The sequence below is a fragment of the Ammodytes marinus genome (assembly GCF_949987685.1).
Source record: "Ammodytes marinus genome assembly, chromosome: 1".
Lineage (NCBI taxonomy): Eukaryota > Metazoa > Chordata > Actinopteri > Uranoscopiformes > Ammodytidae > Ammodytes > Ammodytes marinus.
The window spans coordinates 34,096,388-34,168,476 of record NC_137230.1 but is presented as its reverse complement, the minus strand read 5'-3'; the positions used below and the strand labels follow the sequence as shown (position 1 = coordinate 34,168,476).

General features: G+C 39.3%; 7 protein-coding genes across 11 annotated transcripts; 5 read left to right on the top strand and 2 right to left on the bottom strand.

The window, feature by feature from the left end:
- Positions 1-5,124: 5,124 nt before the first annotated feature.
- Positions 5,125-6,983, top strand: LOC307251726 (neuronal acetylcholine receptor subunit alpha-3-like; the record flags this gene model as incomplete). Its single annotated transcript, XM_080029131.1, has 4 exons — positions 5,125-5,160; positions 5,909-5,945; positions 6,310-6,374; positions 6,855-6,983. The coding sequence occupies exons 1-4, from the start codon at positions 5,158-5,160 to the stop codon at positions 6,981-6,983; spliced, it is 234 nt and encodes a 77-aa protein (XP_079885257.1). The 5' UTR covers positions 5,125-5,157.
- An 11,289-nt stretch (positions 6,984-18,272) lies between these two features.
- On the bottom strand, positions 18,273-20,391 carry LOC307251716 (UDP-glucuronosyltransferase 2A2-like; the record flags this gene model as incomplete). The annotated part of the gene is made up of 2 exons (XM_080029120.1): positions 18,273-18,288; positions 18,845-20,391. The coding sequence occupies 2 exons, from the start codon at positions 20,389-20,391 to the stop codon at positions 18,273-18,275; spliced, it is 1,563 nt and encodes a 520-aa protein (XP_079885246.1).
- Positions 20,392-23,617: 3,226 nt separating this feature from the next.
- On the bottom strand, positions 23,618-33,101 carry chrna5 (cholinergic receptor, nicotinic, alpha 5; the record flags this gene model as incomplete). The annotated part of the gene is made up of 8 exons (XM_080048830.1): positions 32,921-33,101; positions 32,415-32,550; positions 29,001-29,152; positions 28,500-28,544; positions 26,710-26,819; positions 26,145-26,322; positions 24,363-25,061; positions 23,618-23,776 (listed from the first exon to the last, which is right to left on the bottom strand). The coding sequence occupies exons 2-8, from the start codon at positions 32,503-32,505 to the stop codon at positions 23,618-23,620; spliced, it is 1,434 nt and encodes a 477-aa protein (XP_079904956.1). The 5' UTR covers positions 32,506-32,550; positions 32,921-33,101.
- A 2,105-nt stretch (positions 33,102-35,206) lies between these two features.
- LOC307266389 (UDP-glucuronosyltransferase 2A2-like) lies at positions 35,207-43,670 on the top strand. 5 transcript variants are annotated; one of them, XM_080048401.1, is made up of 2 exons: positions 35,207-35,339; positions 41,550-43,670. In XM_080048401.1, the coding sequence occupies exon 2, from the start codon at positions 41,576-41,578 to the stop codon at positions 43,148-43,150; it is 1,575 nt and encodes a 524-aa protein (XP_079904527.1). In that variant the 5' UTR covers positions 35,207-35,339; positions 41,550-41,575; the 3' UTR covers positions 43,151-43,670. The 5 variants fall into 5 exon arrangements, with proteins under 5 accessions (XP_079904527.1, XP_079904526.1, XP_079904525.1 ...); XM_080048400.1 differs by lacking the exon at positions 35,207-35,339 and adding an exon at positions 38,776-38,826 and having other exon boundaries at positions 41,550-43,669; XM_080048399.1 differs by lacking the exon at positions 35,207-35,339 and adding an exon at positions 38,855-39,237 and having other exon boundaries at positions 41,550-43,669.
- Positions 35,212-37,959, top strand: LOC307266199 (UDP-glucuronosyltransferase 2C1-like; the record flags this gene model as incomplete). Its single annotated transcript, XM_080048167.1, has 2 exons — positions 35,212-35,339; positions 36,379-37,959. Exon 2 carries the CDS (start codon positions 36,379-36,381, stop codon positions 37,957-37,959), a length of 1,581 nt encoding a protein of 526 aa, XP_079904293.1. The 5' UTR covers positions 35,212-35,339.
- Positions 43,671-44,167: 497 nt separating the features above from the next.
- LOC307266299 (UDP-glucuronosyltransferase 2C1-like) lies at positions 44,168-47,733 on the top strand (the record flags this gene model as incomplete). The annotated part of the gene is made up of 2 exons (XM_080048279.1): positions 44,168-44,208; positions 46,155-47,733. Exon 2 carries the CDS (start codon positions 46,156-46,158, stop codon positions 47,731-47,733), a length of 1,578 nt encoding a protein of 525 aa, XP_079904405.1. The 5' UTR covers positions 44,168-44,208; position 46,155.
- A 2,987-nt stretch (positions 47,734-50,720) lies between these two features.
- Positions 50,721-52,190, top strand: LOC307251706 (UDP-glucuronosyltransferase 2A1-like; the record flags this gene model as incomplete). Its single annotated transcript, XM_080029108.1, has 1 exon — positions 50,721-52,190. The coding sequence occupies one exon, from the start codon at positions 50,721-50,723 to the stop codon at positions 52,188-52,190; it is 1,470 nt and encodes a 489-aa protein (XP_079885234.1).
- Positions 52,191-72,089: the final 19,899 nt, after the last annotated feature.

Below are 72,089 nucleotides of genomic sequence, written 5' to 3'. Positions count from 1 at the left end.
TAATTAATTTTTATACTGGTATTTAATGTCCTAAATGCATTAAGAGAGCTGGATAGCGATGGAATTCTGAATTGGACGACAATTAGATATGTATACAATGTCATTTAAGCCTTAGATCATGCAAATTGGAAGTTTACAGTGGCCTGAAAGTATCCAAAAAGATCGAAACTAGTTCTGTTTCACTCATATTTCTGTAAATAAATCTTATAAATAGTTACACAAGGTGGATCTCTTTAGTATCGACTGTTTCCCTGAAGCAGTGGGATGTAGATGTAATTTCTTGGAGGCCACTGGGACTCTTGTTTATTACTCTGTTGCACTGCATCTGTGCCTCCATGAAGCGAACTCAGCTCATTGGATCACAATCAATACAGAGAGAGAGTGATGAAGGACCTTATTAGATTCCTCTATCCATTCTTCTTGGCCCTAAATACACCCTGAGTTCCGAATCGCACACGCTTTCTTTTTTCTATTCTACATACTACATCTGACGATAAAAATAATCTAGTTAAGATGCAGTATGCTACAATTGGGACATACTTTTACTTATTTTTTTCATCATAACATCGCGCCTTGATCTTGCCTCTTGCTTTCATATCCGTCTTGCTAATTGATCACACCTGTGTGTGATTGAGTGACTCAGCACACCTGAGCTCACTCAATCAGTGGCACCTACAAATACATACAAGCTACCAAATGTACAGCATAAAGTACACACTTAAAGAGCTGTGGTTTAATAGCATAGCAATAGCACATAAGCATACATTGGTAAGGGGATGACATATATAAAGATTTGTTTTCTTATTTTATCAGCTACTATGCTAAAAGTCAAACTCACATTGTACACTCCTACATGTACTATGTATGGGGGGCTGACTGTGTGTATGTTACACACTGATTCATATTATACTTAAATCTGCAGTGTGTAGAATTTTGTTTATTTTTTCATAGCAGACTTTGTAGAAAATTAGTATTAGTTAGTACGTTTAATTTAGCACATCAAAGCTGAACATTTTTTTTAGATTTTTTTTTTCTCAGAAAGGGTCTCTTATATCTGTATTTCTGCATACCATGGACCAAGGCATGGGCGCCGCCATTTTGGAAGCGTCATAGTTGGAATGTCATCAGCTCTAGAGAAGCACAGAACGGAACAGTTGGTCACACTGTGTCCATCAGAACGACCAGCTGGAATGTTCTTGAAGAATTTCTGTTGCTTCTCTGAACGGGAGAACATAGAGACCAACTGTTGTGATCTAGAATTGTACCACTTGATGATGTCATATTACACACTGCACCTTTAACTAAAAAAAATCAGGACAGATGGAGAGCTTCGCGGTTACAAGAAAACCCAGCCCGTATTAATTGAATCATGGCAGGGAAAGCAGGGCCAGATACTGTACTAGCTCTCAGTCGCATCTGATAGGGAAAAAAGCCCTGGGCGAATAAATTGAATTAAATCTCACTCAGAACGTACGTGTGGCTGATCCGCTGGAGGGCACGAGATCTCCCAACCAGATACTGGGTGGATCTCAATACAGGGGTTGCAGCCTACGAAGGCTGCATTTGAAGACCGATTGCGTCATAGCGGCGCACAAAGGTTGTTCCATTTGCAAGGCTCCTTGCAAGGCTCCTCATATGCGGCCGAGAAATGCAGCCTTCGTTTCACGGTTTTGAAGGCTGCATCAGATGTATCCTTCGCGGCCCAACATATCCCAAGATTAATTGCATTTTTTTCAGAGATGGCATAATATAAAAAAAAAAATAACAAAACAGCAACGTGTTGCTCCATCTTCTTAACTTTTATCTTCCTTTCTTTTTTTCTTGTACTTTTTTTTCTTTTTGTCTGGTAGGCAACTTCTTTTTCTTTTTTCCTCCGTTGACAAGGCTGTCTCCGTTGGCAGCAATCAGGGTTGCTAGGCAGCACAGGAGCGGCGAGTCGTCACGCAAGGTAACGGCTTGTTGCGCAAACCGGAAATGCTCGTAAACGGAGACCTGCGGAGACCGTCCCGTTTAACAACGCTTGTTCGGCCCTGGTTCGGCCTTCGAATCGGCCTTCATAGGCTATAGCCTTCATACACCGCGTAGACCGCGTCCTTCCAAGGACCCGGTCTCTGGATTGAGATCCAGCTACAGTGTACTTAAATAAGATTCTAAGGCTATCGGTGAATCCATTCCCTGCGTTCCAAATCACATACTTTTTCTTTTTACTACATACTAAAGTACAGAAGAGTTTTAGGCTACAGGAGAGAAAAAAAAATCAGATGAGGAAGATTTTTTTTTTCACTATGTCGAGAAATGTCAAGAATAAAGAGGAATACTCCAAAATGCTATTGGAGTTAGTGGGGCATTTATGTCCAAGAGCACGAGAGAACGGTCCATGGGAATAATAAAGGTTGCGTTCCGAATCACATACTTTTTCTTTTTTCTATTCTACATGCTACATCCGACGATAAAAATAATCTAGTCAGGATGCAGTAGGCATACTATTGGGACATACTTTACTCTCTTATTTCATCATAACATTGCGCCTTGATCTTGCCTCTTGCTTTTATATCCGTTGCATCCCCGTTTGTTTTCATATGGAGGCTTCGTCGATGTGACGTCACTTCACGTGTGCACTGGATTGTGGGTCAGAATTACCCAAATAGGATGCAGTTTTCAACACTAACAATCTTGGCCGCATGAAGTAGGACATCCGGGTACTTCTAACCATCCTAAATCTGGCCACAAGAATCGGGACATCCTAAATCTTCTTTCTACATACTAGTAGAAAGTATGCGATTTGGAATGCAACCACAGTGTTACTCAAGGTCAAAGGTGAGGGTGTCAAATAATAACATACAGCCGTGGAAAAAATGAAGAGACCACTCCAAATGTTCAGTGTCTCTTGTTTGTCTATTTATAGGCATACACCGTGTTCCAAATTATTATGCAAATTGGATTGAAGTGTCAAACATTTAATTTTTAGTTTTTCAATAAAACGTATGTATGATATCGTGTCTCAGGGCACCTTGGATCATTGAAATCAATCTCATGCACCTGTGATAATTAGTTTGCCAGGTGATCCCAATCAAAGGAAATCTACTTAACCCCTTCAGACCCACATTTTTTCTGCTGGGCAAAAATTGGGTTACATTTTTTTTTAACTGATTCATACTCCTCTTCAACATAAAAACAGAGTGGATATATATATATATGTATATATTTTTATTTTTAACTCATGTTTTTATGAGTTTTTTTTTCATGTCCATTCCAATGGACGCCATGACACGATGCACGTAAAATACCATAAAAACATTAAAAATAAGAGGCATATATGTCCTCAGGTATGGCCTAAACATCTGGAACTGGATGTTTTTGAGTCTGTGTAAGTTTCTGAACATGCACATCAACTTGATAGGTGTATCGCAGCGAGGGTAGGGAACCGCAGTGAGGTCACCAGGAAAGCCCAGTGCCTACTAGAAGAGAGGGAAATGCTATGATGCAATCTGAACATGCACATGAAGACCATATGTGTAGGATTGTAGATAAGATGACATAAAAAATAACTCAGTTTTGCCTTCAGTAAACGATCATAGAACTTCCAACACATAACCATACTTTTTATAGTAGGCTAATTAACCTTTAACATGGTTATTCACCCGACTCCTGATGTCCATTGCAATGGACATCGGACTTTGAAAAAATCCTACAAATTAATTACATGACATAATAATATATATATATATATATATATATATATATATATATATATATATATATATTATAATATATATATATATTTCATTTTCATTTCATTTAACTTTTATTTATCCTCGAGAGACCAATTGAGGGGTGACCCTCATTTTCAATGACGTCGAGTCAATATATATATATATATATATATATATATATATATATATATATATATATATATATATATATATATATATATATATATATATTATAATATATATGGTATAATAGTTGAAATTATACTGAGAGCACGTTTGTTTGGCCAGCATGAACATAAATGTAGATTTTACATTGAAAATGGGCAGTTAGTCTTCCCTCTCTGGATCGGCTCAGCCATACTTGTCTTGTCAGATGCTCACTAGCCTCGTTCGACTAGGAGCCGTCTTGCTCAGACCCGCGCAATAATGATGCGCGTCTTGCTGAGCGCACAGCAAAAATGCTGCAAAAATGCTGTGCGCTCAGCAAGATGCGCGTCATCATTGCGCAGGTCTTAGCAAGACGGCTCCAACTCAAACGAGGCTACTCTCTCAGAGCATGCTCAAAGTCATTACATGATTTTGATTGGATAATCAGGATCCAATCAGTAACCAGCAGTGCTGACATCATCCAATTACAGAGTATCTATTGGTTTAGAGAAATAAATATGTCATGTCCATTCCAATGGACGCATTGGAGTGGTTAAGAAGGATGTTCCACATTATTAAGCAGGCCACATGTTTCAAACACTATGGGAAAGGAAAAGGATCTCATTGCTGCCGAAAAGCGTCAAATAGTGCAATACCTTGGACAAGGTATGAAAACATTAGATATTTCAAAGAAACTGAAGCGTGATCATCGTACTGTGAAGAGATTTGTGGCTGATTCAGAGCATAAACGGGCTCGTGCAGATAAAGGCACAATGAGGAAGATTTCTGCCAGACAAATTCATCGGATAAAGAGAGCAGCTGCTAAAATGCCGTTACAGAGCAGCAGACAGGTATTTGAAGCAGCTGGTGCCTCTGGAGTCTCGCGAACCTCAAGGTGTAGGATCCTCCAGAGGTTTGCAGGATTTTTGCATTGAACAAAAATTGACTGAGTCTATTGCTGATGTTAGTGTCACACAATGTGGAGTTGATCCATTTATTTACCGTTACTTTGCAGATGTACGCTCATACGTTTTTGTGCATGTTGTCTGTATGTTTTTATACATTTGGAAGGAGGAGGAGGGTGTATAGGAAATGTAATTTGTACCAATATACCTTGTTTCACATTTCACATTCTGAAATCATAAAATAAAATCTATAAAACAACAACGTAACATTGATTAAATATCTTGCCTTTGCCTTTAATTGTGTGTTTACAGTGTGGTGAGACAGCAGGAAAATACAAACATGTTGGTGGAAGGGCCGAGGCAGCCAGAGGAAGAGGATCTGGAAATAGAAGATGGTATGTTGGGAAAATTGTATTATAGTAAAGTAATTCTCCAAGGAGGGGGAACATGAAATTACCTAGGAGGGTTTTGACAGAAAACATAACCCAGCTTCAATCTGGTCCGTTCAAATGCACCCTGCGTTCCAAATCACATAATTTTTCTTTGTACACTAACACTACATACTAAAGTACAGAAGAGTTTAAGAGCCACAGGAGAGAAAAAAAATCTGATAAGGAAGATTTCTTTTTTCATTATGTCGAGAAATGTCAAGAATAAAGACGAATACTCTAAAATGCTATTGTAGTTAGTGGGGCATTCATGTATTTTCAGCATACAACAATTGACGTGCATGTATTGGGACATCCTAAATCTTTTTTTTGGCATACTAAATAGTAGGGAAGTATGGGGATTGGAACGCAGGGACAGTATGACCTCCAGCAAGATGTATGAAACAATAAGGACCTTATACGTGTTGTCTTTTCCCCCAGCTATTTTCTAACGCAAATCAAAGCATAAACTGTACCAAACATTATGGAAAGAGATCCACCTATTTCTGTTAATTTTCTAGTTGTTTTGAAGTTTGTTGAATTATTTTCTACACTCACTACATGTCCTGTGGTCATTGGGACTGTCCAAAAAGAAAAGTCCTACATGAATGAATGAACTGCTGTGTTTTTAATATAATGATAATACTTAGTTAGTATCATATAAACATACAATGTGTGGTGATAATAGAAATAAAGATGTTCTCATTCATTTCAGAGGAATCAGAAGAATCATCCAGCATGGAAGAAGAACGGTATGCATATAAATATAATTTTCATAATATTTATAATTTAATTTTATAACTTTGAAACTAAGACAGGCTTCAGTACGTTTTAGAATACATTTGTAATATTTTATGCTACATTAGGAATGATGACATTGGGCAAGTGAAACTGAACTAACTAACTGAGGGATGGAACATTCATATATGGAGTGAATATTTGAGCTTTAAAAAAGGTAATGTTACAGTTCCATTTGAGGAAAGAGAAAAACAAATTGATTTAGTCTTGACTGTCAATCACAACATTTAAATGCTATCTATATAAATGTTACAACACCTTTTATGTTGTATTATTTATTTTTATAATTATTGTTGTTAATTGCCAATGTTTCCTCAGTATTTACAATGAGCCGCCTGCCGAGGAATGCTCTGATGACTGTGGTGGAGTGTACAGTGTTGCAGGTAAGAGAACAACCTTGCTGCTTGTGTCAGTATTAATTAGTTTTTTAGCCAAATTAAGATTATATAGTTGACTTTGATTTCTCACATGCAGATGAGCGTGATTGTCAGTACGACGACATTCATCAGATGAAAAAGCCATTGAAAGCCATACTAGCGTCCTACATCCTACATACTCACCATCTATACTGTACTACATACTGTCTACTCAAAGATTGATTTGTGTATGCGAGGTGCGTCGAAACGTTTTCACTTGAAGTATACTCTAGCAAGAAAGAATTTCTTCTTCTTCTTCTTACAAGATTCAGGCCGTTTAGACGCTGTTTAGCGTACTACCGCCCTCCACAGGTTAGATATTGAACTAGATTTTTACAGTCCTGTATTCATCATCTGTGTTTTAATAATCTCAAACTATCACTTTAAAACGTTGAGGGAATTTATGACGTCACTGAAAATAGTTTTTCCTCTGTCATCCTCTCCCAGGTTCAGGATGACTTGAAGTACGTTGCCATGGTTATCGACAGGATCTTCCTCTGGGTTTTTGTCCTTGTTTGTATCCTGGGAACAGCCGGCCTCTTCCTGCAGCCGCTGCTACTCTGGGAAGACATTTGAGTGACTTTTTAAGATTATTTTCGGCATTTTTTTATTTATTTTTTGCTTTATTAAACAGTTTGGAGAGACAGAGAGATGAAATGGGGCAGAGAGGGGAATGACATGCAGAGATCGACCACGGGCTGGATTCTAACCCGTGGTCTGCTGTGAAGAGGACTGAGCCTCTATTGGGGGGGGGAGGCGCTCTACCCACTACACCACAAGCGCCCTACATTTTGATTACTTTGACAAAACTCATACACTTGTCTGTTGAACTACACAGGCCATAATTCATTGCATTTAAGATTCTCCTCGTGGCTCACATAGAGACAATTACAGAGTGGATCCAATGTCAAGAAGAACAGATTTGTAGATGACTGTCTGTAAAATGATGATGCTAATGGTTTATTGACTGCTTCCCCCCACAGACAAAGTCCATGATTTTTTTTTTTTTTTTTTTACAAAGTGGTTCAAGGACTCTCGAATGCTCATGACAAACTGTGACAAAGACCATGGTGGTAATTTCATTATGTTTGAAATATGGTTCTGCAGTGAATGTCAATATAATCCCAAATTGACAAGGCCTTGTTACGCCCTTGCAGTAACAGAGATATGTTATTTGTTATCTTGATGAGTAAGAGAATGGACATGGTGATTCATTCTATTGAGTTTGTATCACCTACGTAGCACCTAATTTCATATTAAGGAAGTATATGTAGTCCTACATACATTTACAAATGCAACCATGATGCTGCAAGGCCCAATATTTAAATAACCATTGTTTTCCATGACAAGTAAATCTTCTATTTTCTTCTTTAATATGTGAAGTCCTTACTGAGTGCCAAGCCAACAATATATGATTTTTATTTTATTGGAGTTAACAGAGAACAATATGTATCATAACATCTTAATGGATGTCTGTTTCTGAGGACCAAGCAAAGACTGTGTTCAAAGACTGACCTCATGTGGTGCTGTTGTGCTACTACACATGATAGTGAGGCCTTTTTCACAGTTAAAGGGATGTCACCTAGTTTGTCACAATCTCTGTTGTTGATGCATTACATTCCTTGTTCGAACATATAATGAATTTTTATACTGGTATTTAATGTCCTAAATGCATTAAGAGAGCTGGATAGTGATGGAATTCTGAATTGACAATTAGATATGCATACAATTTAATTTTATCCTTAGATCATGCAAATTGGATGTTCATAATGGCCTGAAAGTATCCAAAAAGATCGAAACTAGTTCTGTTTCACTCATATTTCTGTAAATAAATATTATAAATAGTCACACAAGGTGGATCTCTTTAGTATCGACTGTTTCCCTGAAGCAGTGGGATGTAGATGTAATTTCTTGGAGGCCACTGGGACTCTTGTTTATTACGCTGTTGCACTGCATCTGTGCCTCCGTGGAGCTAACTCAGCTCATTGGATCACAATCAATACAGAGAGAGAGTGATGAAAGACCTTATTAGATTCCTCTTTCTTTTTCTTTGTCTATCCATTCTTCTTGGCCCTAAATACACCCTGAGTTCCGAATCGCACGCTTTCTTTTTTCTATTCTACATACTACATCTGACGATACAAATAATTTAGTTAGGCTGCAGTATGCTACAATTGGAACATACTTTTACTTATTTTTTTCATCATAACATCGCGCCTTGATCTTGCCTCCTGCTTTTATATCCGTTGCATCCCTGTTTGTTTTCATATGGAGGCTCCGTCGATGTGAAGTCACTTCACGTGCGCACTGGATTATGGGTCAGAATCGCCCAAATAGGATGCTGTTTTCAACAATAAAAATCTCTGCCGGATGTAGTACACATCCGGGCCTTTCTAACCATCCTAAATCTGGCCACAAGAATCGGGATATCCTAAATCTTTTTTCTACCATACTAAATAGTAGAAAGTATGCGATTCGGAACGCACTTCCTGCTCTTACTACACACACAGTATTGCACAGTATTGAAATAAACTATTGTTGAGATAATGGCCGTTAAAGATGTTTGTATGGGATGAATGTACAGATGCAAACTGTTAGGTCTCGATGTGGACAAGGGAGTAAGAGTTGATATGTGGATTAAAGGAAGAATGGGAGACATATGTTTAAGTGCTTAACAAATGTATTAACAAATCAAGAATTGAATGACACATCTAAATCTAAATGAACTTGAAACACAAACCCAGCCACCACCCTCTGCATTTTAAAGGATGAAAAGGCGTAAACCACACCGACGCCAGCACCACACACAGCATTGTCTGCTGAGTCCCCATACTTCCCTACTATTTAGTATGCCAGAAAAAGATTTAGGATGTCCAAAAACACGCACGTCAATTGTAGTATGCTGAAAATACATAAATGCCCCAATAACTCCAATAGCATTTTGGAGTATTCGTCTTTATTCTTGACATTTCTCAACATAATTATAGAAAATCTTCCTTATCTGATTTTTTTCTCTCTCCTGTGGCCCTAAAACTCTTCTGTACCTTAGTATGTAGTGTAGTGAAAAGAAAAAGTATGTGATTTGGAAGTTCGAACACAGGGAATGAAGTCACAAGTTCTTCTGCTTATATACTGCCCCTTGGAGCAGAGCTAATTGAACACACCTGTGTGTGATTGGGTGACTCAGCACACCTGAGCTCACTCAATCCGTGGCAAACTACGGGAAGGGTACACTCACAGACAAAACACATGGCCATACGTAACACAAACAGACATGGTTTAGTAAAACAACACCTAAATGTACATGTTGAAGCTTTAAGTTGAAAGAATACATTGTAATGAACCCAAAAATCTCCAACTGTACCAGTGCTTAAAATATATATTTTTGCCTTCAGTGTATAGTATAGCCCTAAACAACAGGCTCCCTGCCAGTTACGTCCAAGGTACCAAAAGCACAGTATCTCCACACTTAAAGAGCTGCGGTTTAAATGACATAAGCATACATTGGCTAGAGGATGACATATTCAAAGATTTTTTTGGGGGGGGGGGCTGACTGTGTGTATGTTACTGTCTGATTCATATTATACTTAAACGAATACTTCACCCACACGGAACCGGCGTTCTATCATTATAAAATCACTAATATAATATAATGAATTAGGTTTTTCTTCCCTCAGTCTTCCCTAAGTCTTCCCTTGGCCCAGCTGTCCTGTTAATCCTAACCCTAAATGTTTACTAGTGTGATGTCACACTAGTAAAATGTAGGGTTAGGGACAGTGAGACCATAAAACACTATTTCTGCCTTTTCTCAGGCTAGATTGAACCAATTTCTACAATGTTTGCACATGTATACTACATGGAATCTCAGAGATCAATACATTTTCATTTTTCCACCAGTGAAGTAAGTCTTTAACTAAAAAACCAGGACAGATGGAGATGGAGAGCTTCGCGATTACAAGAAAACCCAGCCCGTATAAATTAAATCCTGGCAGGGAAAGCAGGGCCAGATACTGTACTAGCTCTCAGTCGCATCAGATAAGGAAAAAAGCCCTGGGCGAATAAATTGAATTAAATCTCACTCAGAACGTACGTGTGTAAACAAGATTTTTTTTTTTTTAACCTTTATTTATACAGGTAAATCCCATTGAGACCGAAGACTCTTTTGCAAGGGAGACCTGTTTTCCTTTCCCACGTTACCATTCACACACACATTCATACACCGATAGCAGGCTAACTATCGACATTCACACGAGATTCTAAGGCTATCGGTGAATACAGTCCCTGCGTTCCAAATCACATACTCTTTCTTTTTACTACACTACATACTAAAGTACAGAAGAGTTTTAGGGCCACAGGAGAGAAAAAAAAATCAGAAAAGGATGATTTTTTTTTCATTATGTCGAGAAATGTCAAGAATAAAGAGGAATACTCCAAAATGCTATTGGAGTTAGTGGGGCATTTGGGTATTCTCAGCATACTACAATTGACCTGCATGTATTGGGACATCCTAAGGTTGCGTTCCGAATCGCATACTTTCTACTATATAGTATGTAGAAAAAAGATTTAGGATGTCCCGATTCTTGTGGCCAGATTTAGGATGGTTAGAATACCCGGATGGTCTACTTCATGCGGCCAAGATTGTTAGTGTTGAAAAGTGCATCCTATTTGGGCGATTCTGACCCACAATCCAGTGCGCACGTGAAGTGACGTAACATCGACGAAGCCTATAGGTCCATGTTATGAAAACAAACGGGGATGCGACGGATATAAAAGCAAGAGGCAAGATCAAGGCGCAATGTTATGGTGAAATAAGAGAGTAAAGTATGTCCCAATAGTATGCCTACTGCATCCTAACTAGATTCTTTTTATCGTCGGATGTAGTATGTAGAATAGAAAAAAGAAAGAGTATGCGATTCGGAACGCAACCTACATCTTTTTCTGGCGTACTCAATAGTAGGGAAGTATGGGGATTGGAACGCAGGGTGTGAGATGTGCGGACTTAAATGAGATTCTAAAGCTATCGGTGAATACATTGTCTAAATGTGTCCTTTTGGTTGAGAAGTTTGACAAAAAAAATACTACTAACAATGGAGGGAGAGAAAAAAATACAATATGTTTATTCATTCAATTATTTATTTGTTTCAGGACAATGCACATTAATGAACATGTACAGCAGTACACGTAAAAATGCCAGATTGTAGCCCGGGGGCTAGTTTCCATCTGTAGTCCATTAGGCAGGTTGATGTTACAATACAAATGACAAAGACATACAATAGAAACATTTGTTATATACAAATAAGGAGAAACAGAAAGAAAGAAGTAAAGCAGGTCATACCTTTACTATGTTAAAGATGAAGTGCTTACTATGACCAGTAAAAGCACGTGAACAATGTTCAACCCATGTTTAATTTTGGAACATCTTCAAACGTAACACCACAGGCTGAACAGGAAATGGACAAATATGGTGTCTGCACGTTTACTCTTTCAAATGTAGAGAATAGCCGTATGGGTTTCACACAGTGCTGTGGAAGCTGCCTGTGGGTGTCACATTGCTTACAATCATCATGAATATAATCCTCCTTCTTCTGTGTAAGTACCTTGAGAACTGATGTATTGAATTGCTTGTATGTATAATTAAGTGAAGCTTAGTGTAAAACAATTATTTTATTTTACTTCCGTTTACTTCACTTCAAGGTGCTCTCGCAAAGCAGGTCACTAGCCAATCTGATGGTGAGCTTAAGAAAACATCTGGGCGTTGCATTGTCAAGACACTTTTCCTTATATCGATTTATCAATTCAATTTCTTCCTCTGTTTTTTAACAATTTAAAATCCCAGATATTGTTCCGGCGAAGATCCTGGCCCAACAGAAAACCATAAGCGAGAACAGTGACCTCTATTTGACCTGCAGCACATTCGGAGCGGCCAAACACACCACACTACATGTTTATCTGTGTAAAAATGACAAGGGAATCATTAAAACGAAGCAGAAGGAAGATCAGAGTGATACCACCTTTGTTATTAAAAGAGTGTCTCTTAATGACAGTGGAAGTTACAGCTGTGTTTACTCCACAAAGAGTTATTTGCCCTCCGTAGTGACCAAGAGAGGACACAACATCATTCAGATTATGGTCATAGGTAAGACGTTTTTCATTTATGTGAAAGCCTTACGCCAATGTTATTAATCTTCACACTGTAAAAAAAAAATATATTTTTTGGGAATATTCAAATTGCAAGGCACATGTCTTCACTAGATTTTTTAGTTTTGAACAAAAACTAAAACTCTTACATTTCAAAGAAAAAACTGCCTACATTTGAGCAAACTAATGATCTTTTGATTCATATATGTAATGAAAAATGTATCATTAATGCGTATAATAATTTTTTAAGTTCGACACAAAAGGATTTTCAAAAAATAACAGTGCAAATGTTTTGTCTGTCTTATAAATGACAAACAAAACCAAGTCGGACAGAATGTTGATTCAAACTTTAAACTTTCTGAACAAAAAATAATTAGTTGTCAAAACTCTTCTTAGTAGAATGTTAAGTTATCTCGACAAAAGATAATTAGTTTGCTCAAATGTAGGCAGTCTTCCGTTACACCTAAGAGTTTTAGTTTTGACCTCAAACCTTAAAAAATCCAGTGAACATAGTTGCCTCGAAAATTTTATTTTTCCTTTATATTTTTACAGGTCACTAATTTTTCTCCTTCTGCCCTTATAGCAAACCTTCTCCCTGCAGATATTTCTCTAGATGGGTTGTCCTCTGTCATGGAGGGAGACGACGTAGAGTTCAAATGCACTGTTTCTAAAATCCTGCAAACGCTCGGTGAATGTCAACTCATCCATTCTTACCTAAAGAGGAATGATAGTACCATCCTGCAAGTGCAAGCTTTTAATGTTACGCGGATGGAGGCGACTTTCACCATTCAAGGTGCCAACAAGGGGGATTCTGGTCCTTACGGCTGTGTGGTGCTGCCATCAAAATGCATCCAAGAGCACGAGAGAACGGTCTATGGGAATAATACAGTGTTACTAGAGGTCAAAGGTGAGGGTGTCAAATAATAACATACAGCCGTGGAAAAAATTAAGAGACCACTCCAAATGTTCAGTGTCTCTTGTTTGACTATTTATAGGCATATGTTTGAGTAAAATGAACATTTTGGTTTTATACTATAAACTACTGACAACATTTCTACCAAATTCATAATAAAAATATTGTGATCATTTCCATTAAGAAATGTAGAGATGAAGATTGAAGAAAAATCAAGACTGGTCTCTTCATTTTTTCTGCGACTGTAAATACATACGAATTTGGAGAAAATGAAGAGACCACTTCAGATTTTTTGTGTGCCTTGCCTTGCCTAAATGATGTTGGGCTAACGTGTCTGTTGTGCTTTTTTTCAGAGAGTTTGGTGATCCAAGTGATGGTCTATTGTGTCATGATAACTCTGATGTTTTCTCTGGGTCTGTGTCTGTGGTGGATCAACAGACAAAGTCAGAAGTTCAGAGGAAAGTCAAGAGGTGAATTAGTACATTTCTATAGTTTAAATTGTGTCCCATTGTTTTCTTAAATTATTGACTTATAAGTTATTACATACAACTCTGGAAATAATTTGAGAACATTTTCGTCAACTTCCCCCCACGGGAGAGAAAAACAATCAGATAAGGAAGATTTTGTTTTCATTATGTCGAGAAATGTCAAGAATAAAGATGAATACTCCAAAATGCTATTGGAGTTAGTAGGGCATTTATGTATTTTTTCAGCATACTACAATTGACGTGCATGGATTGGGACATCCTAAATCTTTTTCTGGCGTACTCAATAGTAGGGAAGTGTGGGTATAGGAACGCAGGGACAGTTACAAAGTGCTTTAGATAGCAAAAAAGGAAATGCTAATAAAAGATAATTTTATGAGATGAATGTATGGACAACATTTCCCAGGTTCGATTGTGACAATAAAAAAATAAACGTACTGTTTATTTTTGCAATATTCCAGATTTGGAAAAAGCATGACTTCACTATCTTGGTGATGTGTGTTTTAAGAGAGTCGAAGTTAACACTTTTTTCTAGATCTGTTAATGTTGTCTTAGTATTAAAATATATATTTTATTCTGCATGACACTGTCTCATCATACTCTACAAACCATTATGAATCTGATCATACAGTTTGCATTGTTTATTTAAATTAAAAAATTATGTCATATTTAATAATTTTTTTGCACTATTTCAACAGGCTCCTCAGATGTGTCCATTCATTGGTAAGTGTTGCTTCAATCCAATTGATTCTGTTATAATATACACTACTAGCTATTTTATCTTAATATGGTTATCGAGAGTATTCCTAACTCATTAACCCATACAATTACCTCATAAATGGGGTCCTTTTTGAGTTTTTCAACGCTCATTTCTGGTTTGCAGGATTTTTGCATTGAACAAAAATTCACTGAATCTGCTGATGATGTACGTGTCAAACAATGTCGAGTTGATCTATTTATTTACCGTTACGTTGCAGACGTACGCTCATACGTTTTTGTGCATGTTGTCTGTATGTTTTTATACATATATTTGGAAGGAGGAGGAGGGTGTATAGGAAATGAAATTTGTACCAATATACCTTGTTTCACATTTTCCATTTTGAAATCATAAAATAAAATCTATAAAAAAACAACAACAACAACTAATGAATGAAGTAACTAATGAGATAAATCAGTAGAACTAATTGTAAAAGAGATTTACAGTATCTAAATTGATGAAATATCTTGGCTTTGCCTTTAATTGTGTGTTTACAGTGTGGTGAGACAGCAGGAAAATACAAACATGTTGGTGGAAGGGCCGAGGCAGACAGAGGAAGAGGATCTGGAAACAGAAGATGGTATGTTGGGAAAATTGTGTTATAGTAAAGTCATACTCCAGGGAGAGGGAAAATTAGATTACCCAGGAGGGTTTTGACAGAAAACATAACCCAGCTTCATCCTGGTCTGTTTAAATACAGTATGTCCTCTACCAAGATGTTTGAAACAATAAGGACTACTCCCTTATATGTGTTGTCTTTTTCCCAGCTATCTGAAGTTATGTAAATTATTTTCCTCAATACATGTCCTGTGGTCATCCGGACCGTCTAAAACATCCTAAATGAAACGCATATATTTAATAGTTAATAATAATAGTTAATTAGTATCATAAAATATATAAATAGTATCAATAAAGATGTACCCATTCATTTCAGATACATCAGAAGACTCTTTCAGCATGGAAGAACAGTAAGAATATGAATACATTTGAAATAATACCTATGATTTAATTTCTGAACGTGGCATGTTTTATAATAAATGTGTATTATTTTAAATTGCATTAGGAATAATGGCATTTGTCAAGTGAAACTGAATGAATTTATTGATGGATGGAAAATTCAGATGTGGAGTGAATATTTTTTTCATATAAAAAAAGTTATCTTATTTCATTGAACAGAAAACCAGGTTTATTTCATATGATGATTTTGTTACATGTTCTGTTGTTACAACACCTTTAATGGTGTCTTATTTTTATAATTATTGTTGTTAATTGCCAATATTTCCTCAGTATTTACAATGAGCCGCCTGCCGAGGACTGCTCTGATGACTATGGTGCAGTGTACAGTGTTGCAGGTAAGAGAACAACCTTGCTGCTTGTGTCAATATTAATTAGTTTTTTGGCCAAATTAAGATTATATAGTTGACTTTGATTTCTCACATGCAGATGAGCGTGATTGTCAGTACGACGACATTGATCAACCTTGAAGACATTGCTCAGTAAGACGCTGCCTAGTCATTTCAGATGAGCAGTTTTTTTCTGTCAGTGAGTTTAGTGCACCTTAACAGGAAAACCACATGTTTATTTGGAGCATTGGGGACGGACGTGAACGCTATTTGTGACAAGCATTTCTACTCACAGGGGTTAATTTTGTCACAAATCGAAATAACGTAGTGTATAAGTAGAACAAAAATGTACTATTACTATTCAACTGTGAACTTTCTCAACCACAGATGATTCTGTTGCAAGACCGGCTGCATCACAAATCTACGCCAGGTCCTTCAAACGGAAGACGCCTTACAGAAGCGCTCACTTGTTTTGAACATACTGTATGCCTGTTTGAACCTCTGTATATTTCTCAGTCCTTGTCATATTGTAACTTGATGTTAATATTTAGAATCGATGAATTAAGTTGTTTGCTTTACGTTAACACTGTCTACATGTACAGCAAATACAGCGGACACATGTTCTCATATGTTTCATTTTTACATAGATACTTTATTTGTTGTTTTTGCTTCTTAAATTAAAAAGGAGTGGTTGATTCCCTAGATTTTGTAACTAATGCTCAATAAAATATAAAACTCAATTTGTTTTCAATAAAAGCAGGAGGTGTTAATTGAGTTGATTGATTTCACTTTGTGTTAAATGGTGTCCAAAAAAATTGCAGTTTCAGTCCAAGTAGTTGTTGTTGTTTTCATTGTTCAAACATTTAAATCATATTGGATAGATTGTAGATCAATAAATAAATAAATACATATTGTTTAAGGTCCCATGCCATATACACAGAAATATCAAACAGATAATTTTCATGTGTTAATCTTATTACGCTATTAACCTCGATTCAAGGAGCTGCTTTTAGGAATAACTCTTAATTTCAAGGAGAGATATCTCAAAGCATTTGTATTATTTAATTGTTTAAGGGTTGTGACTTTAGGAATACATAGATACAAATGTGTGTATGAAGTTCAGGTGTATCTAAATGGCAGCATAAAAAAGGCCTGACCCTAAAGATAACATAGATACACACGGATAATGGATTGCACTTTGTCCACCAGGCCCTCTGTTTGTAATGATTAGATAGACAGTGTGTGTGTGTGTGTGTGTGTGTGTTTGCGTGTGTGTGTGTGTCTAATCAGCAATCAGTATCTACAGCTTCTACTATTACCCGCTTGCACGCTTGTGAAAGCTCCAGCGTAGAGTTCGGTGACCTTATCTGATAAGAACAGCCACTCTGTCATTAGCACCAACTGTAATGAATGACTGTGTTCTTCAGCTGATTAGGTGCACCTCATAGATTTTACTCTCTTGCCTTAGTCATTACTGATGGGATGAAGGAGCTCAAGCAAATCTCAAAATCATTAAAGGTGGCCGGGGTCAGCCATTTTGTAGAATGCTTGTTGTCAAAAATCAGTGAATTTATCCTCATGATCCGAGGAGAATTAAATCATATTTTTGATACAAAATATGAATTATTATTACATATTAAAGACAATTTCCATTCATATCAAATTAAATAAATACAGGAGCCGTGTCTCGCGCGTTTATTTCTGTCAATAACGTGCAGGCTCTAAGCATGAGCCATGTGATCTGGAAATGTTATGATATCCTTCATGTTGTTTTTAAGTCTGAATTTATGAGATATTCTTACATAACAAATAATTTACTCTGGTGGAAAGACTATTCCCCTATTGTGTATCACCTGCCAGTCAGCTTGAATATGTCACTAAAAGCTTTCTCATAACAAGTGAGTGCAGTGTTAGCAGGCTGTATTTAAAAAAATTAAATAAAATTAAATAAAAGAGACTTATTTTCTACATTTCTAAATGAGCAGTGTGTGCTTACTAAAACTGAATCCGGATTGTGTCCTGATGGTTCTCACCGGCCCTCTCCTTATAAGGGGGTTGGCCTCTTTGCATTGTGACATAACTTTGGAAAAAGCCGCACATAACCAACAGTTACGGACCATACAAACATATAAGAACAAATGCCTGTTATTCAGTTAATGCAACTCAAACATAATTCCCCTGTTTCAGCTCAAATGGACTATAGCCCATTGTACATGTGGATTAAAACTGTTACATGGTTTGTACACTGAAACAAAATATAAACACAACACTTGTGTTTATGCTACAATTCGTCATGAGTTGAAATTAAAGATCCAAGAGTTTTATTTCTATGTACAAAAAGGCCTATTTCTCTCAAACTTGGAACACAAATGTGCATGTGTTAGTAAGCACTTTTAGGCCTTAGGCTGGACAAGAGTTAAGGCCACACAAAATGTGCAGATTTAACCCACAGCATAATGCCAAAGATGTCACAAGTTCTGAAGGAGCGTTCACTTGACATGATTGCATCTTAGCTCATGAAAAACTGTAGAAAAAAAACAAGTGTTGCGTTTGCATTTTGGTGTGTATTTTTGTTTCATGGAAATGGGAAGAAATTGATGCTGTTTGAAGATGAATTTAAATATTTATTTGCAACATGAAGTAATCAAGACTCATGATAGAACAAGTAAAGTAGTATAACAAGGCGATAGGGCTAAAATCATACACTTGAATTAGTTTGAGGCCTTTGCTTAGAGAACAGTATCATCTAGTCATTTTTTTTATGAATTTTTCTTTTCGAGCCTTTCTGTAGACATGCAAACCTGAATAACACAAGCGGTGTCAAAACAACCACGGCGGCAGTCACCAGAAAAGCCAGGGCTACATCTACAGAGTGGTAGGAATACCAGGGCATTCTATAGGACTCTGTTCTCAGGTGAGCTGCACCTTTGTGTCTCATGACAAACTCTATCCAGAAGAGGGCGTTATCCAGCGGCTTCACTGGCGTATCTCTGTGCAGCCTGGAGAGTCTCTGCATGTTCATACTGTAGGACGGCTCAGTCAGGACGTCCTGTATGGCCTTCAGGAAGTTCTCATCTTTGTCCACCGTTGCCAACGTTACAATCTCCGCCGCTCCCCTCTCCTTCAGTCTCAACAGGTTGTCGTATTGGTCGAAAAAGATAGGTATACCCACGACAGGGACTCCGTGGTAGATCGCCTCTTGAACGCCGTTTGTTCCTCCGTGAGCCACGAATAGTTTGATCTTGGGATGTCCTAACAGGTCGTTCTGTGGCATCCAGTCCACCAGTAAAGTGTTGTTGCCCAGAGTGGCTGGCCTTTCTCCCTTGTGCCTCCAGATGACTTTCTGAGGCAATTTGGCAAAAGTCGCAGCAATCTCGTCGGTCATGTCGGCAGGTAGTCCACTGACGAAGGTCCCCAAAGACATTATGATAACCCCGTGCTCTCCGGAGCTCTGCACAAACTGCTCGAGATATTTCGGTAAAGGTTTGGCAGGTTTGCACTGGAACCCTCCCATGTAGACAACGTTAGGCATGGTGGGACGGGGGAACTCAAACACAAAGTCCACCCTCATGAGCCAAATGTCCGCCCCCTGTAACAGGTCCGTATATCTGACTTCCGGGCCGAAGAACTTGTCGCAAACAGCTTGATACTGGGGTCGAATCAAAAGCCGATCCTGCGCTTGCCAAATCGAATAGAACAATAGATTTTTGACCCTTTGAATGAAAGTCATTTTGTCCGACAGTCCTGAACCGGTGAGTGGGATGTACGATAAAGGAGAAGGGGCAATGGCCATGTGTCCCTCTCCGCTAGTTATCCAGCGCACGTTGTAGACCAGAGGTAGATCAAGAGCGTGAGCCAACAGTATACCAGCGCCCCACGCTGGGTCAGTGAGCATCAAATCATACTTCTTTGCCTTCAAACTCTCCATAAAGTCTTTATCTTCCAACATGGTGGTGGCCATTTTGCACATTATACCGTGGATGTTAAACATGGTGGTGAACATCTCGACTTGCAAGCTGGCAAAGTTCAAGGCAGAGCTCTGTCCCCTCTCTATACTAATGATCTTCTTCAGGATGGGGTTGATAAAGTCTTGGTTGAAAGCTTCGCGGACGGGAACCGTGATGGTGTTGAAGTGCGGGGAGTCGTCCTGGATGTACCAGCTCTGGTTGGTTCGTAGCACGTCCACAGAGTGTCCTCGAGAGTGAATCGCCTTGATCATAATGTCCATGTTCACCCAGTGGCTCCCCTCCAAAGGAACGATCAGAATCCTACCTCCGTGACAACCTCTCTGTGACAACAACACAAGAGATAATAGAAGAAGAAATGTTGCATTTCCTGGGGGCGCCATCTTTTACCTGAAATAATTTAAAAAATAAAAATGAATATTATTAATTATTAGAAAACATTATTCTAAATCACTCTGAGGGGGGAAAGTGTTACATTTCATTAACAAATACATTCAAATTTAAGGTGGTGTCAGCAATTCTGGAGAATGCTTGATGTCAAAATCTGTGAATATCACTCCAGGATCCACAAAATGCGTACCGAATACAAATTTGGTGTTAACTGTAAATACATAGGCTCTGTAAACGGGTGTGTTAATAAAGGGGGCCACCCTAGCTAGCAACATGCCCGTTTTCAGAGCACACACAGTACGAAGAGGTAGTAGGTCTTTAGGAGATATTCTCAGATTTTGACAAAAAAATAAAAAATCCAGAATCGCTGACACCACCTTTAAGTCATTTGATACCCAGGTTTCCCTAAATAAAGCCAAATTCACTGAATATTACATGACATGCAAGAATTAAATGTAACGTACCTGTTTCACATGCAGTAGCTTCGGGTATGCATGTGCATAGATGCTGGTGTGTACTGTAACTCCAAAGGAACCTCTCAAACAGAACTATAGATTACAGGAGAGTTTACGTAACTGGATTATGGATAAGCTTTTCTTTGCGCTGGTTTCTTCAAGAACAATGAGGAGCCTTTGTTGAAGCTTTGGCAATAAAAATGTTACGGAGCTGCTCAAATGTTTGTTTTTCTGGTCTGAATTATTTAATCTATTGTTTCGGCATGTGTTCAGTGTCCATAGTAAATAACATGCTCTACTTAAGGGGAGATTTCCAAAGGTATGCTTACACAAAAGTTAACCATTGATAAGTCAAACTGTTGGTCATTTGGGAAATACTGTAGTCAAAGGGTTCAGAAGCACTGTCAAAATAAAGAAGTTAGGAACACTCACATTTTCAAGGTTTTTTTAAATTAAAATGTTTAGTCTCAAGGAAACAGTTTTTACATTTGAGCCAATTATCTTCTGTTGAGATACCTTATCATTCATATATGATGCAAATGTGTCTAATCAATCTTCAAATGTTGAGTTATACAGACTTAGAATTTCAAACAATAACAGTTAAAACAATTATCTATCTGTCATACAAGTCAACTAATAAAACCTGTATAACTTTATGTCAGAAAAAATAAGAAGTTGATTAAACTTTTACTTTTTAGAATTATCAGCATGTAGAACGCAAAACTTAAAGTAACTAACATTAAATATGTATGATAAGTTATCTGAATCAACGCTCATTGGGTGGCTCAAATGTATAGGCAGTTTTCCTTCAAAATTTCTAGTGAAATAAAATGTAGCTTTTCCCTTAATCATCCATTTTTACAGTGAGTTAACCCTTTAGCAAACAGCCAATGGTATAGGCAAACCATGAGCAACGTCTAAAAGCAAACTGTCCAGGAATTTCTTATTACTTCACTGGGATTATATATTGTACAATGTCATATAAATCCATATAAACTGGCTGTCTGTACTGATCTTACTTCTAAATTGTATTAACCCACTAGTGGTGCATGGCTGTAATGTGGAGACGTGGCCATGCAGAGGCAGTGCAGGCCCAACCAAAACAGTGCCCCTCAGAACAGACTCCAGATAAGAGTGGATAGTGGTGAAGTGAACGGAAGGCCCTTTATTATGTTTCTGAGGTATTTACATGCGATGTTAATCAATGAGACAGATTTGGAGTTGTTGTAAGACCTTAGTTTTGTTTTGATTTTTTTCATTTAAAGGTGCAGTCAGCGATTCTGGAGAAAGCTTGCTGTCAAAATCACTTTTTTGTCAAAACCTGTGAATATGTCCTTACGACCAGCTACCTGTCCGTACTGTGTGCGCTTAAAAACAAATCTCGTGTTAATACACAGCCTATGTTAACTTGTATGTGAGGATGTAAAGAGAACATGCCCACATTAGCTAGCATCATGCCTGTTTACAGAACCTAGACTGTGTATAAACAGTGGATTTTTTTTCAGTGCACACCACTCTATGTACAGGTAGCAGATTGTGAGGAGATATTCACTGATTTTACCAAAAAGTGATTTTGACAACAAGCGTTCTCCAGAATCGCTGACTCCACCTTTAATAGGAAGTAAGCCTTTGTGCTAAGCTATATTAGGCTAAACACATTGTTGACTCAAGTTATCTATGTAATGATCTGTGGCTAAGGGTCGTGTTACAGTCCTTATAAATAATGAAGGGATTTGTCCTCAGGCTAGGAGGATGAATACAAGTCCTGGCAAGAGGAGTCCACCTCTCTTTCCCACGCACACTCAAGTGGAAGGAGCAGAACACACAATTAAACAATGTGTGTCCCTAATACAGAAGTGTCTGACTGGCATACATTATGAGCTACAGAGACTGTTTTGAACCCTGGATTCGCACAGGAATTCACAAAATGAGTGACTCGACTTTATTCTATTTCATTTCTGGTTCTAAATTCTATCTAACTCCTTTGTTCCTGCTCTTAATAACATGTCACACGTTTACTCACAAATATGTTGTTAGGTTGATTTGTTGAACCATCACTTTTATTTGAAGTATTCCCCCCTTACACAGATGAAGTTGTTCACTTTTCAAAATGCTATAAATGGCAAAATAAGAAGCTGGAAAAACGAGAATGAAGGACTATTATTGTATGTGTGTGTGTGTGTGTGTGTGTGTGTGTGTGTGTGTGTGTGTGTGTGTGTGTGTGTGCGTGTGGATCAGGGTGGCGAGCTGCCACGATGGAGATAAATCAAGTTGTATTGAAATGTATTGAATCAAACTGAATTAGTATTCATCCCTGTGCCGTTTAGTCTGAGTGAACATAAGGGCCATTACGCAAGGACACGTTTTCAAATGTGTTCCAGGGTCCAATGATACTTCTCCTATCTGCGATGCTAGCAGGAATAGCATGTGGAATGACTGTATTGAAATGTATTGATGTGGACAAAGAAAGATTTTCTTATCAATAATTGAGTCTTTTTTTGTTTATCTTCAAACTCAGAAATACACAATTTAAAATGTCTTCGTCAACAGAACAAGCTTTTCTTTTTGAGATACGCTCGACTAACGCAATCCCAAATCTGGAATCGAATCTCTGGCACAGCTTGTGTCTCACAGAATGGCCGCGGATAAGATGAAAAGGGCCGCACTGCATCAGAGCGGTAATCTCCAGTCTTTACAAATCTCAATTGAGACTCCAAAACGAGCTGTTTAATGTGCTTCAGTGGCGATTTTGGACTGCGGTTCTTTAGAGCAGGCTTCCAGTGTGGCTTGGGACAATGATATTGGCCCATTTGTAGATGACGGGGATGAAGAGGAGAGCAGAGCCCAGGATAGACACCAGGAGGAAGGCCCACAGGAACACACGGTCCAAAACCTGCGCTACAAACTTCCAGTCCTGGACCACCTGGGAGAGAAAAATAAGTTACAATGTATATTACATTTTCAATTGCAATTTTTAGACAATTGTCTCAGATATTTGAGTTTAGAGGCCAGCTAAAACTCTTAGGTTTCAAGGAAAACTACATGAGAGCCAACTGATTATCTTTTGTTGAGATAACTTATTCATATAACAGTTTAAACATTGTTTAATGTTTGGATAAACATTTTGACCAACTTGGTTTTGCATGTTATTTGTACTGTTTGAAATTGTTAGTAGCCTATGTAGAACTCAAATCTTGAAGTTGTTTTATATGAAAAATATACATTTGCATTTCATATGACAGGTAAGTTACCTAAACAAAATAGAATTAGTTCAAATGTTGCAGTTTTATTTCAATTATAAGAGTTTTACTTTTAGCCTCAAGACTCAAAAGTCTAGCAAAGACAGTTGCCTTTGAATTTTGAGTTTTCCAAAATTTTTCATTTCAATAGTGACGTTTTCCATCTTCAAGTTTATTAAAACCTCTATCATTCTTTCTGTTTTGTTTAAAAAAAGTGGAAGCCTTTTTAGTATCACTCATAAATGGAACAAAATCCAACCATATACTCACCTCTCTGACCTCGTTTTCCTTGACCACGTGCATGGTGATGTAGCGGATAGAATCCAGCGCTGCTTCCAGGTTGTGTCTGTTGTAGAGCAGCGGGGTGAGTTTGGGCGCTGAGTCTTTCATCATCAGCCCCAGCCCCACCGCGCCCCTCGCCCGTCCCACCCCAGCTGTCCCATACCGGTCCACGTGACTGCGCATACACAGCAGCCTGGGCAACCGATGCAGGAAAATCCTCCTCACCCACGGCGCCATATCATTATGTGTGGACGACGAACGATGGTGGATGTTAATCGCAAAAACTGTGATTATAATGGAAAGTGTCACGAATATCATAGTGAAGACTAGATATTCCCCGATTAGAGGGATAGCTTTTGAAGAGGATGGGATTATCTCTTCGATGACTAGAAGGAAAACCGTGAGAGACACCAGTACGGAGGTGCAGAGAGAGATTTTTTCGCCCCCGTTGGAAGGCAGGTAAAAGACCAATATGGTGAGAAAGGAAAGGCCGATGCAGGGGATGATCAGGAATAATGTGTAGAAGAGAGGCAGCCGGCGTATGATGAAGAAATAGGTGATGGTTGGGTAGACAGCGCTGTCGTCCATACGTAGGCCGCGGCTGCCCGTCGCCTTGACGATCTCCCACTCGCCGTTGTCAAAGTAATCCCGCTTGTCCACGTGGAACTCCTCCAATGTTATGTCCACCTGGCGAATACACAAAGTGAAGTTTGGTTTCAATCAACTTTTTCAAATGTTTTATTTGTAGATATTTGCTTTTGGGTATGTGGGAGAGTAAATATTTATCTGTTTGTATGTCTCTCTACATTTACATTATACGTTGACTGTATAATCAGATATGCAAAGTAATGTTTGGTGTGAATCACTCTTTTTTGAAATAAGTTTTAAGTACATTTTGAGTAAATAATGAATGTATATTTGTAGATATTTCATTTGAGGTATGTGGGAGTTTTAAGTATGTATCTGTTGGTATTCATCTGGACTATGTACAGTATATCATATCTTGAACGTATAATCAGATATTGTATATTATATTACACATGTGTATTGTATCATTTAAATGGCAAATACAGAGTAACATCAGGTCGGATGCAGACATATTTATTCATGCTTTTTATTTCAAATAGTTTAGACTATTGCAAAGAAGAGAGGACATATCACACTAGTTTAACCTGCTCTGCACTGGCTCCTTGTTTTCTCTAGAATTGAATTTAAGGTCTGCTATTTTTTATATTTTTTATATTTAAGGTTTGCTAAGCCCTTAACGGCGTAGGACCAGCCTACATCACAGATTTCCTGTTACCTTATGTTCCTTCACGAGCCCTTACATCTTCCGTTTGCTAGGTTTGTAGATACTCAAGCTTAGAAAACCCCAGCAAGAAAATTGCAGAGGCAGCATTTTCAACTATGCTATCAAACTGTGGAACAGCCTTCCCAACTATATTAGAGAGGCTCTGTTGGCATTTTAAACGGCACTTGAAAACATATCTTTTTAACCGAGCCGTTCCTAGAAGCATCTCGTTAAATGCTCATCATCGAGTCACACATGCAGTTTTTAAATGACTTTTCTTATGTGTTCACGGATTTATTATTGTATGGATCTTTCCTTTATTGACACATTTAATGCTTTTAAATGTCTTTCTATTAAGTTGATATTTTATCATTGTAACACACGTTTAGCTGCATTTACTGTATGAAATGTCGAGTTTTTTAATATCCTTATTATGAGGCTATTGAATTGCGCCTGTACTGTGGAAAGAGACAACTGACCTGGGAGCCATCGTATGTCCAGGAGCCAAACTTCATTGAACAGTTCTGGAGGTCAAAGGGGAAGAAGGTGACGTCAATGGTGCAGGCTGACTTGTAGTTGGCTGGTGGTGTCCATGATATGGTTCCATCATACCTAACAACGGCCTTAGTGACGGTTCCCTCAAAACGCCCATCTGAACTGTTGAGGGAAATGGCATTTATTAATCTTAAGGATAACCTGACAGCTGGATCACAGCATCTTGTTATATAATAATGTATAAAACAGTAAAAAAATCGTTTTTGACTAGATTTTTGAGTTATGACGCTAAAACTAAAACTCTTACGTTTTAAGAGAAACTGACTCCATTTCAACCAACTACGTAATTATATAAGAATGAGTTGAAATGTTTAGTTTTCCAAACTTTAGTGTTCTATTTCAGAACTGCATTTTTTAATTACATTTTTTTGATTATTGTGTAAGTGTACTATCAGCATATCAGTATGGTCGTAACTGCTACATAGATTTTTGTAAAATATAAAATGCAGGATATCCATTTAATTTTCGTCCTTATATGATGACACATACTTATCATACAGAACAACGTCCGGGAGCCAGATCCTGTTGGAAGGAATTCGGATAATTGTGATGCCCATGTAGTCATCAGGATTCCATCTCAGTTTCATGTCGACCCATTCCTACGCAAAGGAAAATACTGTGTGTTAATTCAGTCAAACAGATCCACACACAGTATAGGGGGGGGAGGGAGGGGGCTGTGGCGAAGTGGATATAGGGTGGCTGGCTAATAATAATTTAACTTAGCTTAGCACAATGTCAAAGAAAACAAAGGCAAACTGCTAGCCTGGCTCTTTGCTCACAAAATCTGCCCACAGGCACTCCTGGAATTCAATTATTCATTCAAACACTGTATCTAATTTGTTTAATTTCTATAGCCTACAGTTCAAACATGACAAATTACAGTTTTACAGGGGTTTATGTTCCAAGTAAAAAAATAAAAACTGAGTTAGTTAGCTAAAGTAGTGGGTGGATTTTGCTACCGTTAAACCTATTTCCAGTATTTGTGCTAATCTTAGCTAACCAGATGCTAGCAAGTGAGTGTGTCAATGTTCTCAGTCCTCAATTGGGATAATATGTCTGGGAAAACTAGGCCTACTCACTCTTCTGCATAACATAACTCAACCGAATGATGATAATATCAATCAATCAAGTCGAGTTAACACATCATTATTGTGTCATGAATATCAATTGAGTGGTTTTTACTTAACAACTGTATTCAAGCCACAAAACCGTAGACCACATTCCGTTCTATCCACTGCAATATGATATTAATTAAAAGTCCCATTTGGTGCCATATGAATATAGGAATACTGAGCCCTTGGAAAATTGGAATGACCTCGCTGGAAATAGCTTTATGTTTTTTGCGGTAAAGTCCTGAGAGTGGAAGCCTATTAATATTCCCATTTAACTCTTGGCAAGAAAGAAAGCGAATGAGCCTATTTTCCTAAATGCCAAATGTTCTTCCTTTTAATTGGTAGGCTTACACTTTGAGGTCTATAATATTTTTCCAGCATATGCTACACTATTTTGATTAGGAGGTTATATGTACGAGCAAATATGTTAAAATATACTGTTCGATTAAAGGAGGAGTTAGCGATTCTGGAGAAAGCTTGTTGTCAAAATCACGTTTTGTCAAAATCAGTGAATGTCTCCTCACGAACCGTTACCTGTCCATACTGTGTGTGTTCACTAAAAGAAAATCCAGTGTTACAATACACAGTCTAAACTGGTATTTAAACAAAGGGTATGTAAACAAAGGGGGCTCCACCGTAGCTATAGCAAAAATATTCATGTTCTAAACCAAAAAGGTGAAGGAGATAAGATACAATCACCACACCTGCCATTCTTTTCACTTTCACAAATGACATTTATGATAGATGGACATCACTGCTGGGGCCAATGCCCTTCCATCTTTCTTTTTGTGCAAAGTAATCCATCAATTTGAAAAGGAACTGACCTGATGGGCAGAGCCTGGGCTGAGCGGATAATTCATAAGATGCATGACAGACAGGACACCAGAGAACCATGAATAATCTTGACGGGGGAGCAGCAGTGTGTGTGTGTGTGTGTGTGTGTGTGTGTGTGTGTGTGTGTGTGTGTGTAAGTGTGCGTGTGTGTGTGGGCACGGAGGCCGGAACAAACTAGATAAGGACAGTTCGTGAAATGCCACCAGAGCCGATTCAAAAGGGGGCGAGGGTTTGTCTCTAAATGCCATGTAAGCAAGAGGTCGTTTTTGAAATAAAAATGATGATGGTGAAATGTAATTGTTTTGGTCTACAAAGATGTATGGCTTCACTCGCCTGTTTCATCCACACATTGGTTGTCATTCGCTGATTTTTCTCGTCCTAGAATGACAACAACAACAACAAAGTCAAAATGTTAATTGGAAAAAATAAGGGTAGCTAAAGGTTAAACATGTATTACAGACAGAGCCATAATTCAAATGACCGTATGTCTTTTTAACCCTACTTTGTTTCATTTTATGAACATGTAGTAAACACCTCAATGATATTGCTGACATATTAATCAACAATATTACAGTTGTTTTCAATTGCTAAACCACAGTGGGCACAACTGGAGCGAAATGTGCAAAACTCTAACAACACTATGCACAGCAGCAGTTCGTGTGGACCAAACTCTATCTCGTTTTTCATTGCTTAAACACAATTGTCTGTTCAGCTCCAGTGACTGTTGGTAGTGCAGAATGTTGTTAGTGTTTTGCACATTGAGCTACAGGTGTGCCCACTGTGGGTTAGCGATCGAAAAAAAACTGTAATACAGTCACTGTTTTGTATGCTCACCACATCAACTAGCTGGGAGATGGCCAGGCCAAACTTCACACGGATGGTCTGGTTGAGGTATTCCACTGGACGGACCCATTTCTGGTAGTTTACAAAGAGGTATTTGAACAACTTGTCCTCTGCTTTTGCATAGGAGGAGAGCTTTGGAACCCCTAAAAGGTGTGAGAAAAAGATTTTAAAAAAAATGTTATGTCCAAGTTTAAATCGAATCAAATTAAACTTTATTGATAGGGTTGGGGAAACATATATTCTTTACATGATAAAATAAATAATTCAAAATCTTTTCACCCATATACCTGTTCTGCCCTGTGACTTGTACACATCAGTCATTGCTAATAAATAATGCAGGCACTCCCAATGCAAAAGGCACCATTGGAACAACATTGCTTACAGATGGATGGATGGTAAAAGGGAAAATGTGGAAAAAAAAGAGGTAAATATAGGATACTGTAGATGGGACAAAAAAGACAAATCTATATGGTGACAACTAATATTCACTGATTGAAAACAAGTTAGTTCACATCCAGTTCGACCTTCCTTGTACTTTTGAAACACTTTGCAAAAAACATGTTAATAAACTGTATTTTACTGGGTTACGCAGGTAGTAATGGCATTAAGTGCGGGTGCAATATGAGTGTGTAACAGCTTGATTATTCAGAGTTTATTATAGCGCTGACACTGTTTTAATCACAGTGAAAGAGGTGCGTTGTTCGGCTGAAGCCAGGGCTCCTCTGTAGTGCAGAACATATTGATTACATTATGAGCTACACACAATTTCCTTTCACCCCCGCACTTTAAATCTTTCAACAACACAAGGCGATAAACCAAATTTATGGACGTGGAATGTGGCTGGAAATCTGCCATAACACTGACCACAATTGTATGGGTTCACCCTTCTCTGTGTGTGCTCCGATCGATAAAGACAGGGCTGCAACTGCCTCAATCAATGCCTGTGTAATAAGCAGATTCATCATCTATTCAGCCTCCCTGCCTCGCTATAATGCTGCTGTGTGCTGTACTTTTACATTAATCTTATACAGAGCTTGATTAATGTAATCTATGGAGCCATTACTATACTAATAAACATAGATAATGCACTTTTAGGACCAGGAAACACTCATTCATTTCGACGCTGAGTAAAATGAATCTGTTACGTTAACTCGGTTTTTTTCAAGGAGACATGAGTCAATGCTTGCTGCAGTCTGCTGGTGCTTTTGGTCATACTGTATATACTGTATATAATGCATGTATGGTTTGCTCCCACACAGGGATTACAGTAAGTTTAAAGTTAGAATGACTATACTACTAATACTGATAAAATATGTAACAGACAAATAACAATCCCATGGTGCATACATAGTATACCAACATATGCTTGAACATTGTAAACATATGCACAACATGAAAGGTCGGTGGTTCGATCCCCCGTCTCCCCGCCACATGTCCAAGTGTCCCTGGGCAAGACACTGAACCCTAAAATTGCTCCCGATAGTTAGCCTGTACCCTGCGTGGTAGCTGCTGCTATCGGTGTATGAATTTGTGCTCCAGTTGTAAGTCGCTTTGGATAAAAGCGTCTGCTAAATGACATGTAATGTAATGTAATGTAACATATACATGATGTTTACATGCATGCAAGTGTACTGTGCAGTTAAAACATACATGAACACTTATACAATGCAGTTCCAATTTTCCCTCATATCATAATACTAATAAATGATGTTGATCAGTATAACACATACTGTAAGAAACTGGTAGTCGCAACATGTCAAGGTCCTTAAAGTTAACACCAGTTATTACTAGCCTGTATACAAGAACATTTGAGTTAATTTATCCGATAGACTAAATTAAACTTTTTGGATTACTGTCTATGATTCCTCACCTGCCCACAAGCACTACAGTTCACTGCCTCAGCTAATCACCTTAACCCAGTCATCTGTCAATCATAAAGGACAGCTATCGGTCAATGAGTTATTTAAGCTTTCATTATGATGTTGTTCCAGCCTGTTGCTGTCCCTGTTCTAATGACCATCATTGAATTACATCATGATGCGTTCATATCATGTCCAAGTCATCCTAATAAGGCGTTTGCAACTTGTACATAGAGTCAACAATCTACGTACATCGAAAATATTCCTGGGAAAGTCAGATTTTTCTAGAAGCTCAGAAATGTCTGACTTCATCATCATACATCATACAGAAGTGGCTGAAAACCAATTGTTACCATTTCTACGGTATATAAGAAAGTATATTCATAAACAAAGCATTATCCAACCTTCAGCTTAACTAGTTCATCAGATAAGTCTCAAAAAGCTTAGAAAAATTACACCCCCCCCAGCCAAAACACCTTGTAATGTTAAAATCTTAGTTGGTCTTCTGCTTAAAAGCTATCAAAAGGTGATGCTTGTGTTATAAAAATATGGGTTTTTAAGTGCAACATTCTGAGCATGGCCTTCATGCAGCTCAAATCAATAACACTGCCCCAGTAACAGAAATGAAACTAGCAGAAACAACTGTGACATTTTGAGAAGGTTGGTGGTCACACTGACAGCTATACTTTGTGTAACTTGACAACATCTCTTCACTCCTCACTGGCAATCTGCCAATTCCTACTTCTTCTTTCTGTGCTTCTACATATCCAACTCCTCTTGGCCTTAGCTATCTGTCATACTGAGGCTATCATGTTCCATCGTGTTAATACGACAAGGCTTTCCCGGTCCTACTCAAACTAGCACAGTTTAGATTAGTTTAGTTCACTAAGATCCCCTTCTGTCAGTCTTAATGGTGGAGTCAGCGATTCTGGAGAACGCTTGTTATTCAAATACATTTTTGTCAAAATCTGTGAATATCTCCTCACGGTCCGCTACCTGTCCATACTGTATGCTACTGAAGAAAAGTCCAGTGTTAATTCACAGCCTATCGTCGCTGTAAAGGGGCATGTTGCTAGCTACGGTGGGCACCCTTTGTTTACATAACCTTTGTTTACATAGCCTACCACTTTACAGAGGTGAGGCTGTGTATTAAAACTTGATCTACAAGTATTTCAGTGCATACACAGTGCGGACAGGTAGCAGATCATGGGGAGATATTCACTGATTTTGACAAAAAGTGATTTTAAATCCACCTTCAAACAGTATAGCTACTCTTCTACTCCATTATTTCATAGCAATATAACATAAGACGGAGTACATAAATACGTAGCATTCATAATAACAACACAAAACATAAACTTAGACAGCCTATACACATGGCACTCTTCCTGGGGTCTCCAATATTTCTTAGGAATATGACACAAGTTGAATACATTCATGGCATTCATACGTACAGACAGTACATCTAGAGTACAACAAAATACACTTACATACAAGCCTACATAGCGTTCATACGTTTTATATACTATCTATGGTTCATACTCACGTAAGGAGTGGCACAGGTGGCAGCAGCAGAGCAGAGGCAGCAGCAGTAGCAGGGCGAGCGAGGTGGCCGCCCCTCCTGCTCTCAGCATCATATCACAGACTGGGTCCACACAGCTGGTCCCTCGGGCTCCACACAGCTGGATGAATACATATCACCGTTACAGCAACGGCGGTTATTGAAACGGGTCCCTTTTGTTTACACCGGTCAAATAACATCTATCGTCTAGCTATTACGAGTCTGGTTTTAAACATGCTTTAAACCTAATAAGTTCAAATCCCTGGCCGCAATCACAGTTACGGCTATCAGCCAAAATATGCTTTGTTAAGCTTAAAAAAAAACTGAAAATATGATGTCATTCTAACTAAATAGCAATCAAACACCTTTAATAAAACAGCATCATGCTCAAGCTCAAGGATGCCCCCCTGTACCCTCCTCACCTTGCTAACCTATAAGATAATAGTTACATTTCATATAGCGAGAAGAATGCAAACGCTGCAAAAACATACCTGCTGTAAGTCTCAGTCCCCATTCAACACACAATCCAGAGTGTTGGCAGAAGCCGGTTGTGTCAGTGTTCCATGGGAGTCTTGACGACAGCCACAGCAGCTGCTCTAGCGCTCCTCCATTCCAGTCTCATATATACACATGGTGCTTCTCTCGCTTCTCTCTCTCTCTTCACTCTCTCCACTGCCTGTAACAGTGACACAGGCAAGAGGCAACGCAAGGCAACACAGCATCCTCTCCTCCTCTCGTTCCTAAAGAAAGCCCGCCCCCCTAACACCACCCTCCCCCATTTCCACTGGTCACTAATCACCAACAGCGATACATACACACACACACTCTCTCACACACTCACTCACACACACACACACACACACACACGCACACACACACACACACGCACACACACACACACACACACACACACACACACACACACACACACACACACACACACAAACACACACACACACACACACACACACACACACACACCCCTCCATCCAGCCACCAAGTCACTGTCTCTCCAAGGGCAGCTTCAGCCTCACCTTTTCATCACAGACCAAAATGGGTTATAATCTAGTGTCCACGGCAACATGTCATGATGATACACTGTATTTTGTACCTCTGTGGTCTTGACACTGGCCTCCTGTCAATCAAAAAAAGTGATGTTAAAATTCTGAGTACGTTTCTATAAAGCACTGAATGGTTTAGGGCCAAAATAGATTTTAACATTATGAACCATCCAGAGCTCTCAGGTTGTCAATGCCTCTCCAAAGGACTTACACACACACACACACACACACACACACACACACACACACACACACACACACACACACACACACACACACACACACACACACACACACACACACACACACACACACAGCCTCTCCAAGGGCAGCCCTGCCACTCACATTTCTTCTGCCTCACATTTTAATCAACAGTCCCCATGGGTTGTTATCTGGTGTCCATGGCAACATCAGGATACGTGTTGCAGTTGCACCTCTTATCACTCCCAATATGTTGCCCTTCTGTGTTTGATCTTCACTGTAAGCAATAAGTAATAAGTCTGCTATAATATATATCTTGAGGAAACGGTCACCTCCCTATCCATTGATCACAATCACAATGTTTAATGACTGATCAGCGAGGGTAAACATTGAATTATAAGCATTAATCGCCTTGACTGATTCTTTAGAATAATGTTCGGTCAGAGGCTGTGTGGAAATCACTGAGACAAGCTAAACTAATATTTTAGCAAAACATACGTGAGCATGTGGATGTTTGCCTAGAAATGAATGTCAACAATGTCCTAAGTAAAACTATCTGTGAGACAAAATCAGTGTAGTAGGCCTCAAACAAGCAATTACAACATATTATATCTATTCATTGCTATATGAGTCTGTCTCAGAGTGGCATGATGATAACTTTACTCAACACAAAGCTATAAAAAAAAGAGCCATATGGACTAAAAAGATTAACATCCACACACTGTAATAACTATAATGTAATGCTACTGACACAGGGTCACAACACACAATTACAGTCAGTCCAAAGAGTGCTAATGGAACAGAGCCAGACCGATATCATTTTAAATTACATCTCATGAATGAGTAAAATATAAAAACTATGTAGCCAAAGGGGGCCTGGGTCGTTATTAAAGCACACTCTGGATTAAGTAAGCCTCACAACATTAATGGAATGCCCTGCAAAGCAATTTAAAAAAAAATACCACTCTCCTTACTTTTGGTACAGGCTATATTTAAAACTATGATTTCTGAATGTTATATATCTCGCTGTAACTGTTTAAGATTAGATTGGATTATATAATTTAACTTTATGGATCCACAAAGGGCAAATCATTTGCATCTGACCTCATCCATTAGCACTAACACAACATCACCATGTAACATGTCAAAATACACAGATTCATAAGACAACAAAGGGGCTTTGAAGGACAGCTAGGTAAGGGTAATCAGGTAGGCTACAATCCTTTTTTGTAATAGCCTACCTATGTTATTAATCATGTATTATAGCCTATGCTATCCTTGTTTGTTGTGTTTAGGCATTATGCATTTCCTCTTGTTCCTCTTTTACATTTTCTCTGGAGTTGAAATACAATTATTGGTTGATTGGTTTGAATGAAATATTATGAAACACATAGTTAGGCTATTCCCTCTAAATGTTAATGTACTGATCCTGTTAATGGTTAACTTCCTTATCGCTGACGTAGGCTGCTATCCAAGCACTTTGGTTGTTCCCAGTTCTTGCCGTTTTTCCCATACGGAACTCCGCTCCACTGAGGCCACCGTACTGGACCTGCTCCACCGGTCTGAAGGGAACAACATCTGGACCGCAGACTACCACTGGTTTCGGGAACAAGGACGCTGGTCAAAGCGGGTCTCCAAACAGACAACAGTAAGTACAAAGCGCTGCATGATTGTGACACACACGCTGGTTCATTGCATGTCTAGGAGTTTACACGCCTACTACAACTTTGCTGCTCAGTTAGCGGAAAAGCCGACAGTGGTGCTTCAAGTCCGGCTGCAGTTTGCAAACCAGAACGAATCGTGCAGGAGTATTTTGGCGTAAAGCAGAGTAAAGTTACAAGGAGGCTATAACTGGTCTCATGCAAACGAGCAATGGTGCCGTAAACAGCAGGGCGTGCCAAGGAACAACAAGAACACTCAATGCAACGTTATGTCAAGAGCTGCGAGCATAGATAGTATATAAAAGTCAGTCGACTTCTACCAAAGCAGGAAATGCTTCTGACAAACAGATAGCCTGTTTGAAAAGTTGAGCAGATTGAAGATTTAAAGGGAAAGAAGAGGTTGCAAGGCGGAATACTTTTTTTTAAATAACTTTATCAACATTTTAATATAATGTTTATAAGACAAAACACTTATAGAATATATCAGCATGCCTTATTTTATTTTTTACCTTCATGAATATAGGCCTGGACCTAAACAATAAGGCAACTCAGTTGAATAAAATATAACAAATATAAATAAAGTAGATACAAGAGAGATTGCAATTAAGTTGAAGAACAGAGGAACAACTAATCCTACATGTGCATAACCAATCTACAATAACATACACAAACACGCATAGCCTACATACTTTATACACAAATGAAGTTAGACTGTATCAAATGAATCATACAAGTAGGAAATAACAGTTGTCCTGCTGAGAATACTGTTCCATGCACTGCTTGCAATTGAACTTACTTGTATATTGTATATTACATATTTATATATTTATTTCTTGGCATTCAGTCTGTGGAAAACAAAGGAATAATTTCATTGCATTACTGAGAACATGTTTCTTATTGTGCATATGACAATAAACACATTGAATCTTGAACAACCAGTGTTCAAATTTTCAGAAAAAAAAACCCATTTCCAAAGGAATTCTTATTTCTCTTCTGTCAGTTGATTTTGCATTGTATTCTATCCAGATGAAGCCAATCTGGTGCTTCAGTGCTTTGCTGCTTCTCCTCCTCCCCACACCCTGTCGAGGAGGTAACATCCTGGTCTTCCCTATAGAAGGCAGCCACTGGATAAACATGGACGTCCTACTGCAAGCTTTGCACTCACGCGGACACAGCGTCACTATTGTTCGTTCCAGCAAAAGTTGGTACATCAAGGAAAAAGCCCCGTATTTCAACACCTACACAGTTCATGCGGAGAGGGCCTTCGATCAACAGTTTATCACAAAAATAGTAATGGATGTGATTGAACACGAAAGGGGGTCTCTTCCCATAATGGACGTACTTCACATGACAGTGGGAATGTTCGGCATGTTTCTGGACGCTCACGCCGCCGTCGGTGAATACGTGTCAGCGATGCTCGGAGACCAAGAGCTGATGAGAACAATGGAGGAAAGCAAGTTCGACATGGTTCTCACTGACCCTTGCTGGGGGGGCGGGGTCATTCTGGCCAAATACTTGAACCTTCCTTTGGTGTATAATGTCCGCTGGCTAATAGCCGGAGAGGCACATCTGGCAGTTGCGCCTTCACCTCTATCATACATTCCCATAACAGGATCTGGCTACACCGATCACATGACCTTCTTCCAGAGAGTTGCGAACGTTGGTTTGCACCTAGTTACCCAAGCCCAAAAGCACATGGTGCAGAGGCAAATATACCAGCCCATATGTGACAAATATCTCGGGCCCGGTAACAACTTCAATGACATAATGCTTGAAGCGGACATTTGGCTCATGAGAGTGGACTATGTGTTTGAGTTCCCCCGTCCCACCATGCCTAACGTTGTCTACATAGGAGGGTTCCAGTGCAAACCAGCCAAACCTTTACCGGAAGACCTGGAAGAGTTTGTGCAGAGCTCCGGAGAGCACGGATTCATCATAATGTCTACCGGGACGTTTGTAAGTGCGCTTCCTGCCGACGTTGCGAACGAGGTCGCAGCAGCTTTTGCCAAATTGCCTCAGAAAGTCATCTGGAGGCACAAGGGAGAAAGGCCAGCCACTCTGGGCAACAACACTCTACTGGTGGACTGGATGCCACAGAACGACCTGTTAGGACATCCCAAGATCAAACTATTTGTGGCTCACGGAGGAACAAACGGCGTTCAAGAGGCGATCTACCACGGGGTCCCGGTCGTGGGTTTACCATTATTCTTTGACCAATACGACAACCTGCTGAGACTGAAGGAGAGAGGAGCTGCTACCCTGCTAAGCATTAAGACAGTGGACAAAGATGAGAACTTCCTGAAGGCCATACAGGACGTCCTGACTGAGCCGTCCTACAGTATGAACATGCAGAGACTCTCCAGGCTGCACAGAGATACGCCAGTGAAGCCGCTGGATAACGCCCTCTTCTGGATAGAGTTTGTCATGAGACACAAAGGTGCAGCTCACCTGAGAACAGAGTCCTATAGAATGCCCTGGTATTCATATCACTCTGTAGATGTATTCTTGTTCCTGGTTGGAGCAGTGCTGCTTGTGCTTTTTACTATTGTCATTGTGATCAGGTGTCTGTGCACTGCAGTGTGTAAACGGAAAGTCAAACGTGACTAATCAACTCAAGGGATTTAAAATGTGTACAATAAATGTACTATACAAAATAGAATCAAAGTTAAAATGGATTATGAGTTTGCAGGTCTTACTTTAAAAAATCTAATTGGACAGCTTCAGATTATTCAGTATTCGCTGAAGAACATGGCTTGCTGTCATACACATAATTGATGTTAAAATACTGCTGTTGGTTTATAAAGCACTGAATGGTTTAGGGCCAACATACATTGGCCGTAGGCAAGACTAAACATGGAGAAGCAACTTTCAGTTTTTATCCACCTTATATTTTGAACAAACTCCAAGAATCAAAGCGGAAGACATTTGCCGGTAACTTTCTATGAACTTGTTTTACATTGTCCTTTAACTGCAATTTATTTTAATTTCTTACAATTTTCACTTCCTGTTATTATTGTCTCTTAAATGCAATTTCACTATTTTCTAATGTCATATTTTTAAAGATTGTTTTTAAAATGATTTTGTATGCACTTTCAATTGCCTTGTGTCTGAATTGTGCTATATAAACAAACTTGCCTTGCCTATGACAGTTTAGAAATAGATTTAAGAACCGTACATTACATCTGAACAAACTGTTTTTCTTTAAAAATGGTCATTTATTTCAGTCACTACCCTGTCACACAGTGGCAGCGTTTTCAACAAAGTTGCTTAATATAAGTTGATAATGGGTCTTAGACTCTGTTCTACCTGTTTACGTCATAATACCAGGTGTCATTTCAGGACAGTAAACTGGTTTCCCAAGAGGTGGAGTCTCTACCTTCAGGCACATGTCTATGCATGTATTATAATCATACAGGGTTGATCAGTCTTTTTATAACATATCCAGTGCCCAGCTAAAGTCATCCTAGATCTACAGTAAGTGTATTACAAATGTTTTGTAGCTTTGATGATTTAGTTGAATAAGTTATACGCATATGTATACATGTTACCATTAGCTTATAAAAGGTGTCTTGTGGATCAGATGACTAAAATTCTTAATACAAAGTATAATGCATTATGTATACAATGTATAATGCCAGTATTGTCCGCCATAGTAAATAGGCACTTAATTTCGCCTCATTGCACAATAATGAGTGAACTTGAGTGAACCCTCAACGAGACAATGATTTACTGTTTCGGCAAGACTGAAGCCACGACTAGGGGTGAAGCCAAAAAAATAAAAAAATATAATATTCAAGAAGTGTTTTCTGCAGTGCCAGTGGTACACATTCAAACCTGCACAGTCATGTCTCAACAATATGAAGCAGAAGTTTAGAAAAAGCCGAGGTAAGTTCGCTATTCATACATTGGTTTCTGGCATGTTACTGATCTTGCCATGAGATTTGTGAATGTTTTGTTACGTGGAAAATAAATAGGCTGCTAATCTGAATAACTGGGAAGAAGATAGTTTAGGCCTCTTTCATAGTTTGAAAAGATAAACGTACGGTCTCTCTCTCTCTCCATTACTGCTGAGCGGGTGTGATATATAATGCATGCAGTTTATTTATGTGATTTAGATCCCTCATTGAACATTGAACTGCTGGCATTCAAACAGCACTTACTGCTCTCACTGAGTGTTTGACGAGTTGACCGTTTTAATGCTTTTGCATAAATTGCACACTAAACGTCTCAGAGTAGATGTTGTTACAAGTATTAGTACAATTTCTTTTTTTTATACTGCTCTAACAGTTAGTGTATGCTATACAGATTACACAGTATGGTGTGCAAGTATTACAACCATAGTGTTAAGGGACAATACTCTTGCGACATACATAGACATACTTTTTCCATTTCTTTGTATTGTAAGATGTCAGCTTCCCTGACACACAAGCTCTCACTGCATTTTGAAAAGAAGATAGTGCAAAGACTGTGAACGATTCACTAATACATATCCCCACAGAATATGTTTGAACAGTTATACATTAACTGTTTCCTGTTAATAACACTGCAGGACTGCAACTCTGTCTGACTCATTGCACAAGAAGCAGCATTAAGTTTCCTGCAACGACTGTTTTGAGGGTGTGACATAAAAAAAACAGGAAGTGTTTTTAACTCCCACTGGTGACTTGAGTTGGCCATTGGTCTGCTGTGTTTAGTTTTGTTCCAGTCTTGGCTATGTGGCATTCATATTTTGAGACGAGTAAGTGATCTTTGTCAGAGGGAGTTGTGAGCAGCTGTTTAGCACCAGCGGGGGAAACATCTGTTTTTAGCTATCACCAGCTAACATAACAATGTGGAATGGAGATTTTATTGAATCTAATCGCTTTGTTTACAGATTAGATATTTGGTCAGTAGGACAATGTGTGCATTGGGATTTGTTTCACAGGGATTATGGTGTTTTCTTAGATGAAAGCTCTTGAATATTTCTTGTATTAAGAATGTCGTTGTAAAAACACTTCTGCTCTGGGAGATTGGGCAACGACACAAAACGCAGACAAAGCTCTTTGCACCAGAAAAGCAATTTTCCTGAGATGCTCCATGTGCTACATACACGTGAGGGCAGGCAGAAGGAATTTATTATATTATAATTATTTATTTCTCACTCATAGAGAGACACTCGGAAGAAAATCATGTTGGTCTCTGTTTTTGGTCATACTGAATTATCATCCGGCTTGTGCACGTTTTCTTTAAAGGTGCAGTCAGCAATTCTGGTGAATGCGTGTTGTCTGTTTATGTGCTGAAAACAATCTGGTGTTAATACACAGCCTATATGTCCTTTTCAGGACTTGGCTGAGGGTGGCTGATTGCTTAAGGGGAAACACCTGGCCCAGCAATATAAGAGTCTGCCAAAGCTGCCACTGATGGTTGTTCAACCTGCTGCCAACCTGTTGTTTTATGTTTTGCTTTTCCTTTTGTTAGTTTAATTTTGCACTTTACAACATGCACACACACTTACCTGCACCGATACACCTGCATGCACTACTGATTCTCACATACACACTTCATGCTAGTGTGGTTTAGTTGACGTTACTTTAATACATGTAAGTTGATTATTGTTTTCAACCCCGGTCTCTTTCTCTCATGTGTTGCGGCCTACGAGCCAGTCGTAACGATATTCACTGATTTCAACAACAAGCTTTCTCCAGAATCACTGACTCCACCTTTATTAAAGGCCTACTTCACCGGTGGGAATATGAAGGTGTATTGAATTCTGAGATCCTATGTAGTATAAATGTGCAAAATAAATTGAAAGTGGTTCATCCTAGCCTGAGAAAAGGCAGAAAGAGTGTTTTTTTAACCCTATATTAATCTTACTGTGACATCACAGTAAGATAAATATAGGGTTAAAAAAACTTACTTTGTAAATATTACTGTGATTTCTCCTACTGTGACATCACAGTAATATTTAAAAAGTACATTTTTTTTTAACCCTATATTTATCTTACTGTGATGTCACAGTAAGATTAATATAGGGTTAAAAAAACACTCTTTCTGCCTTTTCTCAGGCTAGGATGAACCAATTTAATTTTTTTTTGCACATTTATACTACATAGGATCTCAGAATTCAATACACCTTCATATTCCCACCGGTGAAGTAGGCCTTTAACAATGAAGTGACAGCCATCTTATTTTTTTCCTGTTTCTACTTGCTTTTCTAGACTGCACCGTTTGAGAAGATTTGAAGATGTCCTTGGCCATCATCACCATTTGTCTTTTGGCTGTCCTACTTCCATCTTCCCACAGCGGGAAACTTTTGGTGTTCCCACACGACGGCAGCCACTGGGTCAACATGTTGGTACTCGTCCAGGAGCTACATTCGCTGGGACACAGTGTGACTGTGATCCGGGCTGCAGACAGCTGGTACATCAGTGAAAAATCTCCGCATTACAACGCTGTCTCGGTGGATATAGCCGGTGGTGCCAACGAGGATTTTTATCGAATCTTCGTCTCTGAAGTAATTAGAATCCAGCGGAGTGACAGGTCGGCGTGGGCCCGTTTCAATCTAGACCTGGAGTTAAGGGACAAGTTCTTTGAGTTACACAGGAAGATCGGTGAAATGATCACGCACATATTTGAAAACAAAGACTTAATGAAGTCCTTTCGAGACGCCAAGTACGATGCGGTTTTGACGGACCCTGCTAACGGAGGTGGGGTAATGCTGGCTCACTATCTCGGATTGCCGTTGGTGTTCAACGCTAGATGGACTGTTCACGGCGAAGCCCATTTCGCGATCGCGCCCTCTCCACTTTCCTACGTCCCACTGCCACCATCAGAACTAACGGATCGAATGACTTTCTTTGAGAGGGTCAAGAACGTTATTTTTTACACCATGAGGATGTACCTGTACAAGCAGGTAGTCGGGCCACATTATTCCGCATTGGCCAGCCGCTACTTTGGCCCGGATGTAGATTACTTCTCTCTGTTCCAAGCTGCAGACATTTGGCTCATGAGAGTGGACTATGTGTTTGAGTTCCCCCGTCCCACCATGCCTAATGTTGTCTACATAGGAGGGTTCCAGTGCAAACCAGCCAAACCTTTACCGGAAGACCTGGAAGAGTTTGTGCAAAGCTCTGGAGATCACGGATTAATCATAATGTCTCTAGGAACTTTGATCGGAGAGCTTCCCCACGACTTAGCTGACGAGATAGCCGCAGCTTTTGCTAAATTGCCTCAGAGAGTCATCTGGAGGTATAAAGGAGAAAGGCCAGCCACTCTGGGCAACAACACTTTACTGGTGGACTGGATGCCACAGAACGACCTGTTAGGACATCCCAAGATCAAACTATTCGTGGGTCACGGCGGAACCAATGGAATCTATGAGGCTATTTATCACGGAGTTCCAATCGTGGGCATTCCAATTGTGTTCGATCAGGCAGACAATCTCTCCAGAATGAGAGCGAAGGGTGCCGCAAAGGTTTTGGATATTTCTGATTTGGATGAGGACATATTCCTGAAGACCATACAGGACGTCCTGACTGAGCCGTCCTACAGTATGAACATGCAGAGACTCTCCGGGCTGCACAGAGATACGCCAGTGAAGCCGCTGGATAACGCCCTCTTCTGGATAGAGTTTGTCATGAGACACAAAGGTGCAGCTCACCTGAGAACAGAGTCCTATAGAATGCCCTGGTATTCATACTACTCTGTAGATGTCATATTATTCTTACTAACCATTGCTCTACTCGTGCTGTTTTTTGCGATAAAAGTATTGTCGTCATGCTTTAGATTGTGTTGCAAAAGAAAAGTGAAATCTGACTAACAATGAGATATGGATGGATACTGTTCCTAATGGTTATTGATTTGTGATATAACCGTCCATTGGCTAGGATCAGTTAGATATTGATGTAAGAGCCATAGTGTTGCAATGTCATGTGATATAAATGGTACACCACTTTGGGTAATCATTTGTTGTTTGAACCTGTGAGGGCATATGGTTGTTGATTGCGTCAATTTGTTCAGAATCGTTTGAATATGTCAAAGAAGAACTGTCTGGATGTCGTTTTCACATGTCCTGGTGAGCAATAAATGGCAAAACAGGAAACAAGCACAAAGTGTATTTATTAAATATCCAGCAACCATATTCCAGCATTCGTATTGGATTTAGCTCCTACAATTGAAATAAATACTTTTGTAATGTACTTTGAGTTGACAGAGTTATTCATAGTATCCTAAAAAATTATCTACTGTGATAAAATTACACATACTTGCAAGTTTTGACTGCTAATTTGCAATAGTGAAGTCTGTTTTTACTGTTTTGTCTGAGGTGATGCCATTTAAATTTTCTCTGAATGGGTGCATCAGTTTGACATTTAGGTTTTGGCTTTTGCTGAAATGTATTAAATAAAAAATATAAATACATGTTTTTTTCATATCTTAACCAGCCAGCAAGTAGTGGTGTTCAGCCAAACATTACGTCTTCCAGAAAGCAACAGAACACATAGTACAACACATATATACGTAGTTGGTTAAACTGTAGCATTTTTGTGGAGGACTGAATAATAGAATTGCAATAAAAGTAGCAATTTAAACTGATTAAGACAATCTAGCACTATAAACTTGTGACACAGGAAATGTATCTGTTAACGTTCACACAAATGTTGTATTCCGGTTATATAATGTTCTTTATGATATCTGCTCAACTATGGACGACTTCTACTCCCCTTTGTACTTCCTTATCAGCTGTCTATTTATGAAACATGAAATGACAAAGTCCTTCTCAAGCTGGAACCGGGACGGACGAGCACGTTTTGTTTAGTTCTCTGCCAAAGGAGAAATATTGAGGAACATTATATTGGATTCCCCAAGTTCCCAACAAAGGTAACATTAGCATGTGTTTTATAATCTCGTGTGTGTGTGTGATATGTACTTTAGGGTTTGAATTGCATGTTTCCAAAAGTTCATTTTGACTAAGAAAGTATTTTTTGAATGTAGGCTTAAATATAATTTTTTTTTTTTAGCTTTTCATTGTTCTTACATGTGATATGTAATGATAATAATTGCAGCAGACTACACATAGTACAAAAACATTACTAAAAACAAAAATTACAAACAGTCATAAAACTTTAGAAATATCAGTATTGTAACATAATCTTGGAGAGCTAATTGTCAGACGCACGACTAGTCCGTGCATTACGGTAACACGTCCCGTGCGCGGTTACTCCCGGCATTACGGGATCCAGAAAACTCATTCATGAACTTACAGAGAAATATAAGGAAGAGCGTCATGTCACTATGGCAGCTTCCTGTGTTTTGGAACAGCGCCGGGCCTCACATGCAAAATGTGAGTAAAGTGCAATTAAATTAACAGCTAATGTTTTTCTTCTGTTTGTGTAATCCGTCTGGTGTGTTTCTATGCTTTTTTAACGAGTAACTTGTGTTGGAGCCAGATCAAGCTGGACCGGTACGCTCAGGCTCAGACAGCAACTTGTTGACGCCAGATCCACTAATAGTCAGCTGCAAATATGACTTGACCCCCAAAAAATTCTAACAAAAGTTTTTTTAGTGGATTACAGTAGTATCAGATGTACTTAATAACATACACTGGTGCCATAGGAAAAATTGGCTATGGCCCTTTAGCCAAAAGCAATATCAAAGGTCAATATTATCTTCCACCATCTTCTGAATTGCTGATAATTGTGAATTTAGTTTGTTGGGTTTAGTATAATTCCACTTTTATACTCAAAAACATCTATAGAGGATGCATTGTACAGTATATTACCTTACCTCTTCCTGTCCATCTTGGACGCCATCTTGAAAATTACCCCTTTCTAGTGGTCATATTTTGGTAAACTTTTAGTATGTTATTAAGGACACCTAATACTACAAAAACAGCTGAGAAAACTTTTGTTAGAATTTGTTTAGGGTTAGGTGTTTTTTTTTCATATATGCAGCCGATTCGGGAGAGTGTTTGTTGACAATCACTCAAATTTAGTGTTTATTCAATCTTTGTAAACTATTTACTTTATTTACTTTAAATAAAGCTTAAACAAGTGATTGTCTAATTGATGTGTCTTGCATTACAGTTTATGAGATATATATCAATGGCACAATTTACCCCATGATATTCTCTCTTGTGGCACAACTTATACCACACCGGGGGCAAGTTGTGCCAGAAGACAACTTTTTTTCCGAAAGTTATATTTTTTAAACAGTTTATTTCAGATCCAAAGTTATTGATGCACAACACCCTGAAATAAATGTACATATTTGAGTTGGAGACTTTACTGTCAAGGCCTCACTTTAAAGTCACTTTGAGTAAAAAGTGGCACATCTCACCCCACTCTCCCCTATTCTTTTTTAAGTTGTATACACTTTTTCAATGTTAGTATTGATGTTTGGTGATTTTTTATTGATGGCTTGTGTTTTTATTCTTATCTTTTTACTAAGTTTTTGTTTTATGACTGTTTTGTATTGTTCTTTGATGTAAATGTATTGTATGTACCAGTGGATGTTACGCCATTACAAATGAGACTTTGGTCTCAATAGATGTCGCTGTGTAAATACAGGTCAATAATAATAACAATACTAATTCAAGATGTGTGTTTGTTGACAAAATCACTACATTTAGTGAATATCTTTTCACACTGTATGTGAGGAAATATTCACTGATTTTGACAAAAAGTGATTGTAAACAAACATTCTCCAGAATCACTGACTCCACCTTTAACTACATCCTCTGGATTTAAGTTAATTTTGATAAGACACTACCTTGTTGAACATAATGGATTTTGATACAATTAACCATATTTTCTTTCCAACTTCAGAATGAAAATGAATTGGGCCTGGGTCCTGCTCCCTCTCTGCCTGCTCTGCCCATCTGTGGCTAACGCTGGGAAGGTCCTGGTCTGGCCTGTGGACGGGAGCCACTGGGTGAACATGCGGGTCATTATCGAGGGACTACATTCAAGAGGCCACCAGGTTGTTGTTCTGCGACCGTCTGACAGCTGGTACATCAAGGAAAACTCCCCGTTCTACACGTCAATCACTCTTGATATTGAGGCCGGATTTGATGAAGAATCTACGAAAAAGTATGTGGCCGATTTGCTCAGAATCCAGAGGGAAGGCAACGCCTGGACACAATTTAAGCTGGAAATGGAGAACGTTTACCTGGCGACTGAGTTTAATCAGAAAACCTGCGAAATGCTTGAGCGGGTTATTGAAAATAAAGATCTGATTGGGTCGCTACTAGATGCCAAATATGACCTTTTCCTCACAGACCCTGCTTTTCCCGGGGGTGTTTTCCTAGGCCACTATCTCAAGCTGCCTCTCGTTTTCAATGTCAGATGGACATATCACGGTGAAGGCCATAGTGCAATCGCGCCAACTCCCCTTTCTTATGTTCCATTGACCCGTACCGAACTTTCGGATAAAATGACCTTTCCTGAGAGAGTTATCAATGTGGGAGCTTTCCTCCTTGAACAGTTTTACATTAGACACTCTATCGTACCACATTTCACAGGCTTAATTGAGAAATACTTAGGTCCTGACACAGATTACTTATCAATGTTCACAGCTGCAGACCTGTGGCTCATGAGAGTGGACTTTGTGTTCGAGTTCCCCCGTCCCACTATGCCTAATGTTGTCTACATGGGAGGGTTCCAGTGCAAACCTGCCAAACCTTTACCTGAAGACCTTGAGCAATTTGTACAGAGTTCTGGAGAGCACGGTGTCATCATAATGTCTTTAGGGACTTTGATCGGAGAGCTTCCCCATGATTTAGCCGATGCGATAGCCGCAGCTTTTGCCAAATTGCCTCAGAAAGTCATCTGGAGGTATAAAGGAGAAAGGCCAGCCACTCTGGGCAACAACACGTTACTGGTGGAATGGATGCCACAGAACGACCTGTTAGGACATCCCAAGATCAAACTATTCGTGGCTCACGGAGGAACAAATGGCGTTCAAGAGGCAATGTACCACGGGGTCCCTATCCTGGGACTTCCATTGATTTTTGATCAACCCGATAATCTATTCAGAATTCAAGTAAGGGGAGCGGGGAAGAATATTGATATTTTTAGCATGAATGAGGAGATCTTCTATCAGGGAGTTCAGGAAGTTCTGACTGAGCCGTCCTACAGTATGAACATGCAGAGACTCTCCAGGCTGCACAGAGATACGCCAGTGAAGCCACTGGATAACGCCCTCTTCTGGATAGAGTTTGTCATGAGACACAAAGGTGCAGCTCACCTGAGAACAGAGTCCTATAGAATGCCCTGGTATTCATACTACTCTGTAGATGTCATGTTATTCTTAATGACCATTGCTTTACTTGTGCTGTTTTTTGTGATAAAAGTATTGTCATCATGCTTTAGATTGTGTTGCAAAAGAAAAGTGAAATCTGACTAACAATGAAATATGGATGGATAATGTTCGTAATGGTTATTGATTTGTGATAAAACAATCCTTTGATTAGGATCAGTTAAATATAGATGTAAGAGCCATAGTCATGATGCAATGTCCTGTGTTTTCCACCAGGTGTTACTACCCTATTACCTACGGCACTCGTATTTGACTTAGCTCCTACAATTGAATTTGAAATAAATAAATGTAATAAAAGTACTTTTGTAATGTAATTTGAGTAGACAGAGTTATTCATAGTATCCTAAAAAATGATCTACTGTGATAAAATTACACATACTTGCAAGTTTCAACTGCTAATTTGCAATAGTGAAGTCTGTTTTTACTGTTTTGTCTGATGTGATATCATTTTAATTTTCTCTGAATGGATGCATCAGTTTGACATTTAGGTTTTGGCTTTTGCTGAAATGTATTAAATTAAAAAAATATATAAATGTTTTGTTCATATCTTAACCAGCCAGCAAGTAGTGGTGTTCAGCCGAAGATTACGTCTTCCAGAAAGCAAAAGAACACATAGTACAACACATATAGTTGGTTACACTGTAGCATTTTTGTGGAGGACTGAATAATAGAATTGCAATAAAAGTATGGCAATTTAAACTGATTAAGACAATCTAGCACTATAAACTTGTGACACAGGAAATGTATCTGTTAACGTTCACACTAATTTTGCATTCCGGTCATATAATGTTCTTTATGATATCTGCTCACTCAACTATGGACGACTTCTGCTCCCCTTTGTACTTCCTTATCAGCTGTCTATTTATGAAACATGAAATGACAAAGTCCTTCTCAAGCTGGAACCGGGACGGACGAGCACGTTTTGTTTAGTTCTCTGCCAAAGGAGAAATATTGAGGAACAATATATTGGATTCCCCAAGTTCCCAACACAGGTAACATTAGCATTTGTTTTATAATCTTGTGTGTGTAAGCGAACGATAAGCACTTTAGGGGTTTGAATAGCATTTTTCAAAAGTACATTTTTACTAAGAAAGTATTTTTTGTATGTAGCCCTAAATGTATATATATTTGTTAAGCTTTTTATTGTTCTTATTGGTGATATTTTATGATAATGATTGCAGCAGACTACACATAGTACAAAAACATTACTAAAAACAAAAATTACAAACAGTCATAAAAGAGAGAGAAATAAGAGAGAGAAATAAGAGAAAGGAAGAGAGTCATGTCACTATGGCAGCTTCCTGTGTTTAGGAACAGCGCCGGGCCTCACATGCAAAATGTGAGTAAAGTGCAATTAAATTAACAGCTAATGTTTTTCTTCTGTTTGTGTAATCCGTCTGGTGTGTTTCTATGCTTTTGTAACGAGTAACTTGTGTTGGAGCCAGATCAAGCTGGACCGGTACGCTCAGGCTCAGACAGCAACTTGTTGACGCCAGATCCACCAAGGATACTACGAGAAGGTACAGAAGGATAGATGAGGGAAATTGAGTGTTGACTTGATAGTTTGTTGATATGCAATAATGTGAACTTTTGTGATGTACTCATGTTGTGTTTTGTATGTTTGGTTGTAAAGCATCTATCTATCTATCTATCTATCTATCTATCTATCTATCTATCTATCTATCTATCTATCTATCTATCTATCTATCTATCTATCTATCTATCTATCTATCTATCCTTTTTGGAGAAATTTGATATCAATATTTTTTGTACATTGGATGGCTATGACATCGAAAGGATGCCTCGCCCCTATTCATAGTTGAAAAGCTCTCCTTTAAACCTCATATTGAAGAGCTAACCAACAAGTGAAGAATGAATTGTGGGTTCCTTTTTAAAAATAGATAATTATTTTCAGGTGAAACAAGTAGTAGGCAGTTAGTACAATCTACTTTCTAGCCTGTACTTGATTATGGTTGTACTATTTATATGCTTGCTGCCCCTTATACATTTACCAAGCTTGATAATGTTCATCAATACGCATTTTATAACTGGTTATCACTTCACAATACATCATTGTAATCTCTACTAGGCAGTGGGTTGGTCATCACTGGCTGCTCGGAGAAGTAAGACTTTGCTACGTAAGCTGATAAAGCCAAACTATTAGTAAATTACCTTACAACCCTCATTGCATAGCGCTTTACTAATCCTTACAAGATGAGATCTCACAATTGGTTAGTCCTTAAGGTGCCACATGTCTAAATTTATCCAGAAAAAAAAGCTTTTGGCTATGGGCTCGGAATCCCTTACAAGAAACTATATATTAAGTTAAATATTAACTGTAAGTTACATACCCGAAATTCCTTGGACACATTCAAAGATCTGTAACATGAGCTTGACATTGAGGAATGTAATTATTTACGTTACGTTTTTAAAATTCTCTTTTAAGTTGTAACCTTTTTCCATGTTAGTATTGATGTTGGCTGATTTTTTATTGATAGCTTGTGTTTAAATTCTTATCTTTTTACTAAGTTTTTGTTGGTTTGACTTGTTGACTGTTTTGTATTGTTCTTTGATGAAATGTAAATGTATTGTATGTAACAGTGGCACCATTACAAATGAGACTTCGGTCTCAATAGATGTCCCTGTGTAAATAAAAAAAATAATAATATAATAACAATAATAATTCCAGAAAGAGTCTGTGATTCCGGAGAGTGTTTGTTGACAAAATCACTCAAATTTAGTGAATATCTCCTCACGCTGTATACCTGGATCGGTCCAGCTACCAGATTGTGAGGAGATATTCACTGATTTTGACAAAAAGTGATTGCAAACAAACATTCTCCAGAATCACTGACTCCACCTTTAACTACATCCTCTGGATTTAAGTTAATTGTGATAAAACACTACCTTGTTGAACATAGTGCATTTCATACAATTAACTATATTTTCTTTCCAACTTCAGAATGAAAATGAATTGGGCCTGGGTCCTGCTCCCTCTCTGCCTGCTCTGCCCGTCTGTGGTTGACGCTGGGAAGGTCCTGGTCTGGCCTGTGGACGGAAGCCACTGGGTGAACATGCGGGTCATTATCGAGGGACTACATTCAAGAGGCCACCAGGTTGTTGTTCTGCGACCGTCTGACAGCTGGTACATCAAGGAAAACTCCCCATTCTACACGTCAATCACTCTTGATATTGTGTCCGGATTTGATGAAGAATTTATGAAAAAGTATGTGGCCGATTTGCTTAGAATCCAGAGGGAAGGCAAGTCTTTCTGGACCAGATTTAAACTGGAAATGGAGAATGCTTACATAGCCAATGAATTTAATCAGAAAACCAGCGAAATGCTTGAGCGGGTTTTTGAAAATAAAGATCTGATTGGGTCACTACTAGATGCCAAATATGACCTTTTCCTCACAGACCCTGCTTTTCCCGGGGGTGTTTTCCTAGGCCACTATCTCAAGCTGCCTCTCGTTTTCAATGTCAGATGGACAAGTCACGGAGAAGGCCATGGTGCAATCGCGCCAACTCCTCTTTCTTACGTCCCATTGACCACGACTGAACTTTCGGATAAAATGACCTTTCCTGAGAGAGTTATCAATGTGGTAGCTTTTCTCCTTACACAGTACCAAATTACATACTATATGTTGCCACATTTCGCCGGCTTAATTGAGAAATACTTAGGTCCTGACACAGATTACTTATCAATGTTCGCAGCTGCAGACCTGTGGCTAATGAGGGTGGACTTTGTGTTCGAGTTCCCCCGTCCCACTATGCCTAATGTTGTCTACATGGGAGGGTTCCAGTGCAAACCTGCAAAATCTTTGCCTGAAGACCTTGAGCAATTTGTACAGAGTTCTGGAGAGCACGGGGTTATCATAATGTCTTTAGGAACTTTGATCGGAGAGCTTCCGCATGATTTAGCCGATGCGATAGCCGCAGCTTTTGCCAAATTGCCTCAGAAAGTCATCTGGAGGTATAAAGGAGAAAGGCCAGCCACTCTGGGCAACAACACGTTACTGGTGGACTGGATGCCACAGAACGACCTGTTAGGACATCCCAAGATCAAACTATTTGTGGCTCACGGAGGAACAAACGGCGTTCAAGAGGCAATGTACCACGGGGTCCCTATCCTGGGACTTCCATTGATTTTTGATCAACCCGATAATTTATTCAGAATTGAAGTAAGGGGAGCGGGGAAGAATATTGATATTTTTAGCATGAATGAGGAGATCTTCTATCAGGGAGTTCAGGAAGTTCTGACTGAGCCGTCCTACAGTATGAACATGCAGAGACTCTCCAGGCTGCACAGAGATACGCCAGTGAAGCCACTGGATAACGCCCTCTTCTGGATAGAGTTTGTCATGAGACACAAAGGTGCAGCTCACCTGAGAACAGAGTCCTATAGAATGCCCTGGTATGTCTATCACTCTGTTGATGTCATGTTATTCTTAGGTGGAGTTGTTCTGATTATTCTGGTCACCTTTGCGGCATTGATAAGGTGTATGTGCTCTGCGTGTCTTAGAAAGAAAACTAAACGTGATTAAAATGAGTAAGCAATTGGGGCGCTCAGGTGGCGTACTGGATAGAGCGTGTACCATATTGGCTCAGGCCTCGTTGCAGTGGTCACTGGTTCAAATCCGACCCATGGACCTTTACTGCATGTCATCCTCTCTCTCTCTCTGTCTCCCCATTTCAACTCTGTACTATCTAATAAAGCTTGAAAATGCCAAAAAATAAGTAAGCAATCAAACAGATATCTCAGGGAAAACTGGTCTACAATAGTAAAAATTAATATATGAAATCAAAGTTGGGTGTGTCGATTGTGGAATAAGCTTTTACATAATCTGATTTTAAATAAATGTTCATAAATATTGTAAAACTATATGACAATATATCATTTGGATTGATAAATATGCTTAACTCTTTTCAGATGCTTTACTATCATGCAAATTATGTTAATAATGTTTAAGTAAAAACAAATATTTTGTTGCTTCACAATATGTTTATGATGGATGATGAAAAGTACAAGGTTTAACTTTTCCACATGGATAGAAGCATTTAAAAAATATATATTGATTTGATTTTTTCTGATAAATATACTATGTCTATATTCTATGTTCGGGAATTTGATGAACAAATGAAATTGTATACTTTTAACATTTCTCATGCCTGATCAATGTATTTATCCAAGACCAATTAATTAAAAATCAATACTATTGTAACACAACATGAATTAGTCTATTTTCATAATCTCTGTAATAATGTTTTCAAGTTGACAGCTCTGCACTGCACAATGTCCTTCTATTTACAAGTAAAACAACAGTTGCATGTCATTTAAACAGTATATAGTATATCGTTAGCCTCATAGCATAATTGCCCAAATCATATTTACTCTACTCTACTTTTACTCTACATCTACTCTAAATCCACATCTATTCTACATCTACTTTACCCTACTATATAACCCTTAAAATATGACTTAGGCAATAATGCTATTGGGCTAACGAAAAGTAGATGTAGAGTAGAGTAGATGTAGAATAGAGTAGATGTAGAGTCAATATGATTTAGGCAATTATGCTATCAGGCTAACGAAATGTGACCGAAGAGAGTGGCCATTGTGTTTCAGTTTCCCTGTGACTAAAGATGTCTCTTGGATTGTGACATGTCTCCAGGGACTTTGTTAGCTCTAAACACTTGCAATATGACCTGTTGAAGTGATTATTAGGATTGATGAAGTAGCTCATTTGGACAACAGCAATTTACCATCAAGGTTATCTCAAATGAAATAGCTTTGCGCTCATGAAAGAAAGTAAAGCCGTTTCTAGGCTCATTTGAACCCCACTTGTTGGTCCAAATGTAATTCGCTAATAAACCCTGCTGTGTATAAACATGAAGGATGCTTAGCAGATACAACGTCCTCAGTGCCATTTAGGAAGTATAGTGCATATAAGCCCTGCTTCAGGATGTACACGCAGGGTCTGCCCCCATTTCTACACTTAATCGGCTTAGTTGGCACTCAGGCAAAGTTGTAAATAACCACAAATACAAGTGGGAGCTACATTACTGCTGTATGTGTGAGTTTTGGCAGACCTGCAGATAATCTCTATAGGCTACAGAGATCAGCCAATAAAGCTATCGAACAACATTTTTTTCTGTATAAAGTTTATCCTATGACATAAAGGTGCTTAGGATGTACAATTTTTTTTTATTCCTCTATAGATATCACTTTTTAAACTGATATTTATGCTCATTTCTTTTTTGTGAAGGTTCCTTTTTCTGCTGTGTTAAGTTACTGGATGTCATGGCATTTTGAATAAGCATGATAGAAGTTGAAAGGATATTCCCAATGTTATAATGTCAACACAGTAGGTATTACAGTAGTATAGTATTTGTACTTAATTTGATTATGTTTTGTCTGACCGTGTATTGGCAATTTTTAAATTCACTTGCTCGAGAGATGTTACAGTAAAAGTTGATCAGACTGAAAATTCTTAAGACTTTGAGATTTTGAGGATTGCAGACTTGACACACTCTTATGACATGACTGTACAAAATCCCTGAGGGTTTTTACTTCAATAAATAAATTATTTTATTACAAAACAATTAAAAAAGACATACTGCAAATTCCGTTATACTGTATAATTTGTGTCTACACACTACTACTGGCTGGTCGCAGCTATAATACAAATAATCACTTACATGGCTTTATACATCTCTAGCTGTCAAACAGGTAAATCATAAGGAATATCAGTTCAGTTATAAGACATGTGCTACCCAGGTGGTGAAGACAAAAAAACATTCCATTTCCAGTGAACATTTTCATGTTTCGCACGCAAACCTTAAACAATAGCACAAGTCGACTAATATGAGTTGGATCGATGTTAGCTGCCTGTTCAATTCCACCTGCGACAACAAAGCTAATAAAAAAAATAAACACAAAAAAAACTTTACAGGTTTAAAAATGAGATAGTATTATAAAAGGTATAAAAAAAATAAGTAAGAGAGCAGTACTGAGTTCCTCGGAGTTGGTGCCAAAGTTAGATATCACTTTAAGGGAATAGTTCGACTTATTGACATATGACATATGTGCTTATTTACCATTATGGTGAGTTAGCACCCAGTTAGCTGAGCTTAGCATACAGACTGTAGCAATGAGTAAACAGGTTAATAGCCAGTTTATAGGGTGGGTTGTGTGCCAGTTCTTACAGTAACATCCTGGATTATCTGCAGGTTTCCTGGCTACTGCTCCCATGCAACAAATTTGGGGGGATATAGCTCAGCGGGTAGGGTGATCGACCCACAACTGCAGGGTTGGTGGTTAGATCCCCCGTCTCCCCGACATATGTCCAAGTGTCCCTAGGCAAGACACTGAACAGTGAATTGCTCCCGATAGTTAGCTTGCATCCTGCGTGGTAGCTGCTGCTATCCTTGTATGAATGTGTGCTCCAGTTGTAAGTCGCTTTGGATAAAAGTATGCTAAATAACATGTAATGTAATGACAAGAACGTTAAATAGTTAATTATCATTTTTACACTTTGTTTTTTTGTACAGATCAAACTAATGAGAGATAATAGACAAATGAGTGACCTTCGGAGGTGCTGTCAAGTGGATTTTTTTTTACATTTATACCCTGTTTCAAGTCTTTCCTGCTACGCTAACCGGCTGCTAGCTGTATGACCTCAAATTCACTGGACAGACAGGAAGAGTCGTATACATTTTTCTCATCTAACTTGAAACGAAAAGTACATGCATATCTCCATATTAAACATGCATAATTCCCAAAACCTTTTCCCTTTTAGGATATGTACAAACGAATAAGTTGATGTATCAAATTACGATATGAACACAAGGCACAACACTGGTTACATACTGCATACACTCGTTATACAGAATACAAAATGGAAACACTGATATCTTTACGACGACCATTCAAGAGTCCACCCTCTGTCCGGTTTGTATAGGGGTGTGTACTAGCAAACAGCACTTATATTGAAAGTAAAAAAAAAAAGCAAATAATAAAAAAGTCTTTTCAAGGTATTTACAAAGTGTCCATGGCACTGGGGCAGGTGTGGTGGGCGGTGTGCGTCCTCTCATGACGTCCTGGTCCGTAGAGAACTCATCCTGAGCACAGTGAGCTCCGCTACGTCAGCATCCTCCTGCATCTCCTCCTCCTGCTGGCAGCTCTCTCTGATCACATACACTACCAGACCCGCACAGATGAATATGAGGAGGATTATGCCTATAACCTGGGACAGTACAGAACAGTAAGAGAAACATTAAGTTGAGAGTAGACATTCAGAGAAAATGTGTATTTTTTTATCAACAAAAGTGCTACTTTAAAGCTATAGTGCGTAACTTTTTTCATGTACTGTACATGAATGCCGGTTACATTAAAGAAATCGCCAAACAAATTGACACAAAGTTGTTTAAGCCTATCAGCTCCCCAAAACACTCTCTGTATTTCTCAGTATGGCTGCGTTTACAAACTGGTATTGCCCCCCCGACACTGGCGCAGGAGCTCAGAAAAATCAAAAGAAGCGCCCAAGAAATGTTTCAGTTGTTGATTCTACTGTTACGAAAAAACCTGGACGTACAGCAGCAGGTATAAAATCCATTCGCAATCACCGACGGCTTACGTCATGTACTGTAGATGCGCTGGAACAGTGTTATTTGTAATTACTCAGAATTCCTCACGGGGGCGACATACTTTACGCACGTTAGCTTTAATAGTTTCCAAAAGAGTAAATGTATTACATGATGGATACAGTGCACACTCTTAGGATGGGGGGGATTCCTCTCCACCCATCCCACATAATCTCCTAGTTAACTAGAAAAGTTCAGAAACTCACCTGAGAAAAAACAAAGAGCTGCTGCGAGCGTAGCATTAGTTCTTGCGGGGTGACATCTCCCTCACTAATTGGCTCGCACCACTTCTGCGGAGCCGCCTTCTCAACTAGGACAAATCTACCCTCCCAGTCTGTCATAGCGCAGGCAAAGTACTGGCCGTCCAGGAACAATAAAATGAGCCACACGATCGCCGGCACGAAACTGGAGAGGGACACGGTCTTGCCGCTCCAAGTATCACATTTGCAGCCCTGGATGATCAGCATCAAGGTGAAGGCCATGACGGCAGGAATGATGAAGAAGGCGGACGAAAACACTCCGTTCCATGTAGGGTTGCAAGGACACTCAAACTCCAGCTCCACCAGCTTCTCTAGTCCCATGAGGATGAAGCCGAAAGCCACGTTCGACACCAAAGGACTGTTGCTAAGTTCATTTTTCAGCTTGGTAAGCCATTGTTGTCTACTTTCCATACTAGATTGACCCGAAAGAATGAAGACAATCGTTGTAAAAAAGCCCAAAAGAGGGTCCACCGTTGTGAACACATTGGCAACAGCTAAGTGATGCGTAATTAACTCATCCAGGGGTAAGTTTTACCCCGGGGGCCAAAATGCCACAAGTCCACACTGATTGGTTCGGAACAAAGGAGGGTGTGCCGAGGGCTGTGACATCGCGCAAGCCGATTGGTCATCGCGGGCTTTCAGGTGGGGTTACATTTTAAATGTGTTCTCCCATGGACAAACTGGAGGGAGGGCTGTAAAGTGGAGGGAAGTTTGTTCTGCAGTGGAGCACAGACTGAGCCTTTGCAATAGGCCAGCAACAAAAACACACACATGGGGGTGTAGGGATATAACAAGGGAGCCTAAGGCTGTGCACTGAAGAATCAGGTGACAGGCCTCAATGGTCACTAAAACTAAAGGAAAGAGGGAGTATATTCAAGATATCTAAACTACAATGTCACCCAAGAAAGGCAGCTGGATTAACTTTATGAAACTACTACAAGACTATAAATGAATAATGCTTTAAAGGTGTTTTCAGCGATTCTAGAGAACACTTGTTGTCAAAAAATAATTTGATGTGAAAATCAGTGAATATCTCCTCACGATCCACTACCTGTCCGTATTGTGTGTGTGCGCCGGAAAAAATCCAGTGTAAATTCAGCCTGGGCTCTATAACTGGGCATGCTGCTAGGAACAGTGTGCACCCCTTAGTTTACATACCCTTTTGTTTATGTGCCGGTTTACAGAGCCTTGGCTGTACAGTACGGACAGGTAGAGCGGATCGTGTTGAAATATTCCCAGATTTAGAAAAAAAGGGGATTTTGTCAGCAAGCTTTCTCCAGATATCGCTGACTCTTCCTTTAGATATATCTAGTTCTTGTGAGTCTTTTGGGTTAATTCGTTGCAATTGTCTGCAGTAATAAAATAAAATGTGATGCAGGAATTCACTCTTCAGTTTACCTCCCTCCACTGGCCACACGGGGGCGCCACCGCAGCGGCACAGATTAAGGATTGAGAGGATTACAGGGGAGGCCATGTTGAATTTTCAAGGGGATGTGGAGGCTTGAGAACACCCAGGCCACTGATGTGATGACATAATTTATCAAATGACCTCAGCGAGCATCAACGTAATCCGCTCAGAATACAACCTGACAGGATAAACTGTGTGTGCAACTGCAAATGCGACGGCTGCAAACTGCTCTCAATTCATATGCATAACATTTATTTATTATATATATATATTAGGCTATTATTATTATTTTTTTTTTGGGGGGGGGGGATTCTAACAACTCAAATCTTGCCATCCATCCTTTGCCCTGCCAAGTTTGTGACACATCTGACTTGACTTGTGGGGTATAAACACGCTGAGAATTTATATTGGCATTAATATTGCAAGAGCTGTTGACAAGAGGAAATCGTATTATAAGTGAGGCTTTTACTGTAATCGTTGACGGTAAAGACTGTATGGGCATGAACAGCGGACCCCTAATAGAAGATAATGGAAATATGAGCCGGTCAAAATATACAAAAAATCAAATATTAAAACATATGTAAAAAAAAAATAAGTTTATTTGCAGAAACGGAAATTTATGCTCAAAACTATTTGGTCTATAATATGAGATATGAGTTCACAAATAACATAAATTACATGCATGTTGTATGTCTGTATCAGTGTGTGTGTGTGTGTGTGTGTGTGTGGGTGTGTGTGTGTGTGTGTGTGTGTGTGTGTGTGTGTGTGTGTGTGTGTGTGTGTGTGTGTGTGTGTGTGTGTGTGTGTGTGTGTGTGCATGTGTGCGTATGTGTGTGTGTCCATGGTCCTGAGCGCATAGGGCACGCGCAGCTTGTGTCGCCGTCCTACCAGCATCTGTTCCTCTTCCCTCTTCTTTTTTAGGACTGAACAGACTAATGTTTCGGCTACACCACTACCCGTCGGGAATATGAATTTGTGCGCTCCCTCCTATTTTCATTTTAATCACCAAAGCGTGACCGGGGCGGCGGAGTGCGTAACTGCGCATCCTTCTGCGCATCTTTGAATCTTCAGAACTACCCTACACACTGACTGTGGGCAATCTCCCTGACATCCAACGAGACCTCTCTCTCGCTCTCTCCTTCTCCCTCTCTCTCTCTCTCCTCCGCAATCCGACGAGGCTTGTTCTTCAACCCGCCCATGGCCGCACATCATCGGCATCCCTGAGCCGCTGCTGGCCTCGTCCCCCGGAACCTTTCACCCATCACCGCTGCCCTCCAAAGGTCTTTGATTCCGCAAGACATCTGCAAACCACGCATTTTTTTCCTTAGAAATAATCCTCGACTGACATTTTTTATTATTATTGCAGAAACCGATGCTATGCGGTGCCCATCTCTGTAGATCTAGTGATTAATACACGACACCACCTCCTCCTCCCACCACATTCGTCCGACCGACCGATCGAGACGTTGGTCCCTCTCCTCTCCTCGAGCCCCGGCGATGCATCCTAACGCAGGGATGCTTGGCACGGTAGCGGTGGTCCTTCTGGGAAACTTGATGCTGCCTTTCATCTCGGCGCAAAACGGTAAGAAAAACAGATGTTCCCCGTTACGTTGCATGATCGTAAATGACTTGACTTGTTCAATAAAGACAGAAGCCCGAGCGAAAATGATTTTTTATTTATTTTTTTAATGAGACTGACTGCGTTAATTCTGCTATGGGCTACTATAGAATAGTTTTTTTTTCATCTCGACAATAAGGCCAGAGTAAAGACAGCAGCAACACATGGGATTCAATTACTGACTGCAGGATGTAACCTTCACGGAACTCTTTAAAAAAACTGACGTTGTTGTGACATTTCTGTGCAAGGTTATTAACTGTCAGCTGTGTCCAGATGTAGGTGTGTCTTTAAGATGAATTACTGCTGTATGCAGGCCAGTGGAGCATGCTGTCAAATGTGTTTTCTATTATAGATAACGCGTAGTGGCTCCCATGCCTATACATGAGTTATTTCAATATGGCAGTATGCCTTTCAATGCATTCCTTATGGATATTTCTATATAGTAGCCTAGTAGTGGCCTTAGGCAGTTTGTTTAGTCCAAGGGGATTGGGGAGCAGAGTGTGTCAAGCAGGACTAACCTGCTCTGGATGCTGATTAAGTAACATATTATCAAGACCAAACACTGGCTCAATGCTCACCCACTGTGTGCTGTAAATACTCTAAAACACAATTGGCCCTTCTGTATCACAGTAATCTGTTTGATTGACAAAACCACTTCCCTATTGTAACACATTTCCTGTTATGTCGGCTAAATCCGTCCTTATTAGTTGTCCACATGGTCCAAATGCACAAATAACATTCTCAGTTCCTGTTTAAGACGGATCCAGCGATTCTGGAGAACACTGGTTGTCAAAATCACTTTTTGTCAAAATCAGTGAATATCTCCTTGCGATCCTGCTAGCTGTACATACTGAAAAAAAAGCTGGTGCTAGTACACAGCCTATGCTCTGTAAATTGGTATGTTACACAAAGGGTATGTAAATAAAGGGGCCCAATGTAGCTAGCAACATGCCCGTTTACAGAGCCTAGGCTGTGTAATAATAACGCTGGATATTTGTCAGAGAACACAGTATACGGACAGGTTGCGGATCGTGAGGAGATATTCACTGATTTGGACAAAAAAATTGATTTTGACAGCAAGCATTCTCCAGAATCGCTGACTCCGCCTTTAATAGTGATTGCGTTTGAGCAACCATATATTTCATCCTTCCACATATCCATTCTAGAACGCTGCAGAGGATGTTCATTTGTGACTTTATTATCCAAAGTTCACTGTGTATTAATCATAGGAGGAACAACTGGCACGATTCGGTTTAAGTAAATGTCAGTGACGTGCTGTTGGGTGTTCTAGGCTGTCCCTCTATTCCAATGTCCCTACTTCAAATTCTGTTGAATCACCCATATCACCCAAAGGGGCCACACAAATCAACAGTGGCCATGACATGTCTATGACGAGTCAACCGGCATCCATCTATTTAAAGGTGCTACGAGGAACTTTGAAATATCTCTCATTTTTCCTTTGGTGCTCTGAAATTACATGTAACAGCAAACGAGACCATCAGTGCAAACAATGCTATTTTTCTATCCGTTTTCTTAATGCCTTTTTCATGGGTACGCTCACCCAGGAACAACAGCTGGCGTCGTAAAAAACACTACCGCTTTTGTCCAAAGGGGGTGCAAGAATGAACACAAACTGAAAGTTCCTTGTAGCTACTTTAAGTTGTTAACAGCATAATTAGCGGCTGTATTTATTTGTTAGGTGAGAAGCTTCTTTACCTGTATGTAAAGGCCCCTGTGTTGACCACGTAAATATCACAGACATGATCTGATTCCCCTTGAGAGAACGAGAATGCAGAGTACTACTGCACACACTTATAATTCTAACGCTTAATGGCCACCTCTGCTTTTGAGTGGGATAATCGCACACCCACCAAAACTTAATGAGACGTGAATTCTGATGAGAGGGCGAAACGATTGGGACAAAACCTCACTCTAGCACTCTCCTTTTGGTTTTACAAGTTTATATTTTAGATGTTCAATAGTATTTAAAGCTATAGTGAGTAACTTTTTGATATCAATGAGATAACACAAAGTAGATACATCTATCAGCTCCATAAAATCTAAATTTTTTTCTTACTTCACAGCCAGGGTTGCCCCCTCCTGACACTGGCGCAGGAATTCAATAAGTGCCCACAAAATGTTTCAGTTGTTGATTCTACTGCTAATAAAAAGCCTGGACGAACAGCAGAAGGTATCAAGCAGGCTTACCAAATGTAAATATGTGCGACAGTGTTTTTGCATTTACTCAGAATTCCTCACGGGGGCGACATAAGTTATGCACTATAGCTTTTAAATCAAAACAGCTAAAGGAAAGGTAATACAGGTCCTTCTCATATAATTAGCATATTGTGATAAAGTTGATTATTTTCCATAATGTATTGATAATAATTGAACTTTCATATATTTTAGATTCATTGCACACCAACTGAAATATTTCAGGTCTTTTGTTGTTTTAATACTGATGATTTTGGCATACAGCTCATGAAAACCCCAAATTCCTATCTCCAAAAATTAGCATATCATGAAAAGGTACTCTAAAAGAGCTCTTAACCTAATCATCTGAATCAACTAATTAACTCTAAACACCTGCAAAAGATTCCTGAGGCTTTTAAAAACTCCCAGCCTGGTTCATTACTCAAAACCGCAATCATGGGTAAGACTGCCGACCTGACTGCTGTCCAGAAGGCCATCATTGACACCCTCAAGCAAGAGGGTAAGACACAGAAAGAAATTTCTGAGCGAATAGGCTGTTCCCAGAGTGCTGTATCAAGGCACCTCAGTGGGAAGTCTGTGGGAAGGAAAAAGTGTGGCAGAAAACACTGCACAACCAGAAGAGGTGACCGGACCCTGAGGAGGATTGTGGAGAAGGGCCGATTCCAGACCTTGGGGGACCTGCGGAAGCAGTGGACTGAGTCTGGAGTAGAAACATCCAGAGCCACCGTGCACAGGCGTGTGCAGGAAATGGGCTACAGGTGCCGCATTCCCCAGGTCAAGCCACTTTTGAACCAGAAACAGCGGCAGAAGCGCCTGACCTGGGCTACAGAGAAGCAGCACTGGACTGTTGCTCAGTGGTCCAAAGTACTTTTTTCGGATGAAAGCAAATTTTGCATGTCATTCGGAAATCAAGGTGCCAGAGTCTGGAGGAAGACTGGGGAGAAGGAAATGCCAAAATGCCTGAAGTCCAGTGTCAAGTACCCACAGTCAGTGATGGTCTGGGGTGCCATGTCAGCTGCTGGTGTTGGTCCACTGTGTTTTATCAAAGGCAGGGTCAATGCAGCTAGCTATCAGGAGATTTTGGAGCACTTCATGCTTCCATCTGCTGAAAAGCTTTATGGAGATGAAGATTTCATTTTTCAACAAGACCTGGCACCTGCTCACAGTGCCAAAACCACTGGTAAATGGTTTACTGACCATGGTATTACTGTGCTCAATTGGCCTGCCAACTCTCCTGACCTGAACCCCATAGAGAATCTGTGGGATATTGTGAAGAGGAAGTTGAGAGACACAAGACCCAACACTGTGGATGAGCTTAAGGCCGCTATCGAAGCATCCTGGTCCTCCATAACACCTCAGCAGTGCCACAGGCTGATTGCCTCCATGCCACGCCACATTGAAGCAGTCATTTCTGCGAAAGGATTCCCGACCAAGTATTGAGTGCATAACTAAACATAATTATTTGAAGGTTGACTTTTTTGTATTAAAAACACTTTTCTTTTATTGGTCGGATGAAATATGCTAATTTTTTGAGATAGGGATTTTTGGTTTTTCTTTACTTTTTTGCCAAAATCATCAATATTAAAACAATAAAAGGCTTGAACTACTTCAGTTGTGTGTAATGAATCTAAAATATATGAAAGTCTAATGTTTATCAGTATATTACAGAAAACATTGAACTTTATCACAATATGCTAATCATATGAGAAGGACCTGTATATTGGGAACGGATGTCCTATCTTTGTGCAAACCACAATATGTATTAATGACAGAAGCACAAGTAAAATAGGGAAGTAATAAGTAAAATCAAAATCACTTTGCAATAAATCGCAGAATCAACCAACAACTTTAGATTGGGAACCCAAAATCAAATGTCCACAGCAGTTATATGACAAAATATTATCACATGAATTCCTATTTTTCTTCTTCGATAATTCCTCAAAAGGTGCTTGAAGTCCGTGTGCGTGCAGCTTGGCGTTCTCTGATCTTGCTATCTGGAAAATGAAATACCCAATAAGCCGTCTATTGTTTGATAGAGCTCAAGCAAAGGCATTCCGAACACTTCCTGTGGTCTTTCACACACACACACACACACACACACACACACACACACACACACACACACACACACACACACACACACACACACACACACACACACACACACACACACACACACACACACACACACACACACACACACACACACACACACACACACACACAGTAAGGGGGGGGGAGGCAGTGGGAGACAGACCTTTTGCCACTCAGTCTCAATGTGTCAGTGAAAGTGATGTGTCTGTTTTATGTAGAAATCCTACATGAACTCCTACATTCATTACACATATGATCACAGTTGTAATATGCCAAACTTAGTGTTTAAAGGTGCAGTGTGTAGACGATATTGGTGTTTGGTAGAAATGGAATACAATATTCAAAAGTATGTTCAAACTTAACAGCCTTGCACATTTTTTATATATAGTGGGCGTTCCGCAGAAATGCATTTGTTGGAAGACGAAGAAGCTAAATAACTAAATACATATTTTTACCTCATCACTTGTTATTGTTGAAAGACGTGAAGGCAGTGGTGGATGATGCCATTAGTAGTAACTAGCTTTTTGTCCTTGAAGGCCACTGTAGCTTCTGTAAATTCTCCAAACGGGGCTAGGGTAGAGACTGAGCGCTGCAATCTAGATTTTTTACCACTTTATCACACCAAAATGCACCAATATTACCCAGTTCACCTTTAGCACTGTCTGACACATTCATACCGTATATTTGCTCATTTTGCATGCATCCAAAAATAAATTATTTTCACTCACAGATCCGATTAAGGGCAATCTGTACATTGCTTCTTATGCAAGCCTACATTTAGCCTTGATATCACCCAGTTCAGGCAAACGCTTGGGGGAGAATCATAATTATAAGTGCGTGAGGTTTAATCACCGTGTCTGGGTTAGCATAGGGGAATTCATGCCATTATTTTCTCACACGTGCAGGGGGGGAGGGGGGGGGAGTAGGTCTTTGCTATAGGTGGCTGGTCCCTGCGACAGACAGACATTCGGAGACTGAGCACTGTAAATAGCATTTCGGTCCATTCTGCCCGGTTTCTATTTTTAACCGCGGAGACACTGCCACTGAGAACTGTAGCTTTAAGGTCCTTTTGTGAAAGTGAATTCATTATCTCTTAATGGAATGGGCCCCTTCTTGTGCGCAGCTGTACAAGAAAGCTGTTCTAAAGGACTAGCTGGGGTGGCTATTTATGTGTTAAAAAAACCAAGAGATGATGCGATCTTTATATACGTATAGACTATAGACTGTTGTGGAAGGTGGCTAGGGCTGACCTGAGGAAGTGCATTTGTATGTCTTATGTAATATCCCCCTACGTGGCATCCCCCCCCCTAGCTCCTGCTGCCAGCTGTGTTGTTAGCACTGCCAGTGTGAATTCGAAACATGCAGATCATGTCTATGTGTGGAATAATGAGATAGGATTATAACTGCCATGTCAAACAATTAACTATTTATGTTTATCTTGGGTCATTAAAAAGGTGCAGTCAGCGATTCTGGAGAACGCTTCTTGTCGAAATCCTTTTATGTCAAAATCATTGACTCCTCACGATCTGTTATCTGTCCGGACTGTGTTTGCGCTGAAATAAAAAGGTGTTTACACACACAGCTTAGGCTCTGTAAACAGGCATGTTGCTAGCTACAGTGGGCCCCCTTGGTCTGCATCCCTTTTGGTTTACATACCAGTTTATAGAGCCAAGGCTGTCACAACAAGCATTCTCTAGAAGTGCTGACTCTACCTTTAACATCTGCAAAATGTACTGAAATTCCGATATGCATACTACGTGGACATCTAATTCTTCTTTATCTCACTGCATTTAACAGCTACATACAATTCAGTCAATACACCTATATGATGCAGCAGCTTGTCCATTATCCTGTGTGTGTGTGTGTGTGTGAGTGTGTGTGTGCGTTTGTGTGTGTGTGTGTGTTTGTGTATGTTTGTGTATGTCCAGACTAAGGTACATTTGTGAGTATGGAAAATATTCTTTAGGACTCCAGCCAGCCTCTTGCACTGAGTCATGCTCGCCCGCTGTGAAATCTGATATCGGGCTGCACTGATTAGGAGCCGCATCACGCAGTATAAAACACACTGACTGCAGGCACACACACCCACCCACCCACACACACACCCACACACACACACACACACACACACACACACACACACACACACACACACACACACACACACACACACACACACACACACACACACACACACACACACACACACACACACACACACACACACACACACAACACACACACACACACACACACACACACACACACAAACACACACACACAAACACACTCATGCACAACCCTAAGACCCCATGATTTTTTTAATTAATGATTTGGCCAGGAAAGGATTTTTGCTGAGCGGGATTTTTATTTTTTATTTTTTTTAGCACCCACCCTGCGTAACATTTGTCCAGTTCCACACAACTAGAGGTCTCCCAATTTAGCCAAAGCCAACTGGCAGTTTTTGCTAGAAATCCTGGTTCAAGTGTGCAGCTCAAGGGCAGCTCACAGACAGACAGAACACCATAAATAACCAAAGGTATTTTTATTCATACCTGACCCAGATGTTTTCCCTTCTGCATTGGTATTTTGACTATTGACCTAGCAGACACAAGGGTGCTTGCTTTTATTTATTTATTTTTGAGAATACCGCATTGAATGTCAATACTGGCATTGCATTGTTTACAGTCATTTGAATTCATACTTGCACCATCCATCCTGTTCTATTCAAATTCATACTGCTATATTTATTTATTCTCATACATATTTATACATAACACAATCTTACTTTGCTATTTATCTTATTGTATTTTCTACGGCCTATATAGCACATCATGCACTTTTTACTTGGTACTGGAATACTAATTGCACACTACTTTTTATTTTTCAACTGGACAGTTGCACAGTTTCTATTGCACATAGTTTCTTTTCAATACATGTATACATGTTACTATATTTTGTTATATCTTATATGTTAGTTTTAGTAATACTATATTCCAAGTAAGAATTGCATTGTACAGTGCAACTGCCTGTTTTACTGTACACATGACAATAAATATCTGGCAAACAATTGTACCTAGAGGCTCATGCCAGCTGCTATCCATCATTGCATGAGTCATTTAGGTTGACAAATAATAATAATTGAAAGGTTAAGGGGACGTTTGGGAATAGCACATGTCACCTCTGCAGAAAACGATTGGTAATAGTAGTGCAACTCCTGGAGCTATGTATGTATGCTTCTTCTAATGTTAGACTTATCGTGATATTTTGGATGTTTAGACTGTGACTAGGCATGGGCCTGTAACCAGTTTCAAGGTATACTGCTATTATTTGTCCTGTATTTGTCATACCATTCTAAGGTACAAGCTCCCTCCCACAGGATGTTAAAGGTGCTCCAAGGAACTTTCAGTTTGTGTTAATTATAGCGGCCCCTTTGGACAAAAGCCAAAGTGTTTTTACTACGCCAGCAGTTGTTCCTGGTTCATTGTCCCCATGACAAAGCTATAAAGAAAAATCATATAAAAATAGCATTATTTGCACTGATGGTCTTGTTTTCTGTTATATGTAATTTATGATCATCAGAGGAAAAATTAGATTGTTTTAGAAATATTTAAAAGTTCCTTGTAGCACCTTTAAGGTTATCATGCCTTCAGAATAGCATACCAACCCGTGACTATAAACTTGTGACGCATCTGTCTTCCGTGCTTGTCTGGTCTGACATCAAATCATTTAAATTCCCTTGTTTTGACCTCTGATGGAGGACTATGTGCTTTCTGTGTGTGATTAGGGGAGGGGATTAGGGCACAGGGGTTATTGGGATTTAAATCTCATTAAACTGTTGCCTCTCGTCTGTGATCTGAACGACAGACTCAAGTAGTATGCTGTATGTAGAATGGAATAAGCCCTACCCGAGGCCTACTTTTTCTGGGAAATCAGCTTTGCGAATAATGGCGATATTATTGTGTTCGATGGCAGTGACATCAATTAACGATACACACAAATGTGAAAAAAATTACGGTGTGGGGAAAATTCTCAAAAAAACAAAAAAATAATAATTATGCAGATTTGAAAAAACTGTTGCATGACAAATGCAGTCTGATATAATTATTTTCTTAATTTGAAAAAAAAAATCGTTAAAAAAACACTCAAGTGAATGATTAAAATCTTAGTTAATTAATAGTTAGTTAATTATCTAGTAAACATTATACTACATGTATATTAAACTATTATACTTCAACATATTTAATAGCATTTTACCTGTATGCTATCTAAACATGGCTTACACACGTAATTCCTTTTAGTAAACCTTATTTGCAGTATTTTTAGCTATTTATTTCCTGCCAATGTGCTTTTAGTAATTCAGTTGTGATTTGTGCACATTTAATTTTAATATAATTGTCTACCAGACTCTGTAGACTAATTTGGATTCGAGGTTTGATTTTGCAACAACAAAGCCTGTGAATGCCATATTTCTTTCGACAGCCGACTTTCCAACCTGTTTTTTTTGTGCATAAAATAAGACAAACTGACAACAGTATCAACAGGGCGCACAGCTCAGGTTATACCCTACGTCAAATATGTTACTAGTTTCAGAAGGGTTATTTTAATACTCTACTGACATTAGCAAGAAGCCACCAGATGTTTGGTAGGAAGGACATTCCTCTAAACACTTAAGTGTGAAATGTATCATGAAATAACCACGACTTGTATAGTTAATGGGCTGTATCCTGCAAATCCACCAATACCGCCCTTAAGACTTTGATGATGTTTAACTTTGACACACAGAGGAAGTTAATTGAAACCTAGATGTACAATTAACCTTAGGCAATGTCAAATATCTTCCCTCAGGTAGAAAAGTAGAGGAAAGGTGAAAAAACCAAGTATCTTTAAGGCTGGCTCTACTGTATATACATGTAGTGTGACAAAAAATATCAAGCTAGTGACTGTGGATGATCTAGACACACAGGTGTTCTCAATTTTGCCAAATTTGACATTTTTCTCAGAGTTATGTGGGTGTGATGTGCTTGACTGACAATTCCCTGACCCATTCATATGGGTCAGGGATCATATGTCATATGTCTTGTGGCACCTGTTAGGGCTGAACAAGTTACACCTTCTGGATTCTTTCAGATATTTTGAGATTGTTGACCTTGACACATTAGCAAGAAAGCTTTGCCTAAACTGAAACTAACATTGAGTTAATACAGCCGGAGAAGCTAGGCCGATGAGTTGCCATGGTTATAACAGAATTCCACGCAATCTCACAAAATAATATGATTTATGTGTTTTTTTGAGACTGCTACCTCGGCTGTACATGTTTTGATGACATATACCTAAGCTCCGCTGTGCCTATGCGCCCTATGCTTAGCGAAGCGCAATGTTCATATTATCGAGAAAGACACTTATAGAGATTGATTAAAAAGCTCATGAGTTATTTTCAATGTTGTATTTGATAGGCTGATATTGTTACTACGATTGGGATGGACCAAGCAATTCCATGTAAAATCAGATATTTTGCACCATTATAGCCGTAATACAAGGATCCTGGTTTCATGACCAAATTTCATGAGCACCAGGGAGTAAAATATTTTTAAATATAATCAATCATCACAACTACAGTATAATAATGTGGCACGCAAATTACTGGTAAAGACACACATAACTATCACAATCCCATGCAGGCACAACAAAGATCACACACACACACACACACACACACACACACACACACACACACACACACCTCAATGGTCCCTGGAGGGGTTTCCTACTCCATTCTTTCGTTGTCTGTGTTGTGGGATGCGCATTGGGATCCAGGTTGTAGGAAGGCAGCTGACTCACTCTCAAGCTGCATGGTGGTGTGTGTGTGTGTGTGTGTGTGTGTGTGTGTGTGTGTGTGTGTGTTGAGTGGCTTGCCGTGAGTCCCCAGGGGAGCCCTCCTCTCTACCTACATCATTGGAGTATGTAGGCCGTAATGACTGTGACTTCCATGCAGCTTTAAATAGACCTTTTCACTCATAGAACTACCTTTTAATTTGTGATACTATTGTGCACACGTCGTACGGGAGTAATGTGAGCTAAGGCGTGTAAACACAACATGGCACGTGAAGGGTTTTCATTATTTCGTGTTGAGTAATTTGCATTAAACCGCCCACTCGCATAACATTTGACCACCTTGGATTACAAGCAAGCCAACTCCTCTTCTGCATGCATTAAAGATGGAATCAGTGATTCTGGAGAGAGCTCTCAATGTTTCAGTGAAAATATTCTCACAATCCGCTACCTGTCCGTACTGTGTGTGCCCTGAAATAAATCCAGTATTAAAACACAGCCAAGGCTCTGTAAACGGACATGTTGCAAGCTACGGTGGACCCTTTCTTTACATACCCTTTCTTTACATACCAGTTTACAGAGCCTAGGCTGTGTATTTACACCACATTTTTTTCTCAGCGCGCACACAGTACAGACAGTAAGCGTATCGTGAGGAGATATTCACTGATTTTGAAGGGATTTTGACAAGCATTCTCCAAAATCGCTGGCTCCACCTTTAATTTGTAGATTTAAGCCTCATTGTAAATTCAAATAGAGAGAAAAACAATGCCTATTCTTCCAGTGAAGCCCTCATTTGTAGCATCCATCCCATAATAACCTAAAGCAGTATTTAGTGATGTAACCCCCCCAATTTATTGGAACACCGACCAACCCCTCCATCAGCTAAGTCTGCTTGGCTCATACAGTATCTTGTGTTGGAAAAAGTCTCTTTTGGAAATGTGCAAAGATAATACAACATGTAACAATACACAATACACTAACAACAGAGCAGCCAGAGGGGAGGATTAGTTCAAACAGAAAACAAATAGGGCTGTGCAATTAATTTACTTTTAATCGCATTTACAATTTGGTCTTCCAACAATAGTGAAAATAAGATGATGTTTTTTACAAGATAATGTGTTTAAGTCAGGTCAAAGCCTTTGAGCCAGGTCATGTGTTGATGTTGACAGTTAAACTAGATTAAGGAAATCCACTGTTAAAAAGACAGACTCTTCCAATACATTTCAAGAAAAGTTACTAAATGCATGTTGTCTCCAAAGTCAATGTGACTACTGTGTTAAATATTGTGATCTCGATATCAATCAAGGGTAGCCCTAAGCCCCTTAGTTCAAACAGACACATCCCAATGTACAGACAGCAAGACAGATTTTAGGTGGAATTAATGGTGGACAGACTGAGGCCCAATCTTTATCTATATCTGTGTATTCCTCCTCAGCCCTCTACTTGTTAGACTAACATCATCATGTTATGTCTTATTAATTCTTTGTCAATCTAGGTGTTAGAAAGCTTTTTGTATTCCGTTGTGTTTGTGTGCACATGCAAATGTACATTAACTGCAGTAATACAAACAGTGACGGTGCGACGTGCCAAGAGTTCACAAAGTCTCCTGCAGCAGATGGTTTCGTTGCTGTTGCTTGCAGTCGCTGTTTTCCATATTGTGAATGTTGTGGAATAACACAACACACAAAGACAGCAATAGTAATGTTAACTTGTAACATAATGCATTTAATCAAACAGCTCATTTTTGTCCAACTGAGCGATTCGCTACCAGTCTGTACTGTGTGTGCACTGAAAAAATCCAGTTCTCATACACAGTTTTGGCTCTGTAAACTGGTATGTAAACAAAGGGGGCCCACCATAGCTAGCAACAGGCCCGTTTACAGAGCCTAGGCTGTGTATTAACACTGGATTTTTATGTCAGCAAACACATGCTAAGGACAGGTTATCGAATCATGAGGAGATATTCACTGATTTTGACAAAAACTGATTTCATCTTCCAGAATTACTGACTCCACCTTTTAGAGTGGCATGTTTTATGGTTGACTGACATTCTAGAGAGAAAAAAAATGCATGCAGTCTAATCAATAATTAAGACTCTCTGTTTGCAGCAGCCCTAAAAGCCTTTTACTGACGTGCATATGGTAAATGGACAGCAACATATGCAGTCTATACATATGAGTAGGGATGGAACACTATAAGATTCTATCTACGATAAATAACACTCACAATATGTTGTTTGTGGTGAATTTTCATTATCTGATAAACCCTTAATTCCTTAACAAAATGTAGGATTAAGTGACACCAGTATGTTTTAGACCTATTCAAAGATGTTTAAGAATAATTTGAAGATTATCTTGATAATATTGTGAATTGT

Excerpts from the sequence above, each read along its gene's own strand:
- LOC307266389 (XM_080048401.1), top strand. The coding sequence starts at position 41,576 with ATGTCCTTGGCCATCATCACCATTTGTCTTTTGGCTGTCCTACTTCCA.